This window comes from Crocuta crocuta, unplaced genomic scaffold, assembly GCF_008692635.1.
Source record: "Crocuta crocuta isolate KB4526 unplaced genomic scaffold, BGI_CrCroc_1.0 scaffold174, whole genome shotgun sequence".
Classification (NCBI taxonomy): domain Eukaryota; kingdom Metazoa; phylum Chordata; class Mammalia; order Carnivora; family Hyaenidae; genus Crocuta; species Crocuta crocuta.
In genome coordinates this window covers 4,640,755-4,712,843 of record NW_027530330.1, presented here as the reverse complement: position 1 = coordinate 4,712,843, position 72,089 = coordinate 4,640,755, and the positions used below count along the sequence as shown (strand labels likewise).

General features: G+C 34.6%; 1 protein-coding gene and 1 pseudogene across 1 annotated transcript; both read right to left on the bottom strand.

Moving 5' to 3' along the window:
- Window positions 1-15,014: 15,014 nt before the first annotated feature.
- Window positions 15,015-16,218, bottom strand: LOC144232815 (transmembrane emp24 domain-containing protein 2 pseudogene; annotated as a pseudogene).
- Window positions 16,219-28,176: 11,958 nt separating this feature from the next.
- On the bottom strand, window positions 28,177-69,655 carry LIPI (lipase I). The gene is made up of 9 exons (XM_077765631.1): window positions 69,272-69,655; window positions 67,255-67,363; window positions 65,096-65,197; window positions 59,653-59,742; window positions 58,529-58,696; window positions 56,726-56,830; window positions 46,615-46,726; window positions 40,499-40,675; window positions 28,177-28,945 (listed from the first exon to the last, which is right to left on the bottom strand). The coding sequence occupies exons 1-9, from the start codon at window positions 69,581-69,583 to the stop codon at window positions 28,849-28,851; spliced, it is 1,272 nt and encodes a 423-aa protein (XP_077621757.1). The 5' UTR covers window positions 69,584-69,655; the 3' UTR covers window positions 28,177-28,848.
- Window positions 69,656-72,089: the final 2,434 nt, after the last annotated feature.

Below are 72,089 nucleotides of genomic sequence, written 5' to 3'. Positions count from 1 at the left end.
AATAACTGCAGAAACATTCAAGACAGACCAATGCCTGCTCTGTTTAGAGATTAACAAGAAAGTACATGTTTTTGTTTTTTTTTTGAAAGCAGGCTCTACACTCAACATAGGTCTTGAACTCACAACCCTGAGATCAAGAGTCACATGCTCTACTAACTGAGGCAGCTGGGCACCCTGAAATACATGTTTTTATAATGTAAAAATTTGCCGCATGTGATACCACGTGATTTTCATTATGCAGCAATAGAGAATTCCAGGATTCATCAGATCAACATTCTCAGGCAGCTGCAGCATTTCAGGAGAACAGCCATGTGAGCAGGAAGGAAGTCAATTTCCATTTCAGATGATCAGAATTTAGCAAACACATTTTTCATTTATTGAAATCATGGTGGGCACTTCAATACTATCATTTATTAATTCTTTCATTAGGAGATATTACTATGGGAACTTCATGGGAAATGGACACTATAGCTCCAACACAAACAGAAATAAGGTCTTATTTATACTAAGAACCACTTAAAGGAGAATTTCAAGGTCACAACTTCCAGATATTTCACTTAGTACCTCCACAAGTTATGAATGACCTGAACAGTTTTATTGAATCTCTGCTTGTTCACATTTGATTTCATCATTCAATCACTTGTTCCAGAAGCATCTTACATTAATTTCCTAACTATTGCTTTATATTATGCTACCATTGCCAACAATAAAAAACAGAGCTCACTCAGTGAGGTGATTTAGATGCTGGTCAGCTGAGTCTTGCTGATGTACGACACTATTTTCCACCAACACCAAGAGCAGCCATACCTACAGCCATCCAGAGAACATCGAAAAGAGAGAATCTATAGATAAAAAGGTAATGATGAAATATTGGTGCAGGATAAATGGGCTACCCACAATCCTGCTTGATCTGAGTCTGCATACATTTAAAGTGTTGGTGCTATTTATGCCTCTTCAATAGTTCCAAATCTATTGGTTTTCTGGGCTGCACCTTCCTGATAAAAGTATAGGAAATACCAATAACCACAGTTGACTTTTTTGAGAGAGAGAGGGAGTGGGAGGAAGAGAGCACACAAGTAGGGGAGAGAAGCAGAGGGAAAGAGAGCAAGAATCCCAAGCAGGTATGGAGCCCAGAACTGGGCTCTATCCTACAACCATAGCATGATGACCTGAGTCAAAATCAAGAGTCCGAAGCTCAACCAACTAGGACACTCAGGTGCCCCAAATAGGTAACTCTTAAAAAATACAGAGTTTAGAGGCATTGACCCTGGACCCATGCAATTGAAAGATCACTTCTTAACTTTTGATTCCCCAAGAACTTCTCTACGATAGCCTACTGCTGACTGGAAGCTTTGCCAGTGACATAAACACATATTTTGTAAGTTATATGTATTATAAACTGTATTCTTATTGTAAAGTACACTAAAGAAAATGTTATTAAGTAAATCATAAGGAAGGGAAAAGACATTTTCAGTCTATACTGTAAAAATATGTATATAAATAGAGCTGTGCAGTTTAAACCCATGCTACTCAAGGGTCAACTGTATTTAAAAACTGGTCTTTTGACTTTAAGAAAATGTTTTTTTATGTTCACTTATTTTTGAGAGAGAGAGAGAGAACGAGAGAGAATGAGCGGGGGGGGGGCAGAGAGAGGGGGAGACACAGAATTGGAAGCAAGCTCCAGGTTCTAAGCTGTCAGCACAGAGCCTGATGCGGGGCTCAAACTCATGAATGGTGAGATCATGACCTGAGCCGAAGTTGGACGCTTAACCGACTGAGCCACCCAGGTGCCCCCAAAAGAGACAGAATGACCAGCAGTGTTATAATTGTTGCCTGATATGCTCATGGGAGATGCCAGCTGCTGAGGTTTGCTAATGCATGGCACATTTCCCACCAGCAATTTTGGGAAGTTCTGCCCATGCTCCATTGTGTCTTTTGATATGTAGGTTATGCCAGGAAGATAGAAAGAGATATTGAAAACAAGCATCAAATACTTTACAATGTTACCTAGAGCTGTCCCAAAGCTTTTTCATACACTTGTGTGATAAATGAATGTTGTCCTTTGGCACATTCATTGTACAATACACGCTATCAAACTCCAAAACAGAAGATCAAAATTTATATTTTATATTTTGTACAATTTAATAAAAAACTATTTTTAAGATTATACTATTTTACAAATGCTATTAGATATTTTTTTGAGAGAGAGAGAAGGCACAAGTGAGCAAGGGGCAGAGAGAGAGAATCCCCTGAGTGGCAAAGAGAGAGAGAGAGAAGCAGGGCTCACCTGAAGTGGGGCTCATGTTAACCCAAAGCGAGGCTCATGCCCACCAAATGAAGGTCTGGAGCTCACCCAAAATGGGGCACCAGATCACCAGCTCACTCTAAGCAAGACTTGAACTCACAACTATCAGATCATGACCTGAGTCAACGTCAGAGGCTTAACAGACTGAGCCACCCAGGTGCCCCTGGTACATATATATATATATTTTTTTTTATTCAAGGTTATGCCAGTTAGGATGTTACTTCTGGTTAAACGTAACCAGCCCCTTGCAGGTGGGCTAGTTAGTGGTAAATGGCAGTTATATTGGTGGCTATAGGTCTTACAAGAGGATCTTGAGAGTATTGTTCCACCTACAAGGACATGAATAAAATGGTTTATAAAAATCAATTATTAAGAAGGAAAATATAGTGACTTATCTTTTCACTTGTAGGATATCCTTTAATATTTTATTCTGATAGGCACCATCTTATAAACTTGTAAGGACAGTAGAACTTGAAACTTGCTGAAAAATGAAACAGCAAATGTTCTATATACTTTGATAGAGATCAGCCCTCTGAGCTGAGCTCTTGAAAGGGAGACACCTCCAGAAAATCTTCTGGGGGAAGTTTCAGGAGGTCATTACACCCTTTAAAAATCAAGGTTATTGCTTTTAACATAAGTATAAATAAATCATCCACTATCAACCACTTTCAAGATTATAATAAATAGCCTTTATTGCTTGTTCCATGGCATAATTTACATAAACAGGTGATCAATCATTTCTTGTGGTACACTTGGTAATATAAAGTTTTGCAATTACCTCCCATCTGATACTTTTCTTATAAAAACAATTCCACTCAATGGTCTCATTTTCACCTCCCCCTCTGTCCTTTGTCTCTTGTCTATTTCTCATGATCATAGACTTGCAGCATTACATAATTTTGGAAACTCTTCAACATAAAGTTATTACATATAGAAAAAAAGGTATCTGTATCAAACACTGTTTCACTCACAGGTGTATTTGCCTATTCACCTATGGACAACTTTTATAGATTTCATATGCTCTTAATTTATGTGTACTTTTAGAATAATTTTCTTTAGGGGCGCCTGGGTGGCACAGTTGGTTAAGTGTCCGACTTCGGCTCAGGTCATGATCTGACGGTTCATGGGTTTGAGCCCCGCATTGGGCTTAGCTCAGAGCCTGGAGCCTGTTTCAGACTATGTCTCCCTCTCTCTCTGACTGTTCCCTGCTCACACTGTCTCTCTCGCTCTCTCTCAGAAATAAAGAAAACATTAAAAAAAGAAGAAGAATTTTCTTTAAACATTTTTGCATAATTTAAATTAATGCTGCTGTTACTATATAGTGTTTTCATTTGTATTTCACAATTCATAAATTAAAGCAATCAATATTCAGTTGTATAGGATTTATAATATAAACCCAAAGGTTGTTGTAGAAATGCATCTGCTTTATTTTGTCTAATTACTCTTTATATAATTTCATATATACCAGTACACCTGGAGGCCTGGACTGGTCAGTAACTATATTAAACAGAAGACAGAAAGGTTGCTTGGGTTCAGTTGGTAAGCATCTGACTCTTGATGTTGGCTCAGGTCATGATCTCACGGTTCCTGAGTTCAAGCCCTGCCCTTGAGATTCTCTCTCCCTCTCTCCCTGCCTCCTCCACCACTTGTGCTCTGTCTTTCTCTAAAAATAAATAAATAAATGCACTTTAAATAAACTTTTATAAAAATGGTTGCTCAAATTTCAACAACCAGTTAAGTGAAGGAGCTGACCATTTGAATAAAACAGACACAGGGAAGTCTTTAAAAATTAAACATCTTTACTGTTTTGCAAAAAATTGAAATCATCCATTTTAACTTTTGCAATTTATCAACCAGAGAGTACTCATATCCTAACTTCATTAGTCCCCTTTGAGGTTAAAAAAGAAATTTTAAAAAAATTCAGATAAATTAATGTTAGCATTTATTTGAGGTACTATTTAACCTCTCAAAAACGATTCTGAGAACTCATTAGACACATATCACCATAATGCAGACTAGTAATAAATGGAAATAATGAGTTCATTGTAAAGTTTAAGCCAACAGTAGCCTGATCAGGAGTTTTTGTTAACCTGGATGCATAATTAGCTCTAGAGGGGAAATGAAAGGCAAACTCACTTTACATATTAGTGTAAAAAGTGCTGTAAAAAATTAGAACATAATTTTTTAAACCACTACTGTTCCATTGCTGTTAAGAATCAATGGAATCTATAATTAGGAAGCATTATGGAAAGGTTAAAGATGAGAATACATGTGGTCTATCTACAGGAAACCTAAACTGTTTAGGTTAATGAAATGTCTATGAAAGTCATATTAATTAGCAAGTTCACAGGAACCTAACTTTTAGTTTTTAAAACCATGATAAGAAGTAGTAAAACTCCATGCACACACTGTGTTCCATCTAGATTACTGCACAGTGCTTACCTCTTTCAATCTTCTATCCATTTCCCCCCTAATGATCTGGATGCTATTAAGTATTGCATATTTCTGGAAATCTTTCATGAGGTAGAAATCACATTTAATGATATTGTTTTGAAGATAATGAGAAACAGTAGAGACTTTCTATTTTTTAGAAGGGGATGGTTGAATTTTCAATGTTTCATTAATTTAACATTATTAAGATGATGTATTTCCTTATTTTCGTCTTTGTTGTTATGTCTACCTAATGTCAACCAAAAGTCTTTCTTTTATTCAAAAGTGGATGTTGCCCATCAAAATCCAGTTTATGCTGGGAAACAAGAAGCTAGAATCAAATTGTAAAGGAGAGATTATGTACTGTAGAGATAGCAGGACCAGAAACAAAGGGGATTTAATATTATTTTAAAAAAAGACAAAATCAGAATTAAGCATTACCACCATACCAATTTTAATTCTGTACCAGGAAGAACAGGAAAAGAATCCCTAAGGATAGAATTCTCTGGTAAAAGCTGGTTGTTTTTGTTCTGTCCTGCATCAATAAAATAATATCAACCAACAGTGTCTTTTACCACTTTTCTCACTTCCAAATGTGTAAGTGTGTGTGATTAGCTGATTCTAAGTTTCATGTGAACATCTGCCTACAAAGGAAGTAAGGAATTTGAGCCTTGATTCAGTTTACAGGGGAATTCACAACTTGGAAAATTCCTTAAATATAGAGAGGTTTTTCAAAAGATGATGGACCAAAAGTTTACATTACAATGATGTGGTAGTAGCTCATATCTGACTAACTCAAATGCAGAGGAAAAGTCATCAACTGTAATAAAAATATTTTAAAAAGACAACACATTTTGATGTTTGGGAGGAAAAATAGAAAATAGGCAGAAATATCAGAGTATTCAACCAATGATCAATTATTTGACCATGGAAGGAAGATAACTGCACTAGTTAAGTGTGCATTAATGACACCACAGTATTGAAGAACTGGATGACTAAAAGGAGACAGCAATTCTGTTCTAGTGTGAGGAATAAGAGTATAGAGTTCCATGCTAACAAAACGCAAGAGCTGGAAGATTGAGTGGAGTGGGAGAGACTCCTATACAAGTGAAAGTCACAGAAGAGAATGTCACAGATAGTGAAGATCTTAAATATTCATATAAACTCTATTCTGGCTATGGGTGACCCTAAATTGCACATGCATAGAGGAGACTCCATAGATTCCAGCAGAAAGCAATAGCTGAGGGACTAGAACAGAGCAAAGATTTCAACCACTATACACCACAAAGATTTGAAGGTTTGGTGTTAGAAGACAGACAGATGAGTAATACTAAATAAGAGTCACTCTTCAAAGAAAAATAACATAACCCAGAGCCTCTACAATGTATCAGCCCCACATCTACTATATAATTTAAAATACCTAGACATAAAAAGTCACAGGAAAATTATATGACACATAGGAAAAAAGTAGACAATGAAGAGACACATTAGATGGCCTACATTTTGGGATTAGAAGGCAGAGGCTTTAAATTAGCTTATATAATTATTCAAGAATTAAAGAAATAGATGGTCATACATATGAATATATAGGGAATTTCAAGGAAGAAATAAGAATAATAGAAATAAGGAAATAGAAATTCTAGAACAGATGAATACAATATTCAATATGAAAATGTTACTAGATAGACTTTCCAGACATGGGAGAAAAAAATATCAATAAACTTGAATAGATCAAAAGAAATGTATCCAAAATGCAGAATATAGAGGGGAAAATACTGCTTACATTATATACTTTCTAAATACAGAATTTAATTAAATTTCTGTATAGGTGGAATGTTTATTGTCATACCATTTGCTTTTTCCATCACTTAGAAACCACAAAAGATTTTCTTGAAAATTGTAAGATATCCATAAGAACTGAATCAGTATTTTAATGGGTAACATTCAGGCTTCTAATTTTTTTGTTTTGTTTTGTTTTTAAGTCCTCAGTGATTCCACCAGGTAGTCAGACTTACAAACCTCTGGTTTGTGTAACCACATCCACCTCACTCAATTTCTCTAAACATTTTTTTTCCCTATAAAAGCTTGTTTTGACTACAAATTTGACCACTTAGCTACTTAGAGAGTATAATATATCTATTTATTCAACCAATACTTACTGATAAATGATTTTATTTTTAGTTATATGCTAGACCCAGGAACATAGCTGAAGATTACTTAAGTAATTTTGTTGTTTGTCTAATGACAGAAAGAGAAGTATACTCAGTCTAGAATCAAAAAGAAATTTCAAGTCTCAACAGTGAAACTACATCATTCCATTGGATTCCTAACCACTTTTAACATTTAGGTCCAAAACCTGGTAATACATAGAAAATGAATATACAACATCATATAGAAATGGTTTAATTTTTAGATTAATAATCTTCTAGTGTTAAAAACTTAGTATTAGGGTGCCTGGGTGGCTCAGTCGGTTATGAGCCCAACTCTTGATTTCAGCTCAGGTCATGATCTCACCATCATGAGATAAGCCCTGTGTCAGGCTCTTTGCTGGGCTTGAAGCCTGCTTGAAATTCTTTCTCCCTCCACCCCTCCCCCACAGTGCTCTCATGTACATGTGCAAGTACTCTCTCTCTCAAAAAACAAGCTAACAAAAACTTACTATCAATACCTTTCCAAAATTTTGAATTTACAGGTATTTCTTTTGGAGTTTGCTCATCTAAAATCCTTAAGCCTCAAATTGATAAATTTATTTAATTACATTCAATGCATAAAATGCTGATTAATGGTGAATAAGGCTTTGAATTATAGGGATAATGTGAAAAGCTAACCAAGTCCATATCATACATTTTATATATATGTATGTATGTATGTATTTACATTTATATTTAATATTATATTATTCAATATATATTTAAAATATATTTAAATTTTGTCAATAGTAATTCTTTTCAGCTTGAATCAGATTTTTTCTAACTTGAGATTTTTTCTAACTTGATTTTTTCTAGGCCATTTCTAACAAAGTGGCCTATACTGATTAGATTCAGTGCCTTATTATAGAGATAAAATGTTTTCAATGCCATTTTACATATTTTGCTGATATACCATCTAATTTCCCTACTAATTTATAGTTTAAACTTTTGCTTAGTTCTTCTGAAGAATCCAATGAGCTTCTCCCTTGATATAAGTTTAATGAAATTCAAACTGCATTAAAAATTTATATTTTAGATTGAAAATTGATGAGTTACTACGATTTTTATTATTAGAAGGTAAAATAAAGATTTTTTTAATCTCACTAATTTAAATAAATTCCACTTCATCTCACATGAAGATTAGCTGTGTACATGTTATTAATCTTTAGGGATAAAGATCATGCTGTGCTCCATATATACATCTGGGTTGATAGGTGTGTGATGTTCCCATCATTTTTTAAATTTATAAAGGAAAGCACTACTTCTTACTAAGAAAGTTATTCCCTCCTAGTTACAAGGCTGAAAATTGCTGTAAGTTGCCACCAAATGGATAACAATGGCTGGTACATGTACATGTCATGTACAAAGCCACTAGGTGGAAAAACTTAATTATCAATTCAGATTCTCCTCCATCCTCTCCCCGGAACAACATCTAGATTCCAGGGACCAGGCAGGGGTTTTCTATATTGCTGAGACCTTGCATTGGGTTGGAAGTAGCAACAAATGTTAACCACTAAGACAGACTTACTCATTAGTCTGGAGATCACTGCTGTGTCCACTTTGTCCCAAGCACAAGTACACTCTCCAAATCTGCCAGATCTGTAGAAGACACATTTCTTTGCTCAAGTCCACAGGATCATTATGACGCTCCTTTGTCACTGCACCCACTGTGTGAAATCCATTGATTTGACTAAGCACCTTACTCTTTTTTGACAGCAGTTTCTAGGAAGCGGTCACAGTGAGGCTCCTCTGTCTACAGTTATAACTGGGATACTCTACAACTGTCAGATGTGATGCACAAATACAACTTCAAAACAAGAGTTTTTCTCTTCTGTCATAGGTTGGAATTGGTCCGAGAGAGAGAGAGAGAGGCAAGTATAGTATACAGATATTTGTATGTTGGGGTAGGAAAGGGGAAGGGGAGGGCACCTAATTGGCCAGACTATGGATAGGAGAGAGGTATTAAGGCTGAAAAATGAGATGCAGTCTTTTGATCATACAGGGAAATTTGGCCCTTTGCTGCTCTCTGCCAGTAGTTGTAAATAGTCCTCAATCAGAATCAGCTGGAGGGCTTGTGAAGCCACAATTGGCTGGGACAGTCTCCAATTCAATAAGAAGAGAAANTTTACTCTTTTTTTTTATGTTTATTTATTATTAAGACAGAGAGAAACAGAGCATGAATAGGGAAGGGTCAGAAAGAGAGGGAGACACAGAATCTGAAACAGGCTCCAGGCTCTACACTAGCTGTCAGCACAGAGCCGTCGCGGGTCTTGAACCCACAAACTGTGAGATCATGACCTGAGCTGAAGCCGGACGCTTAACTGACTGAGCCACCCAAGCGCCCCTTGCAATTTACCTCTTTATCAATATATTTAATCTAAGTATCTTTAGTAACTTAAAAATTTCAAAACTAGAAACAAGCAGTCCAGTGATATTAGTTTGCCCTTGGCTATATCAGTCTGAATACTTCCAGTTTGCCTTTCCTTGGTTAGACACATTTGGTTTTGTAAAACTTTGGTGCACCCAGCCCAGCCATTGACTTGCCGTTGACTTGATGTTTAAAAAGTATAATCTCAGTTGGTTAAGTGTCTGACTTCGGCTCAGGTCATGATCTCACGGTTCGTGGGTTCGAGCCCTGCACAGGGCTCTGTGCTGACAGCAGTTCAGATCCTGGAGCCTGTTTCAGATTCTGTGTCTCCCTCTCTCTCTGACCCTTCCCTGCTCACGCTGTCTCTCTCTCTCTCTCTCTCTCAGAAATAAATAAAACATTAAAATTTTTTTTTAATAAATAAAAAGTATAATCTATGTAAACCCATTTTGTTTCATAGACAATTCAACCCTTGTTTTCTTTATATAAATATATATATATAAAATATTTTTTGTTAGCAGTAATGAAGAAAAAAACAACATGCATAAAGCAAAGTATCTGCTTGCATGTTTGTATTGTGTTTTATTATTTAGTTGTATGGATCTAAATAACAGTGTTAAAATTTCAAGGGATGAATGGAGATTGAGGAACAATTCATGTTAAAAGGCTGCCCTCTTGTGACAATGTGCTGTATGTTTTGCTGGTAAAACTTGACCTTATACCCAATTCATAATAGCATTCAACAGATAAAAAAAGCTCAATGTGGTCTTTTTTTGTTGTTAAAACAATTTTATTTTGTTAAAAAGTATCTTGCTTATATGGCAATTTTAGGTAATGAATTGTTCTGATTAGGTAGGTGTTCCAGGGAGCTGAAATTTAAACCCATCTCATTATTTAACGTATTAATAGATATATTTCCAACATATATGACCCACTTTTCTGCTTTTGAAAAATTAGTTAATTTTGCTGTATACTGAGGTGTTAGTGGCATACATCACAGAACTTCATAACTCATCTATGTTACTGTAACTATGAATGTCACCCCCTGACTGAAGTGTCAATCAGTAAGCATCACTAGAGGAAAGATAAATAGTTCATATCTTCTGGCTTTGAAGAGCTCTCAGTCTAATGCAGGAGATAGGTCATGTAAACAACTACAAAGAAAAATCATAAATGCTACAGTATAGGTGTAAATAGTACAGCTGGAAGCATAGAAGAGAAAGTACTTGGCTTTTCCTCAGAGAACTAAGGAAACAGGCTAACATTGGAGACACTTGACATTTGAGTAAAACACACAGGATTTTATTATATGCTAAGTACCCACTAGATGCTGGACATGTATTAATGAAAATATTTAACCCCTACCCTTAAGGGACTGAGTTGTAATGAAGAAACCATACCATAAATGATTTGAATGCAACGTGATAAGGGTTTATCACATTCTGTGGATGTTCTCTCCATGTCTCTTGAAACTGTTCCCCTCTTTTCATTTTATCACACCCTATAGTTATAAAAACAGTGACTTTGGTGTTTGTGTGATGTTAATTTTTTTTTCTTCCAGTATTTTTTCTAGGTCTTCTTCCCAGTTCTAGGAGCAAAATTATTCTGGGCTCACGGACTTAGAGGAATGGAAAGAAAGCATTTTATGGAAAGGAATTGTAAGTAAACTACAATTCTTTCTGACTTAAAACTTCTAAAAACTTAGGCTTTAGAGAGAATTTAAAAGAATCATGGAACTGGTGGAGAAAAATATTTTGATGAATGAGAAACATAGTATAAATGGGAAAGGAGACAGATTTTCCCTAGGTTAGGAAGAAAATCCACTCTCTGCACCTCTACATTCCTTTTTCATGGTTGAGAGGAGGGGAAAACAATTGTCCCATGATCAGCAATGGAGACCTAGAAGCAATTTCCTGGAAATATCCCATGCGATGTAAAGATCCCAGAAAAAAAAATTTTTTTTTTAAATCTACAACAGTATTTAGGCAGAAGGGGCCGNGTTGAGAGGAGGGGAAAACAATTATCCCATGATCAGCAATGGAGACCTAGAAGCAATTTCCTGGAAATATCCCATGCGATGTAAAGATCCCAGAAAATTTTTTTTTTTTTAAATCTACAACAGTATTTAGGCAGAAGGGGCCATAGGCAGACTCATGAGAGGATTTTTGTACTCCAGATATGAGCCAGAAGCGACATTGGGTTTGTGGGCCTCAATGAGCCCTGCAGGAATAGACAAAGGAGAGGCCAGCCTCAGCTTGTGTGGACAGATGGTCAACTAAACACCTGACTACCATCCATTCCCTGCTCTGGCTCTGATTACCAAAGCTGTGCTCTGCTACCCAGATGCCTTCTTCAGGACTAAAGCACCACTCTCCCAGCTCCTACGGGTACTGGACTACTTGCAGGAATGTCACAGCTGAATAAAAACATTTTACCAGGTTCACAAAGACAGCCTATATCCAAAGACTGGCCAATGCGGTGTATAAAATCCTGATTCCTTTACCTCAATTTAGGATAGTTTGAGACCCATCAGAGTCAAGTTATCAAAAAAGGGGGGTGGGAGGAAGGAGGAAAATTAATTTATCAAAGACAATAATTATTCCTAATAGTGTGATATCAAAATTGCAATTAAACACAACTTTAATAATTACTTAAATGAAAAGATTAACTCCAGTGGGATATAGAAGAGATTGGTAATAGCTTTGACTCGAGGGCAGGGAACTCTGCATAGATGTCCTTTTAGTAAATTTTGATTCACTGTCATGATGAGAGATTAAACCTTTAAATAAGGAATGGGAAATTCTTTGTGACAACATTATATACAGATTTCAAAAGTTCTGTAATTCAGATAATGTATACAGACAAGAAAAATATGTTCTAGAAAACCTGTTATATATGCTAAAGGGGGCTTAACTGATAAAAAGACATTGATATAAAAAATACATATAATACATTTGATTAAATTATTTCATAAAATGTGAGAATTTCTAAAACTGTCAAAGAAATCTAAATTTCTTACATAGTATATATAATTAATAAATATAAGTAAATAATTTATTTTTATTCACGGCAAAACTTAACGTATTCAATTTATATATTCAATTGTGCTCACTTGAAAATTGGGGAGGTTTCTAACTCTCTTTCTCCTCCCCCACACAGAGATGTAAGCAGATATGTATAGTTGTAAGTCAGTTATTTTTTCTAGGAGAAAGGAGAAAATAAAAATAACATTGAAGACCCTTTATCATAATGTCTATTTAAAAAGAAAAAAAATGAACAATCAAACAAAATCCTTAATGACTGAGAAATAATCCTTGATGGAGAACAAACGACAGAGATAGGATGCAATTCAGACCTACTGAGGATGGTCCTAACTCACTTAGAATATATATATATATTTTAGTCAATTATATATATATAATTCAAATATATATATATTAGAATATATATATATAATTGACAGGCATGGGTTTGCGAAGCACTTCCCCTAGTAACCTCTCAAATAGCAGGTACCAGCCAGGTAGCATGGCCTCTACTATGTACAACTCATCTTGCCATTTTCCTCACATCCCTGCAATTGCCGGAACAGAAAGTCTATTATGCTTTTTAAAATAAACCCCATAAGATTGTTAAGTGGATGATATACAGTAATCCTTAACTGTTCCTCTTGTTTTGTCCCCCACTCCATTTGAGCCCACTTACAGAACTTTTGCTGGATTTTCACTTTGATGGGGCTGCAAAGGGGGGTCTCAACATGTTTTAGAAAAAGGGATGAAAAAAATGATGCCATCTTAGAAGGCCCCATCTATACAATACATAAACTCTTCTTTCTCTCCTGCCAGGCAGTTGTGACAAAGTGCCAAAGCACTGCTGTGCTGAATTTCTCCATCTTCTTGGAGATGCTGGCCATCCTCAACTCCTCACCTGACATCTTTTATTATCCTACTCCATGTGCCCAGGACCCCAGTGCCAGGGTAGGAAACAACTCTTTCAGTAAAGCATATGAAAGATCCATCCTTTTGAAAATGCAAGTATGCTCATGCCCTGTTCTTACCTCAGAATCTTAAGTAGCTCCTATTTATAGTAAATCCTCTGCTGTGACACATAAAACTTCATATAATCTGACCTGCTTATGTCACCTCTGTTTTTCCTTCCTGCCTCACAGTATACAACTGTACCAGGGTACATTCTCTTCTACACCCTCTGTTTGCATGTACTAATCCCTAACCATCTATCAAGAAACAATTTTGTTTCTTTTTTTTTAAAGAATTGGTTATTTATTGAACCGGAGCAGATTAGATAACAACCAATTTTAAGTTTACATCTTTTTTTAATGGTTGTCTTTTGAGAGAAAGAGAGAGCAGAGGAGAGGCAGACATAGAATCTGAAGCAGGCTCCAGGCTCTGAACTGTCAGCACAGAGCCCGATGTAGGGCTCAAACTCCTGAACCAGGAGGTCATGACCTGAGCGGAAGTCAAGATGTTTAACCAACTGAGCCACTCAGACGTTCCTAAGTTTACGTCTTCTAATTCAATTTTGAAGTGTTTTACACACACACACACACACACACACACACACACACACACACACACAGAGACATTGCAATAGTTGTCTTAAGGTAAAATAGTCACCTTAAACTGTTGCAAGTAATTTTACCCGAGACTGAAAAACTCTTTATCCTGAACAACAAAACCTGTAACAAATTTAAATATATAAAACTCATTAATTGCAATTTTCTCTTTATAAAGATCCAAAAAAAAAGTACAAGTAACTAATATGTATCAGTCACAACATAATCCTGGGTCAACCCCTCACCTCTACCAAATGTTCCTTTCATTTTAAGCCTGTCATCAGAGACCAAAGAAAAGTTTTTTTTTTTTGTTTTCATTTTATACAAAACAAAACTCACATGTGACAAAAAGAAAGGCTGAAGAAAAACAAAAACAGAATCCTAGTACTGACAGTGATGTTTAGTACCCTAATTGAACTAAGGCCAAAATGCTGCTGATAAAAATAAAATAGTGGCTGTATATAATGGCAATTAAATTCAAGGGATTTTAACTCTTTGGCATCAGAAATCAAGATTTTCCCAATTTTATGAATAGGCATTTCCTACATGTGGAGAGTAGAGAATGTGGACATAGCAAGGAAAGAGGTACTGTTTGTTGCAATATCGAGAGACTGAGCTTTAGGGGAGACTTCTTACAAGGTTAGGCAGAAACCAATAAATGGTTATTAGCTGCTTGTGTCATCAATTTAATTGGAAGTGATTGAGTCCTAAGGTTCAAAATACCAACGTGTGTGTGTGGTGGGGGGGGATATGTTGTTGGGTTAAGTTTTATCTTTAAAGCAAAAACAAGGGGTGCCTGGGTGGCTCAGTCGGTTAAGTGTCTGACTTTGGATCAGGTCATTATCTCCCAGTTTGTGGGTTCGAGCCCCGTGTCAGGTTCTGTGCTAACAGCTAGCTCAGAGCCTGGAGGCTGTCTTCTGGATTCTGTGACTCCCTCTCTCTCTGACCCTCCCCTGCTCATGCTGTCTTTATCTCTCTCTCAAAAATAAAGAAAACATTTAAAAAAAATAAAAAATAAGGCAAACACAAGACAGACAAGTATAAAAGTACCAACCTGGTAACATAGTCCAGTCAGAGCTCTGCCAACAGGCTGGGTAGAAAGTGTCAAGATTCAGACTATTGTTTCTCATAAGGACTCAACAAAATGAATCTTTAATGACTTGAACTGCAAGGTAAGGGATCCAAAGAATGCAGTGCTTTTAGTTTAAAGAACTATCAGTAAAGTACTATTCAAAACAAACTGCATTTTATCAAGAAAACAAAAGGAAAAGAAGATATAATCGGGACTATATGCCTATCTTTCATGTACAAGGTTTGAGTTCTAACAGAGCTGTATAGTGGAGCCAGAATTCAAATAAGAAATTATGCCAATCAATTGTCAGATCTTCAATATAACTTTTCTAAGAAGGTGTTTTCACCCAATATATTTTTTAAGCTTATTTATTTTGAAAGAGCAGGGAAGGGACAAGGAAAGGAAGAGAGAGAATCCCAAGCAGTCTCCACACTGTCAGCACAGAGCCCCATATGGGGCTCGATCTCACAAACTATGAGATCATGCGTGACCTGAGCTGAAATCAAGAATCCGATGCTTAACCAACTGAGCCACACAGGCACTCACCCTCAATATCTATTATTCACAAAGAAACATAAGCTGTGAATATACAGATCCAAAAATATAAATGTAGAAACTAATGACATTATTATGATCTAGACAGTGAATTATGATTTTGAGGTCATCAAAAAGGCTTTTTAAACAATCTTCCACACTTCAAAAAACTCTCTTCAGGTGGTAGATCTGTCCCAGTGTCATGGCAACTAGAACAAGAACTTTAAAGAAGGACCAAAGGGCCACTCTGCTATTTGTGTTGTCGTTGATCGCTCTGTGTATTCTCTTTCAGACTTGCATGCATTCCTGCTTCTGCTTTACACTTGTCATTGCCACTGCCAGCTCATCAATCGCTTCTTCTAACTCGTTCTCATTAGCTGCTCTTCCCATGCCTTGTCCATTGGGGGCTTCCCCAATATCAGTGGTGAACATCATTGTTTGGAGTCATGGTAGACATCCTGTTCCTAAAACAAAACTTAATATGTTCCATCCATATGAGCAGCAAATGTGTATTTCCCACTGGTCTCCTGGTCTCCTTTATAAAGTCCTTTATTATCAGGCCCTGAAATTTCCACATCCAATGTCCAGGAAGCCATCCTTGGCCACCTGAAAGATGAGGCCCATGGAGGTGTCTGAGGTGACCTGTTCCAAGGAGCAACCCTCTGAATGCACATAGATGCTGATGAAGTAGCCCAAGGCTGTGGCCTGAAGGGTAGCCAGGTGCACCAGCTGCTCAGCAAGCCTCACCATAGTAGGGCTGGGGCTGAAGCCAGGACCCAGACCAGGGCTTCCAGAGCTGCCACCACCACTTCAGCTCTTTCATCAAGAACCAGTTTAAGTATCTCTGTTATCCATCAAGCCTTCCCTAACCTCCTCCACTGAAGCTGATATTCAGCCTTTCTCTACACCGCCCTTGGAGTAAACATTAATTCTGCAGCTATTGATGGGGTTTTGGAGTGATGGGGGTTTGGAGCTGACAGCAAAGAAAGAATCCTTGAAGAATCGTGGTGCAAAAAGGTAATTTTATTAGAGCACTGGGACATGATCAGTGTGCGGAAAGAGCAGCACTGGGGTTGTGAAGTATGGAGTTGGGGGAGATAAAGTCAAGAGGAAGGTTCTTAATGGAATCCATATGCTAAGGAAGACTCACAGATTACTGGAGGTCTAGCTAGTGTCAAACTAAGGTTGTTTTTCCCTCTAGCAAAGCATTATCATTAAAAGAGTAAGGAGTTCCTGGAAATTAGGCTATTGATAAGATTGCTTTTTCTAGTAATTTACTAAAATGTTTGTAAACTGATGGAGGCTCTATCAGTTTAAAAATGTGTTCTCTGTCCTTTGTTCATCCAAGAGTACCTGAAGAATATCACACATACCTCACTTGGGGGAGGAAGATGTTGTTAGCTTGTGCTTTGCCCTCAGCTTGCCTTATATTCCCTCCATCAGTTATCATATGGTATATCACAACATATGCTTATATGAGTAGCTTTTTCATTACAATATAAATTCTTTGATCTAAGAATTCAAGCTTTTCCATTTCTGTACTCCAAATACCTGTCATACTTGAGGAAGGCTTACTGAAGAGATTGATTGAGATGGTCAAGTACATAGTAACCCCACTCTTTTCAAGGAGATGCATGAAGAACACTTGAGTGTTTTCAAAAAATTTAAAACTGCAAAGTTAAGTAAGTCTTTAGGGATTCACCCTCTAAAAAGTATTTCAAGAAATAGCCAGTGCAGTATTGAAGATTAGCAAAGATGGAGGAACCATACTATCTGACTTTCAGCCTTACTATAAGACTACAGTAATCAAGACAGGATGGTATTGGCAGAACAACTGACAGATAGATCACTGGAATAGAATAGAGGATGCAGAAATAGACTCACATAAATACAGTCAACTGATTTTGGATAAAGTAGCAAAGGTAATACAATGAAGCAACAATGGTTGAACAATGAACAATTGAACATCCACATGCAAAAAAAAAAATGTATCTAGACAATGATCTTGCCCTTCAGAAAAATCAACTCAAAATGGATCATAGATCTAAATGTAAAATGAAAAGCTATTACATTCAAATAACATAGGGAAAAAAACTTGGAAAACTTTTGGCATGACCATGACTTTTTAGAAACAACATTAAAGACAGGATCCATGAACACAATAATTGATAAGTTAGACTTCATTATAATTAAAAACTTCTGCTCTTTGAAAGACAATGCCAAGACAGTGAGAAAACCAAGCCACAGACCGGGAGAAAATATTTATAAAAGACACATCTGATAATGGACTTATCCAAAATATACAAAAAGGTCTTAAAACCCAACAATAAGAAAATGAACAACCCAATTGAAAAATGTACAAAAGACCTTAATAGACACCTCACAAAGAAGATATATGGATAGCAAATAAGTATGTGAAAATATGCTCAACATCAAATGGCATCAGGGAAATAAAAATTAAAACAGTGAGATTTCACTACATATCTATTAAAATGGTCCAAATCCACAACACTGACAACACCAAATGCCGATGAGAATGTGTAGCAACAGAACTCTCATTCATTGCTAGTGGCAGTACAAAATGGTATAGCCATTTTGGAAGACAGTTTAGCAATTTCTTATTAAACCAAACATACTCTTACCATACAGTTCAGCAATTGTACTACTTAGTATTTACCCAAAGGAATCAAAAATTTATTTCTACACAAAAACCTACACATGAGTGTTTATAATATCTTGATTCATAATTGATAAAACTTGTAAGTAACCAAGATGTCCTTCAGTAGGTGAATGGATAAACTATAGTATGTCTGCACAAATGGAATATTATTCAGAGCTAAATTGAAATAAGCTACAAAGCCATGAAAAGACATGGAGGAATCTTAAATGAATATTTTTAACTGAAAGAATCCAATCTGAAAAGACTATATACTGTGTGATTCCATACAAAAAAGAAAAAAAGGAAAACTATGCAAACAGTAAAAAACAAAACTATAAAAACAATAAAAAGACAAGTGGTTGCCATGGATTGGGGAAAAACAAAGGATGAATAGATAGAGCACAGAAGAATTTTAAGACTATGAAAATACCGATTGACATCATAGTGATGGATATATGTCATGATACATTTGTCCAAACCATAGAATGTATAGCACCAATAATGTAAAACATAATGTCAACAGTGGACTTTGTGTGATTATGAAGTATCAATGTAGATTCATCAACTGTTACAACAAATGTATCACTTTGGTGGGGGTTGTTGATAAGGAGGGAGGCTCTGCAAGTGTGTGAGCAGAGGTGTTAGAAGTGGAGGAGGGGAAGTATCCACATTAAGAAGGCACTTTGAGACAAAAAAACCCAAAAAACAAAAAACAAAAACAAACCAACAACAACAAAGGAAGCCACTCCTCCAGTTGACACAATTTTATTCAAGGTAACTTACTGACGGGATCAGGCAGGCAGGCCATCTGCTATGTAGCTATCCTCCCCCAATCTGGATCTTAATCCACTGATTGTATAGGAGAGGATACTAGTTATCTAAAGAGATGCCATCTGTGTGCTAGAGGGGAGGGAGGGGAAAGAACTATGTTATCTCTAATAGTTATCCGACCAATTTTAGGGAAGGTCCGAACAAGCTTTCCTGCATTCAGGTCAGGATACACAATAACCTTCAATGGGCATGGAACATGGAGCCCCAAGGAAGGTCATTGCACATGTGTAAAAAAGACAGAAGGCCAAATATAGTCAGTATTGTCAGCATCCCTACAAGAGGTATAACAAAAATCTTTGTACCTTCTCCTTCACTTGTGCTGTGGAGCTTAAACTGTTCTAAAAATAATAATAATAATGTCTTAATAAAAGAAAATGTTTCAGGCAGTATCTGAATTGAGACCATGTGGATTACAGTCAAGTCAGGTGACCAGCTTCTAATGACCTTATAGCACAACCTGGCCCTGACATATACTGTCCACACAGCATGGCTGCTCTGTAACTTCTAAAGTAACTGGCACCAATGACCAATGATCAATGTCTTGCTTCTTGCCTCTACTATATGTAAAGACAGTAGTTACCCCACATGCAGTTAATAGCGTATTCTGTTATTATGTGCTAGACATTATAATTTCTTCATCCTCACACCAATCCTGTAAAGAAAGCATGATTATTCTATTTCTCAGCTGAGGAAACTGAGGCACAGAACATAAGTAGTCAGATGAAGAGCACACACATAATATAAACTCAGAAAAACTAGCTCCTGGGCTTGCATATGAAACCACTCTGTCACCACACACCTATTGTAGGAGTCATTTCCCACAGGGTCAGAATCCTAGGGATTCCGGGTCTGTTAAATCCACTCAGAAGGTTTTAAGACATGAAGTCCTGAAGGACAACCAATATCCTTCTGTAGCTTATTTTGTAAAATGAGATTTCAGGGAGGAAATAGCGACAGTAACAGAGGCACAGCATTTTTTTTCTCTTATAAATTTATTCATCACAAAGTTTTATGCCTAAACACATAGTTTGTATGTTCATTGCAGTTATAAATAGATACACTCAATCTGGTAAAATGTACAGAAAGTGGGCAGAGTATTTATAATCTTGAGAAAATGCTTCAAAAAGAATCCCATTCTCAGGCTCTTTTGGCTCAGATATAGGGACATTCTTGGACTAGATTCCTTACCTCTTGCTTGGTAGCCTTGAACGTAGGTATTCCATGTTGAGTCTACCTTTGTTCCTAATATGATAGTAGTTAGCATATCCCGAAGTTCTACAGAGTTCTTCTATCTGATTTAGGTATTCTGATGTTCAGATAGTTCTTGCCATTAAGGGATACTTTATGGGCATTTCTGTTGAGATATATTTTCTCAAAAGCCAGTTCCATTTACCCCACCTACATTTGAAAATGAATCGTTTAATCATTTATTCTAATCTCTTTCTTTGTAGTCTATCAATTTTATAACAGAAAATAAACACTACACTCACTATGACAACTAAGAATAATGACTGGCATTATTTTTACATGTCACCTCACAATATTACTGTTTTCATGTTTTCTTATTAATATAAAGTTAATACTTCTTAGTTATTTCAATCATTCCTATTTAAAATAGCTAAATAAAATTAAATTAATAGTATCCTTCTAGACTCAGAAATTGGAGTAATTCTTAATACCATTTTAGAATATCATAGCATATTGAAGGTGTATTATTATTAGGAAAATAATTGGTTAAGAAAAGCTGGGTAATTTTTAAAACTGGATTTTGGGGAGAGGGTGTTCATGGGTGTTTCATTTCTGCACATTTTACAAGCACTGGCTGCTTTGAATATCTATTCAAGAACATGTACACAGAAAACAGCCTTGGAATACAGAATTAGTGTCTCCTTCTGGAGGAAATGCTAATAGGGATAGGATTTTATGATTTTTAATTCCGCTTTTTTTTGTATGTTCATTTTTCTGCAATTGATATGTACATAAACAGAACAAATCAATGTTTCATAGGTATATTCTATTCTACTTCATTGTCAATGTGAATTGTATCTCTTTAAAAGTCGTAGTTTCAAGGGGTGCCTGAGTTGCTCAGTCGGTTAAGCATCCAACTTCGGCTCAGGTCATGATGTCATGGTTCGTGGGTTTGAGCCCCGCATCGGACTCTGTGCTGACAGCTAGCTCAGAGCCTGGAGGCCAGTTCAGATTCTGTATATCCCTCTCTCTCTGACCCTCCCCTGTTCATGCTGTTTCTATCTATCAGAAACAAAACATCAAAAAAAAAATGAAAATTGTAGTTTTGATGCTTTCAAACCTAGTAATATAGAGAAGTTATTAATTTCTCTATATTCCTTACATCCTACCGTTCTCCAGCATTCTTGTTACAAGGGTAGTTAATTGTATTGTGTTTTGTTGTGAGACAGTATTACCATTAACAAATAACTTTAGAAAGGAGGACTCATAGTGGTGTTTGTAGTTGGTAGTAATACATAATATGTTACTAGAGTGTGTTATATAATATTCCTATATGTTACTAGTGTGTATTATATAATATACCTATATAAGCTATACATCATATCTCCTTTGTTGTCTTTCAAATTTATATTTTATATGCATATGTTGTCTTTCAAATTTGTATTTTATATATGTATATGCTTCCATTTCACATTTAATTTCTAGATAAAAATACTACTAGTAGTGATAACACGTTCCCTTACCTTGATTCTGATTTCAACAAGAGAAGCTTGGCTGTTGTAATGCTAATTAAAATGAAAACTTTTATTTGTAGTTTGATAAAGTTTTATTTGGTCCTTCCATTTTTTGAGATCAGTTTTAGGTTTTGTACTGGGTTGAAGAGTATCCCCCCAAATCCACATCCATTCAAACCCTCAGAATGTGACATTATTTGGAAATAGGGTTTTTGCAGATGTAATTAGTTAAGATGAGTCATGCTGGAGCTTTCCTTCCTTCAGCTTCTGTATTTAATAAGCTGGCATAACACAGTTCTACCTTCAAAATGCTTGAGTCTAACCACTACATCTAACAAAACACACAACAGCCACAAAAACACCATAGATGAAGCCACCATGATCACAGTCTTCTTAATGGTTTCTCTTCTTCCAAACTTACCTCCCTACCTAAAGTGCCCTTCCAATAATGAAACATAGCCATTGTTATTCTGATGTATGAATTATATTAATGGTTTCATATTATAATTAGAATAAAATGTAAATTGTTACCATGGCCAAGATGTTTAAATTCTGGCGTCTGACAATGTCATCATCCTCAACTCCTGCAGTCATGTCTCTGGATTGCTAGACTCCCAGCTCCACTGGCCTTCTTCCTCTTCCTCCAACACACTTTCATTCCTTAGGTCATTATACTTGCAATACCCTCTGCTGGAAATGCTATTCCCTAGATCCTTGCATAGGTGATTCTGCCTTAGCACCCAGGCCTCTACCATAATACTACCTTCTCAGGGAGGCTTTCCCTGACCATTTCAACTAACTCAGTCCCTCTAGCTTCCTTATTTCTTTTCACTGTTATTTTTATTACCACCTTATCCCTCTCTGAAATTATATTTTTGTTAATTTATTTAGTCTTTTTCTTACCCGCTAAAATCTAAGCTTACTAAGTTCAAGAACCTGCTTTCTTTTGCTCATAGCTGTGATTCCAGTAAAATGTCAGGCACATAAAAAAAAAAAATTCAGTGTATGTTTGAATGAATGAATTTCTATGTAGACATGTTTAATTTGCAGAACTATAATACATCCTTCTAGAAGCAGCACATAGTTTTTCATGCCATCATGCATGCTATGCCTACTCCATGTTTCAGAAAGTATATTGCTTAACTTTTGCTGCATAACAAACTATCCCAACACAGTGTCTCGGTCTATTGTGTTTCTTCAGGTCTGGGCCAATTCTACCAATCTCCCTGTGTGTAGTCAACCTGCTGGGTGGCAGTTGTTGGCTGAGGTGTCTCGTTTCTCCTCCATTCAGTAGTGTCTCATCCTTCCAGTGACCTAGCCTGAGCATTTTAACATGATGTTCCTGGGATCCAAAGGCAGCAAGTACTTGTCAGGTCTCAGGTTGGGTTACATTTGCTATTGTCCCAGTGGCCAAAGTAAGACACTTGTTCAAGCCCAGATTCAGAGTCTGAGGGTATTTATGGAAATGACTACTGGGAGATTTTTAACAAATCAGGCAATGTTACATAAACAATCTACCATAGGTGGAAAGCCACCATAGCCTGTCTATATTCATTTCCAATAATATAATTTTCCTGGATTTGTGGGCTACTGATGACTAGAAAGTGAAATAATAGAGGAAAAGGTGAAGAGTGGAAATTTTCTTGCTCTCAGAGTTATTGATTTCCAGTAGGTAAACGGCCATACACCTCTGGTTGAAAAGTGAAATGGAATTACAGTGCAATGGGTCAATCTCTCTACCTGCCCCCATTCTTAGCTCAATTATCTGCCTCAATGTCCCATTTGTGTGTGATTATTATACTTCCTGCTGAAGCTGGGAATATCTTATCTAATTTCCCTAGAGTGCAGATATTTTCAATGCTAGATTCTGTGTATTTCCTTGGCTTATTCAAATGAAAAGGAGGTAAGGATGAATCTGGCACTGTTGCTTGCAATTATCATAACCCTCGGGTGCCTTCCAAATTTTTCTTTATATTAAAACTGTGCCTATATTCAAATCTATAAATATTAATCAAGAGTTATTTTTTTTGGTACAGACTTTAGGAAAATATGATTGAAATAATATAGTTCCTATGATCAATAACTCATTATCTCATAGAAACTAAATCTTGTGTTTCAGGATGAAAGTTTTTCTTTGGGGGGTGGTATCCTAGGCCATGTGGTTCTGATAATACATTCCATTTAATCCTTAAAATAAAATTTAATACTAGTAAATTCTAATTCTCATTGTCACTCTCTCTCTCTCATCCCAAACCTCCCTAACTTAAAAAGTGCTCTGCTAAGAGTAAGCCCATTTTCTAAGTTCTTCATTTAGTTTGATAATCCTTATCTTGAAAACTTTCTCCATAGATATTTTCTCAATTAAACATGTCTCCTACCAATTGTTAAATGGTAACATAACATTAACAAGCATTGGAGAATAAAAAACTCTTTGATAACTTGTGGCAAGTTCAATTGACAAAGGTCCAGTGATTTCAGAATCTATGCCTGTGGTACATTTTGTTGTGTTTTTTTCTTTTCCTCTTACCAGATAGTTATTTTTAATAGGCCTGAATTTTTATCATTCTTCTATGTGTTTAGAGTGTTAATGTTTTAATACTTCAGTGATATGTGTGAAAGAATTTTAAAAATTCAGTTCTAAATGCAAATTATTCTTAAATACTCTGTCTTGACTAACATCATCTAATGTTAAAATTTGGTTTTACTACCAGATTTACTACCGTTTTTAGAAAAGAGTTTAAGGCATAGATAATTTCAAATTTGCTGTACAGTGAGAGCTCTGTGATCTCTAGCCAGAACCGCTTGTAACATTTTGTTCTTCTAAATAGCCTGCAGCCAATGGTCACTTCCCACTTTTCCCAACTAAGTTAAAAAGAAATTTACTGCTTCATTTTATTTTGCATTTATCATTCAACAAATATTTACACAACCCTTGAAACAGGCCAGGTATTTATCTAAGCCCTGAAAATACAAAGATGTATAACACAAAATTTCCTACTCAGGAAGATCACATCCTTTTGATGGATATAGACAAGTAAGCAAAGAGTTAACATCCCATACTGTAACAGAGACATGAAATAGCATCTCTGGGAAACACAGGAAGAGGACACAACAGAGGAAGAAGTGATCTGGGGAGACACAGCAAGTTAACCGTGGAAAAGGCCAAGAAAAGGCCCAAGTGAGAACAAAGTTGTGAGGACAAATCTGAGTAGGTGCTGATGGGGATCAAACAGGAAAGCTGGAAGACTATTCAACTGAGTCCTAGAGAATCTGGGTGAATGATCGGTTGCTTTGAATCTTCAAACTCTTTTTACAATATTGTGTTCCATTTAAAACACTTTAATCATGACTGCTAGCCTACATGCAAACACATTCTTCCATGTCCCTGTGAGAAATAATTCTACCCTTAGCCAAGAGCCTAGCATTCCAGAAACTTAAGCCATGATACAGAAATCCAAATTCTATTCAACACCATCTGCATAACCAGCTGTTCACCTCCCATGTTTCCTTCTTTTCTCATGTACCACATGTTCATGGGGAAAAAAAGTAGTTATGAATGAAAATGTTATCTGTGCTTTGAAGTCCTACATTTCATTACCACAAAGTCATCCACTGATATTCCCTGAAAGTGTTTATGCCACCTGGAGAAACAGATTGTATTGTCTTGGGGCAGGACTCAGGTATTTGGTAACTTTAACAATGTCTTCATACTAAGATCCTCAAAGCACATGTCAGAAAGCCAGTACATGTGCCTGGTGATTTGCTGGAATGGTTATATTCAGCAAGCCCCTTGGCAGTTGGCAGGCACTTATCAGCCCCATGTAATTTCTGAGTCAGGCTCTCTTTTTTATCCTATGCTTCTTTTCCAAAGGATCTGAGCTCCTGTTCACACATCTATCCATTTATTCCACAAACATTTACATAATGCCTATTACATACTCAGAAGATAAGAAAACACAACAAACGTATCTTTCAAATATTGTCAATTGCTCAAGGATTGTTTATGTATTTATTTATTTTACTCTTTTATTCCTCTTGGTCACTGAAGGTAATAAAACTACCTAATGTATAGGGCATTTTTCAATACTAAATGAAGTAGTGTAAGTCAGAGACTTACTGAAATTACAGACTCATGGGGCACCTAGCTGGCTCAGCCAGTAGGGCAGGAGCCTCTTTTTTTGTTTGTTTGTTTAATTATTTATTTTGAAAGAGGGAGGGAGAGACAGAATTCCAAGAAGGCTCTGCACTGTCAGCACAGAACCAAACACGGGGCTTAAACTGATTATGACCTGTGCCACAATCAAGATTTGGATGTTTGATTGAGCCATTCAGGTGCCCTGAGCACGAGACTCTTGATATCGAGGGCATGAGTTCAAGCCCCACATTGGGTGTAGAGATTACTAAAAATCAATCAATCACAGACTGCCCCATAATAAGTACTCATTATGTATTTGTTATTATTATTATTATAATAATGAGAAAAAGGCAGGACTAATACATAGTCCATAAATGTTATGACTCACAACACCTTTATGAATATAACTATTTGTAAGTATTCTTACATAATTGTGCCTTGTCTATGTTGGTTACACACACACACACACACACTCACACACAAATTAAACAATTATCCAATACATTAGAACGGTATTACAGCCAATGCAAACGATGCACTCTGGGGTTTTTTAATGTGTAGTTTATTAAAACAAACAAAATCCAGTTTTCCTAGGATTATACTTACTCCTCATTTCAGTCAACCATTTTGGGAACAGAGGTATGATTTGTTGCTTTGTTGGAGATTTTTTTAAAATATAAAGTTTATTATTCCGTGGAAACACAAAGAAGACACATCAATAAACCTGTGATATATTAATTAGATAAATCCCAAAACTAACAGAAAAGTAGTCAAACTACATTGTTGAGAGAACTTTGAAAGACAAGGCTGAGTCTTATTCTGTGATTTATGCCAAGTAGACATCATGAAAGATAGGATTTAAGCCTCTCATCTCTGTTTCCCTTTCTATCTGTTCCAGAACAGTACGCCTTCAAAGCAGCCTGGCGTAACATATTTTGGGCATAATTCCTATTTGTTCCTTTTTTTGTCCCCGATAATTGCTGTAGAATACCTGTGCTTCATTATGATCCTCCAAAAAGTGCATTTTTCCTTTTATTTTTGATCTATTATTTCCACAAATTAAAAAAAAATATGATTAAAAATGTTGCTTATGGACTATGAACTTGAGGTCAAAGGAGTCACAGCCTTATTCTCTTTCCTGCTTTTATCTTAATAAAAAAAAAGATGGGAAGAATTAAAACCCTGGAAGATATTACAATGTGGAAAACTATAAACATTTTATAAGCTTGTATATTCAAGTTATTCTTGGGAGATTCTATCACCTGTGTGGCAAGGAAGTTTTATTATAAGGGTTACATAGGACCCATTAAAATCCTTTAAGTTTGTCTATTATCCAGAAACCCCAAGCAACTGGAATACTGGAATAGAATTTCTGCTTCTCATAACTTATCTATAGTGCATTTATTGAGATTTAATTTTAAATGTCATTCATATCACAAACTGAGATTCAAAAGTTGCTGGGGATATCTGCCAAATTAATTAGAGGGAATTAGAAATTACATGGGTGTTTGCAGTTTTGTTTAAGAATGTGGGAAGTCTGTGAGTAAACGCCTAAGAGATAGAGAAGAGCAAACAGGTGTCTCTGCGGACTTAAGTTAGAGGCCTGTGGAGTGAAGGACTGAGACAGAATCTTAAGGTACAGGCTGCACTGATTAAATCCCTGGAACAAACGTGAGGAGGCTTCTACTTGTTTCTGCCTGGAACACACATCTAGTACATCAAAAATCTTCACACATCAGTGTTTTCCAGATGGGAAACAACAGTGGCCCCAATTANACCGCCAAATTCATATGCTGAAAGCCTAACCCTCAGCACCTCAGAATGTGACTATATTTGGAGTTGGGGGTCTTTAAAGAAGTGACTAAATTCAAATAAGTCCTTTAGGGTTGGCTGTCATCCAATTGGTCTGGCATATTCAGACACATGAAAGAGACACCATGCAAAAAGCAAAGAACATGTGGGGACATAGCAAGAAGACAGCCAGCCATCTGCACATCAAGGAGAGAGGCCTCAGAAGAAATCAAGCCTAGTGACGCCTGGATCTTAGACTTCCAGCCTCCATACCTGTCAGAAAATAAATTTGTATTGTTTAAGCCACCCTTTCTGTGATATTTTGTTATGGAAGCTACAGCAAACTAATAGTAGCAGGAAGTCAAAACACACAGACTTTGACTGTAGTTGATGTATTGGTTTATAAACACCCATGAAACAAACCTTGGGGGTATTCACACATAAGTGAGAAAGAGCAAAAGCCCAGGAATCCCTCAATATCTTTATTAGCAGAAATAATAAGGTCAATCTCATAGGGTTTTTGTAAGGATTAAATGAATTGATATATATGTTATTAAACTATGTAGCAATACAGTGATGTATGTGTTAACTATCAGCATTATTATTATTATCATTATGTATTTGTTATTTTTATTATACTAATGTGAAAAGAGACCAGTCAAAATATGATTCAAAATTCAAAAAATTCTCAGGTGACTGAAACATAATGAAGTAAGTGTAGCTATTCAAGTTCACACCAACAGTAGGTGGACCCAAGATCTGACCTTAAGCATTACAGACCCATATATTATTGTGCTCTATAGAAACAAATTTATTTATAGTGCCAAGTAAACCAAATAGATCTCTAAATGCCAAGTAGATCACTAAACAGAAAGTGTATTTATGTTTACCAGATTTACATCAATCTAAGTGACTTCTGCAAGTGACAAATTTACAAGTAAAAGAACTTCTTTTATGACTGCAGTCTGACAAGTAGAAAATGATACTGTTTAGACAATGTATTGAAGCAATAGGCTTCTTTTTCCTAAAGAAGTATTATGTATTAATTAAGGGAAATATTTAATGATAAACATTTGATTGACATAAACAGAAATAAACAGATTTTAGAATATATTCAGAATGCTTTACCATATGCATTTTAACATTTTTCTACATTTTAAAAATTTTAAACATTTATTCAGGAAGTAGAAATATGTGAATCCTAGACTGAACAATGCCTTTATAAGGAAAGGCTGATTACATTGTTCTCATTTACAAGTTCTTTAATCACAAACCAAATCCTCCGATGTGCATGTGCTTGGACTGAGAAATACTTCCTCATTTCCTTTTAGTACAAAATTGTATATGCAGAGTGGTGGTCTGTGAAAAAGAAAAAGAGAGGAAAATAATTATTAATAAAAATAACAAAGTTTATTTTTTCTCATAAACATTAGAATATTCAATGCCTGTAATTAATTAGTTCCCCAAATGAAGGGACAAACTTATAGCATCGTTTCCATTCCATCTCACTGGGCTACACAGGGATGAAGTAGACACAGTATTTATGAGAAAGAGAAAACTCTGTGTTTCAATTTCTTCTTTCCTTGATGCTTCTTTGGAATACTTACTTTATGTAGGAGATATTTTTAGATACTGAAATAGCTGAAGCCTGAACTCAACTCTTAGTGGTCAGGCTACTTTTTCTACTGCAATAGCCACCACTGAAGAATGGGGCTTAACTTCATAGACAAATTCTGTCAACATAATCTAATCATTCCTATTTTCCACCTACTAAAATACAAATAATAAAGAGTACAGAATTCTGTATCTTGGAGAGATTGTGTATTTAGCATTTGAAGATTTCCGAAGTCATGTCACTGTGATGAATCAAACATCATGTCTAGTTTTTATAACCCTGCTAATGCCTTAAACACCTTCAAAACAGGTGATCAAGTAGGATAGAAAGAGATAGGTTAAAGTTCAGGAAAGGCACTAAAGAAAAGATGCATTGCTCTAGTTCAAGATATACATTGCTCCCAAGCTCCTCTAGCTTGCCTGAGACACCACTGAACAAGTTTTTAAAATATTCAACAGCATTTTTAGGTTAAGTTGTTCATTTTTAAATAAATCAATTTTCTATACCTGCTAATGTGTTTAAAAATAATAAAATATGACATTAGTTTTTAATTATAAAAACTGATACAGAACACGAGAGTATCTTCTATTTGAAATAATAAAGGCACCTTGGACTTTAAATTTTAATACTATAACAGTGAATGTAAAGTGGTAATACTTCAATCATAAGAATTTGAGGTGTTAGCAAAAGTAGTTTTTATCACATTATCAAAGATCATCAATCTTCCTTCATTATTAAGTGTAGGAATGACTTTACCACTTCTCCAAACAAATGTATATATACTTGTGTTGATTCTTTATCGATGCCGCTATACCCTTTATTCATTCAATGTGCCTTCACTGTTCTGGATCTCCCTGATCTACCTCATTTTTAAGTTGTCATAGTAGAACAAGTGTGTCATTAAACTTATTAACAGGTAAATTACCCGAACCATTAAGTAATTATTCTATTCACATATTTATAACATTGAAGGCAAGTGTATTTTTATTTGTTTTCTACAATAAAAGATCACAATGCCATTACCATTAAAATATTTTCAATCAGTAATATAATAAATGCATAATTTTGAATGAAATATTCCACATCTTATAAACCTTTGCAAGCATTACAAGACAGTGGGGCAGGTTTACTATGCCTACCAAAAGTTTAGTTTCATCAAAATATATGTGAAAAAATAATTTTCTTTGTTTTTACATTGTGAAAAGCTTATCTACTTCCTCTGCCAAGACCATAATTTTGACATCACTTATTCTATGTTATTATTTCCTTCTCCCCAACCAATAAAAGTTTTTAAAAAGTATAGTTTAGAAAAAAACTTGTTATATGTTGAACTACCATGGGGAGATTATTATATGTTCATTTGTTTAGTTTTAAAAAGAACACTGGATATTGCATCTCTAATGCTTTATTTAGCACAAATTAGTGAAATAAATACATTACTTTGATGAAATATATAAAATAACAGAAGAAATCTAGTAATAAAAAAACTCTAAAACTCAAACATGGTTCATTTTTTAAAATTTAAATCCATGTATTATTCCAAAGTACAAGATATACATGTACTTCCTTATTTGAAAAAGCTCCCTAGAGCCTAGGTACAATGTATCACCACATTCAAGCTTATAATATTGTTTGTAAAAGTTATTTAAGGTTCTCCACATTAATGCAGGTGCTTGTTCCCACCTGCCAGATGGGAAAAGCCAATATTTCACTGGTCACCGGAAATCATATGGGAGGTTCTTGCCTCAGTAGTGAGAGTAACGAATCCTAAACTACTCCAGGCCTGCCTAATAAATCTTGAAAACATGACCTGAAACAAAATCAACCTGTTTATAAGAGCCTAACCACATCTTCATAATAAACCTGAAGAATATTTATAGGAATATAAAAATATAGAGCACCCAGCACAATAAAATACACAAAATCTATGATCTAAGAGTTACCAAACATGCAAAGAAGCAGGACAATGAGCCCAAATGAAGCTCACCAACTGAAACCAACCCAGAACAAAGGACCGATGTGAGAATCAGAAGGAGACATCAGAGTCCCCTTCTCTAAAGAGTTATCATAACTTTATTTCATGTGTTCAAATAGTGAACATGAGAGATATAAAAAGATCCCAGTCAAACTTCCAGAGGTGAAAACTACAATGTCTGGGATCAAAAATACCCTGGATGGGAATCATATCAGATTAAACATTGCAGAATAAAAGCATAGTGAACTTGAAGATATAGCAACAAAAATTATTCAAAATAAAATGCAGAGAGAAAATAAAATATAAAAATAAACAAAACATCAGTGAGCTGTGGGAAAACTTCAAGCACCCTAATGAACTTGAAATTAGAATCCCCAAAGGAACAGGAGAGAAAAGGGACACGGAAAAATGTATTTTAAAAACAGACTTTAGATGAAATTTGATGAAATCTATAAGACTATGGGTCCAAAAAGGTTAACAAATGTTAAACACAAGAAGTATGAAGAAAATTACAAGTAACAGCATAATCATACTGCTTATAGTCAATTGTAAGGTGATAATCTTGAAACCAGCCAGAATGGGGGAAAGACATATTATCTTTATAAGAACAAAAGGAGGATACCAATAGATTTCTCATTAGGATCAATGCATAGTAGAACACAGTCCAGCAACTACTTTAAAATACTGAAATTAAAAAACAAAACAAAACAAAACAAAAAACCCCATCAAACCCAGAGCACTTGGTTTTCAAAATCAAGGCATCATAAAGACTTTTTCAGACACACAAAAGTTGAAAGAATTCACACCAGCAAACCCACACTATACCAGCAGCATCTACATAACAGAAGTGTATCAGAAATAGTGACTATGTGAGTATATAAATATATACAACTTTTCCTAATTATTCATTTCTCTTTAATAGATTGACTCTTTGAACAAAAATGATACACTGTATTATGGAATTTTTAGCATATGTACAAGTAAAATGTCTGCCAGCAACAGCACACAAGCCAGGATGGGAGAAATGGAATTATACTACTGTCAGGTTCTCACGTTAAATGTGAAGTGGTAAAATTCACCTGGAGGTAAACTCTGATAAGTTAAGGATTATAAAATGAACCCCAAGGAAACCACCAAAATAATCAGAGAGTTTAATAATAATAATAATAAGCCCACAACGGAAATAAAATGTAATTGTAAGACTACTCGATTTATCCAAGAGAAGGCAGACAACGACAAAACTGAGAACAAAGAACAGATGGGAAAAATAGAAAACAAAATAGTAAGATGACAGATTTAAACTCAACCATATCAATAATCACATTAAAATAACTGATGTAAATACCCTTAGTTAAATGGCAGAGGCCGTCAACATCATGTGTCATTTGAGCAATCCAAATTAAAAACACTAGTGCTGGGAAAATAAAAGCCAAACAACAAAGAAACTTGATGATGATGTGGGAGAGTAAAGGAACTCTGCTAAGTGCTGATGGGAAAGCAAAATGTACAGTCACTTTGGAAACCAGTCTGGCAGTTTCATATAAAGTTAAACATACACTTACAGTATGACCCAGCGATTTCTCTGCTAGATGTTTATCCGAGAGAAATGAAAACTTATGTTCACATAAAAACCTACATGCAAATATTTATGTTGGCTTTATTCATGGATAGATATCAAAAACTGTGAACAAACCATATGTCCTCAAACTGGTGAGTGGATAAACGAATTGCAGTAGTTATCAATAACATTCCATTGATATAAGCAACAAAATGCATGAATTTGGAATGTCTGAAGCTAAATAAAATAACTAAAAGGCTATACATACTGTATGATTCCATTTATATAATATTCTAGAAAAGGCAAAACGAGAGACAGTGGTTGCCAGAGAGTGGGAGTGGGGAGTGGGGTTGACAATAAGGGGCAGCACAGGGCTGTCTTTGTCATTGATGGAAATGTCCTGTATCTTGAATGTGATGGTGGTTGTATGACTCCATGAATTTATCAAAACTCATAGAAGTATATGCCAGAAAGTACATTTTACTGTTAGGTAAAATTTTTAAAAGTAGATTTAGTCTCACTTTTCTCAGAAGTCATCCCAGGTCACTTCCACACTAGGAATATTCCTCTCAATCTCTAAGTTCAAAGGCCCTACTCTCCTGGAAATGCCCCAAAGGAGAAGGATGCTGTAGTCTCTACCAGAGTTTGTTATAGAGAGATAATTACTGGCTGAATGCATACACAGTATATCTGGACCATACGGCGTCCCACTTTTATAACTCATGTTCCCAATAATTTGGCAGTACTAATTCTCATTAATTGCACATTATCTGTAGGAACAGATCTAAATAGGAAAAGCAACTAAACGTTTATGGCAATTATCTACATAATTAAACTTAAAGTATACATTTCATCCAAGCCTCTGTTAGCACTTCCAACCAGCAGGGAATGCTGACTTTTGGTAACCACACATAAGTGTTTTTAAGGTTTTTCCTTCCCCCGTGAATAGAAACAACTGTATATAATTTGTATAAATTTGGTAAATTTTCATAGTCTATCCAATGTTTAGATTTTACATAAAAGTTAAAATTTATGTGCATGCCTATTTTTTCTCCATAGCATATTCAATTACTTTACCCTATTTGTTACTGAATAACCAATGAATGAATTGTGTATAATATGTGTCTGTGAAAAAATTATTAAGAAGATAGGGAGTTACAAATAATAGTGGACACATCTCTCTGCCTTTACCCTTTCTTTTTCCCTTATAAGTGACATAGAAAAGAGAAATGCATGCAAAAAGCCACAACTCTCTATAGCTCGCCAACAATCAATATGAAGGTATGAACATCATGTGCTAAGGTGCAATATTTGAAACTGTTCCTACATTGTTGGTGGGAATGTAAACTGGTGCAGCCCCTCTGGAAAAACAGTGTGAAGGTTCCTCAAAACGTTAACAATAGAACTCCCCTATGACCCAGCAGTAGCACTGCTAGGAATTTACCCAAGGGATACAGGAGTGCTGCCGCATAGGGGCACATGGACCCCAATGTTCAGAGCAGCACTCTCAACGATAGACAAAACATGGAAAGAGCCTAAGTGTCCATCAATGGACGAATGGATCAAGAAGATGTGGTTTATCTGTACAATGGAATATGAAATGGCAATGAGAAAGAATGAAATCTGGCCATGTGTAGCAACATAGATGGAACTTGAGGGTGTTATGCTGAGCGAAATAAGTCAGGCAGAGAAGGACAGATACCATATGTTTGTATGTATAGTAGGATTGGGAGGAACTTAATGGAGGACCATGAGGGAGAAGAAGGGGAAAAATAGCGGGAAAGAGGGAGGGAGGCAAACCATGAGAGACTCTTGAATGCTGAGGACAAACCAAGGGCTGATGGGGGTGGGGGAGAGGGGAAGTGGGGGAGATGGGCATGGAGGAGGGCACTTGTGGGGATGAGCACTGGGTGTTATATGGAAACCAACTGGACAATAAACTATTAAAAAAGAAAAAGAAACTGTTCCTCATGCTTGATTTTCCTTCTGTGAATATAAAACAAAGAAATTGTTTACCATACAGATAGTTGTCTATGCACATATAATCAGTATCTATGATAACCAAGCACTGGGGGGTGGGAATAAAATGCCCAACAAGATAGGAGAGAATAATTTGAATGTTCCACAAAAGACAAAATATAATGGCAGCCATTAACTTACATTTTGGAAGAAAAAATTGCTTCTAATCAGGTCCAAGGTACTGTACAGCCCCAAGTACATTATGTTCACATTGTTACCTATGTAAATAGTGATTCCTGCAAAAGCTACTGTAGTGAATAAGCTGTATGATTCTACACAGAAAGCCTGCTTATAATTTAATATATATAATTAGATTCAGGGGCGCTTCCCTGGCTCATTGTTAGGTGTCTGACTGTTGGTTTCCACTCAGATCACGATCTCACAGTTGGTGGATTCAAGCCCCACTGTCAGCACAGAGCCTGCTTGGGATTCTCATTCTCTCTCTCTCTCTCAGCCCCTCCCCTGCTCATTTTCTCTCTCTCTCTCAAAATAAATAAACTTAAAAAAAAATTAGATTCATGATTCAGTTATAACATGTGATTATATATAAGCATGACAAAATGTTAACAGTGATATCTCTTAGTTGTAACATTATATTTGAATTAAATTTTCTGAATATTCCATAATGGAAATAATTCACTATATTAATTAATAAAAAATGTTTACTCCTATAAAAATAATAGCAACTGAAACAAAAGAAAACAAGAACATTAAAAACTCAAGAAAAGTTAGGGTTCAAATCATTGCAAAGGTACTTCTCAGCTGAGACACCTTAGACATGTTACAAAACCCTTGAGTTTCTGTTCTCTTACTAATAATATAAAGAAAATACTTACCTCAGAAAGGTGTTTCAAAGATTGCAAAAACAGTGTCTAAGATGTAGTAGATCAAAACAAACTTAACCACTATTATCCATCTTGAAAGAAGCTTACTAATAGAAAAAGAAAACTTTAGGATATCTCTTTCATGCCTACATCTTCAAAGGAGTCATCTTTCCTTGATACCTAATAATTTTCCCTTAAATTGTAAGCATCGAACAAAACATACACCTAAAAAATCCCTTCCTTGTGTGCTAGTTCCCTAAAAAAGAAGGTTAAATTATGTTTAGGACAAATAATTCAGATGATAAATTCCACTTTATGAGATGAAATTGCAATCAGTGTGAATTTTCATTTCTAAAGTTCTTAATCAGTTGTCTCAGAGTCTTCATGTGTCCCCAACAACTCAATTGGGTGAGGATTCTGATCACAGCATTACTGGAGTGGATAGTATGGTACAGCGAATACAAAGTTTGGGTAAGAAGTTTCAAAAGTACTAAAAAAGGAAAGTTTTACAAAAAGGTAGGAAGATGTATTTATGGAGAATGAGACTTACAGTTTGATGAAAATTTTGGGAATGAGGCATTTTAAAGATGAGTTGCTTTAGCAAGACAGACAGATCTGTTTTGTATCATTATTGGGTTGGTCATTTTGTTGGCTCAGCTGTGTATTTATAGATTAAATGAGGTAGAAGAAAAGTTAAATTAGGGACTAACAAGAAAAGAAAAATGAGAAAAAAGGGATTGCTTTAATTGAGCATCTCCTATCATCCAAATATATACTTTATGTATTTTCTGCCACTGAAAATATTTAGAGCAAACTAACTTACAAGACAAATATACAAAAAAAAGAGCAACTGTTATATGAACAATAAGGATTGACTGAAAAATATATTTGTTATATATTTATTTATATAAGGTACAATTGCAAATTAGAAGTATGTTACCATAACTTCTAAGCAAATTAAAGAGAACCACTTATTTCAATTATCAAATATTTAAAAAATCCTTATATAACTGCAAGAGAATTTTAATCTAAAACAATTTTAGGAGAATATGAATAAAACTATCTTGTCCCTTAATATTATAATTAAAACACTGAATATCTAAAAATATTTAGGCATAATAACCTTTTTGTTCAATAATGACTCTAATAGTAAACACTATGAAAGCTTGGATACCTGGGCAGCTAAGTAGGTTGAGAATCCAACTCTTGATTTTGGCTCAGGTCATGATCCCAGGGTTGTGGGATTGAGTCCCAAGTAGGGCTCTGAGCTGAACATGGAGTCTTTAAGGTTCTCTCCCTTTCTCTCTCTCTCTCTCTCTCTCTCTCTTCCTTTACCCCTCTTCCCCACTCTCTTGCTCTTTCTCAAAGAAAAGAACAGCAAAGAAGAAAAGAAAAGAAAAAGTTCATTTCCAGTCATCCTAAAACTACTTAATTTTTATATGGGCGTAAAATTAATACACTCTCAGAGGTGTAGCTTACATTACATATAGAAACACACATGCACTACTCACATGGGTGACACTGTTTGGGGTTCCTGACCTATATCACCTCTCAAAATTATAGTGACTTAGAGAGCATCATTTGAGGACATAGGAAAAATTGCAGTGTGGATGTTGAAGATGGAGGACAGGTTTCAAGAGGGATGAACAGATTTTGAAAAAATGTAAAATGAGTTATGTCAAAATTGCTATCTGTAAACACCCTTCAGAGTTCTAGAGTTCCAGCCTCATATTCTCCCAAAGTACTGTACTCGTCACCCTTTAGCCAGACAGTTTAAAATACAGAAATGGGAGGTTGAAGACTTTAGCACAAATAATATAACTGTAAATAGGTTTCCTAAGATTACTCTTTAAGTTGAAGACAGCTGTGTTGGCTTTTCCTAACCAAATACTCTCATTAAATTTAAGTTCCATGCATAATACTTTCAAAAGAATCTTGAAGCCATTCAATACTAAATAACTAAATGCAATACTAAATAACTACTGATGGACACTTCAGTTGCTGCAACATTTAATCTTCCACTCTATAAAGATTTCTTTGTATATATAGAAAATTCTATCTTTTTTAAAAAAGTATATTTATTTATTTTGAGAGAGAGAGAAAGCACTCAAGCAGGGAATCGGCAGAGAGAGTAGGGGAGAGAAATGGGGGGAGAGAGAGAAAGAGAGAAACTGAGAGTGAGAGAGTGAGAGAGAGAGAGAGAGAAGGAGAGAGAGAGAGAGAGAGAGAGAGAGAATCCCAAGCAGGCTCCATGCTCTCAGTTCAGAGCCTGATGAGGGGCTCAATCTCACAAACCATGAGATTATGACCTGAGCCAAAATCAAGAGGCATACACTTAACTGACTGATATATAAGAGTGAGTCTAAAGGTTGATCTCCTTTAGTTTCGAGTCCTTAGTTTATTCTATCAATTTGCGATCTATATCTTCTTCTGAGGACAGTTTTCTTGTATCACATCTGCATTTAGTTCTGTTGTGTCTCCTCTTCAGCAACACCATATAGCTACATTTTGCATTTCAATTATTTTTCCCCAACAATTGTTCCTCAATCTTTTATATTATTTATATCACCCTATTCTATAAATTATTATGAGTTTTTACATTATTGATCAATTCTATTTTTTTCTCATATTTAATGTTGATACTAAACTTGATATTGTCTTTAACTGTGAGCTCATTTGGCATCACAGTCAGCTGTTTTACAATCATAAACAAGTGCTCTTCACTTGTTCTTTCATGAATTACTGTTTTTTAAATATTATTAAGAACATCAAGGAATGATTTGTACAATTTCCATCTATTTCCAATAATAAATCTTTCAAAGGTTTAGCCTTATTTCTAAATCTTGATTGTTAGATCTTTTTTTCTATGTTGCTCATGATGAAATGCACAGCATTTTGTTGTTGTTACTGTTGTTATTGTTTTTTGTGTTTTTCCTGTTCACTTTTGCTTAAATGATAAGAGTAGTATACAGTCCTATCATTTGCCTATATAAACAAAGGGTAGGTTATTCTTAGTTCCTGTTACTGTCCACGTGTATGGAACTAAATTTCTCTTTCTCATCTTCAGCTTCTGTGCTATTTTATGTATAAAGGTTCTAGCTAATAACTGGTGTCTGGACAAGGCTTATATTCCATGCTTCTATATTGAAGATAAAACTCTTTCTTTCTCTTTCCAGTTGTGATATATTGGGAAAAGACTTTATTCAAGGACAATATGAATTCTTTACACTTAAGTAGCAGAAACAGAAGGTATAAAACTACAACCTCTAAACTTCTCTGTTCATACTCACCTTCATTACGCTCAGAGAAGTATTAATGGGGGAAATTAGGAGGCTATGGTGGTGCAACAAGTTTGGCCCCTTTAAAGCCTAGCTTTTGGGAATTACAAGTAAAGTCTGCATTCTTATGTTTACCAGAAGGTTTGCATGTTTAAGATAATAAATAAAGAGATCAGTTGAAGATTACAAATCTTGACCTTGAGTCCTTCAAACATGACCCCTTAAAATATGTGTGCTTGTGTGTGTGTGTGTGTGTGTGTGTGTGTGTGTGTGCATCTGTCTGTCTGGTATACTTTGATAAGGAATAATATTGCTAATATTTCTAGCTGAAATTTTCCATATATTTTGGTATTTTTGTATGTATTTCAACCAAAGGCAAAGAACAGTAAAATTACCCCTAGATTTTTCCCACTATATTTTAATTACTGACTTTTGAGTGGCTAAATATTCTCATACCAAAAGTTACAAAATAATTTACACTTTAAACAATCTTTCCAGTTTTCCTCTGTTAATATAGACCTCGTCTAAATGCATATTCTTATCATTTATTATTTTTATTCTCCAAAACTTCTTATTTACTGTGTTCAATATTCATATAAAGCTAACTGGAGAATCAAATATACAAATACAGAAAAGTAAAGAGAAATAAAAAGAAAGATCTACAGTCAACTAAAGAAGAGTGATTTCTAGCAATTCCACAAACTCATTGCTATTGACTCTCAGTTGACACTCACAGTGGGAACAACTCATATCTCACATATCAAAATGGACAGATGATCAACAATTAAAGAGGTCTTAGTGGTTCTTAATGCTTTCACAGAGGTATTTCTGTGGGAATACAAATTCTGCCAGGGTGAACATGTATATCAATATCATGAGGACAAGCGTGGTAGGAAAACCTCCTCAGTTGTGAGAACATGTAACTAAGAAAAGCATATAAGATGGACAAAGAAAAATACTGATAGAATCTATCATCTTCAAAAATCCCCATCAAGCCATGATAGTATCACATTTTTGTATAATGGAGATATTTGTGACATAACAGAGAAACCAGGACACAAAGGAACCAGATTTTCCTCCTGCTGTTATTGTATATATGCTAGTGCTCCACTGATGTCAATATATTCCTAGGGTTGAATCTCCAGTGATATCTAGTCTCTGAGATATAATATAAACAATGGACTGTTTGTTTCCTCTTCCCAAATAAAGTTAAGAGAAAAAAAATTGAAAGTTCTGATGACTTCTATCTTCTATGACCATATGCCTCATGATAGTTTTCAGCCATTGAACTCCATCTAAAGAATTGTATAAAAGGAATATCAATCAGTCTGTAAACATATATGTATATGTAAGAAATTATTGATCAACTTCTAAGGCAGATATTTGTCTCACTTTTTTCATTTTTCTTGTGTCTAATGAAATAATTGTGTTTTTTCTTTGTCTAGGTAATGTGATTGCACACTAAACTTCATTCAAACTAATTTTCATTAAAAAAGTGTTTTGAACCTTTTAGATATTCTAATATTTGTGTAAAATATAATAAACAGGCATCTGAATATATCAGTTCTTAAGCCATTTCTTAGCATGCTGATATTTTTAAGTTTAAAAGATAATATGCTAAAATCAAACTTTAGTTTCCTTACCTTTCTTGATAGGTAATTGATTGTACCATAACACGATGGATGTTGTAACTGCATTGGGAACATTGCTGATTTGAGTTCTGAAAATATCCCAGACCAATGCCTGAAATACTTCTAACATCATTTGAAAATTGAGCAAGAATCTTGACTTCTTTAAGATGATAAAATGATCTGTTCTTCCTAAACAGAAAATTTAACATGCTTAGCATATTAGTAATTTAAAATATAATTTAACTCTAAAGTCAATATAATCTTGATGTAGTATAGAAAGAACAATCTTAAAGGTAAAAAGCCAAACAATATTTATAAAAGTATTTATTAAAATAAATTAAAACAAAATAAAATAATAATGCTTGCATCCCCATACAAAATTATTTGGGGATACCTTTTGAGAAAAAAGTGGGACATTTTATCTTTCTGACTTGGTGTCTAGATTGTACATTTGTCTAAAATTACAGAAGTCATTTTATGCTTCTTGTTTTAGACACCTGAACAGCTATTACAGTTCGCTGACAGGATACTCTAATAATAATTCTTAACTGCTCTGCGCCATTTTGTCAAATATTTGTGAGTTATTACAAAAGCCACAATTTTCAAAAGGAAAAAAAAATAAAGGTAGAATTTAATAAGTACAATTTTCTGAGCATTTATAGTGTACCTAGAACCATAATAAAGCTTGACATGCTTGACCTTATTTAACTATCTTGACAACTTCCTTTAGTAGGTACTATTAGTATTGCTGTTTACAGATGGGAAAACTGAATATCAGAACATACAAATGCCTTTCCAAAGCTAGAGAATGCAAAGCTGAAATGAAAATACACAGCCATGTCAATGCTCTTCTTCATCACTCTACCCAATTCCTCACCCCTGTGTCCTAGAAACATAGGGGTCCTGGAGTCAGGTCAATATGGATCTGCTTGACTACAAAGGGGAATCCAAAGTAGGTGAAAAAGGAGGAGGAGGAGCAGCATAAGTAAGAGGAGGAGAGAAAGGGAGGGAGAGGAGAAGGAAAGTGGGTGAGCGGGAAGAGGAAAGTAGGAAGGAAGAGAAGAAAAGAAAAAAGGTGAGAGAGAAAGAAAGAATTTTAAACCTCTGTTGCATTAATTTGCTCCTTCAAGGCAACAATGATTTGCTTGAGCAGAGGCGACAATCACGTAAAGCAGCTGAGGAGCAACCAGTGGTGTGTCCAGCTCTTGTGCCGTCTTATATTTATCCCTGCTCTTTCCTCCTTTTGATTCTTCAAACATCTGGGCCCCAAAAAGGATGCCATTACTCTCTTCAAAGGCCATCTCTGCTCCCCGCCAGGAACTGGTTTTACCTCCTCTTTCATGGAATATAATGTCATTGTTCATATCTCTGATTTCTGTCCAAGACCTTATCTGGATTTCTCAGAGATACTTCAGAGTCATTATGTCCAGATGGGACTGTGCTATCTCTGTCTACAATTTCACATCCACTTCAGTGATTTCCAATACCAACTATTTGTTTGTGAACACCAATCCCTGCCTCTATTTGAGCTCTGTTTGCTGAGATCTATTGCTTTTCACCATGTCTAAAACTCAGTAGGTTCAAATCTAAATGACATATTTCCTAACACCCATCTCTCACCAGAACAACAACCACAGCAACAACAAAACACTACAACTTACAAATTTCCTTATTATTTTAAATGGCACCACCCAAGCTAATTAGGATTCACCCTTGATATCACCCCTTCTTTCAACCCCTATATCCAATGTATCATGAATTCCCACCGATTATCCCTCTGAAATATCCTGGATCTGCTTTGGATCCATCCGTTTCCACAGCAAGCACTCAGGACACCATTGTTCCTTGCCTATATTCTTGCAACAGCATCCCGTCTTTTTACTAGTCAAACCAATGTGGTCAAATTGTTTTTCCAAAATAAAGATCCAACACGGCTCCAAACAAACTGCCCCAATTAAAACACTTTAGTGATTTCCATTTGCCCAATGAGTAAAATTTAAATCCCAGAACATGCCCTACAAGTTCTAGTTTTTATAAAATCCAAGGGCTTCCTACTCCTCTCATCTCTCTCTTGCTTGTCCTGCTTCCATTTTAAGACCTTAGAAAATTCCTTCAGATCCTGAAATGGGCTATGTTCTCTCTTGCTTCAGGATCTGTGCATTCGCTGGTACTGTGGCCTGGAATATAGCAAAGCTAATCAATCTTGCCCATCATTTAGGTTTCAACTAATATAAAATCTCCTCAAAGAAACTTTTAGTGACCTCTCTAATTCACATCCATTATTTTATGTTTCCATGCACACAATAATTTGCCTCAAGACATTTTTTAGATTTTATTTACGCAGTTTTATATATTTTTGATTACTGTTATATCTTTTATTAGGGCATTAAGCTTAATGAGGGTAGGACCATGTCTATTTTTCTCATCACAGTATCCTCAGCACTTAGCACAGTTCCTAGCTCAATGTAAATTCCTCTGTTTGAAGAGAAGAATGATGAACATCATCATTTTATTTGTATTATGTATGTGTAAAGTCTATCTGCTGCACTAGACATAAGTTATGTAAAGACAGCAAGCTAATTTGCCCAGAATTGTATCCCTACTTTCTAGTATAGTTATTGGCCTATAGAAGCTTTCAAGAAATTATATTGAATGATTAAATTGGCTCCTCTCCATGACTTCCTAGCTCAGTAAACAGCATCATAATTTAAATAGTTGCCTTGAAACTGGTTTCTTTACTAAACTTTCACATATTTAATTAATCATAAAAGTATCTATTCTAAGTCCTTAAAAAAAATAAGAAATATTTCCACGTATTGAGTCTAGACCTCCATCATCTCTCATGTAAATTATTACGACAGCCACCTCTTTGGACTCGTGATCTCTCCATTACTCAACCTCTGGGGGGAAACTTCTAACCAGAATATCCAAAATTGATATCTTTTGTTTAAAATCCTATATGTATATATTATTATATCTGGCATCATATTACAATGAGTAACAGCAACATCAAAAAATGATTACACTGTAGCACTCAGTGTAAAAATCAGGATACAGAACACATTTGCGGTAAGATCCTAATTTTGCTAAGTCAAGAAAATAATGTGTGTGTGCACATGGGTATACACAAGAAGGAAGAAGAGGAAAAAGAGGAGGTAAATGAAGAGGAGACACAGTTGTAGACCACATAGTAAATGTGAACATCCCTGGATGATATAATTATATATGATTTTCATTTTCAACTGTATAATATGATACATTTTCTACAGTGAGCAAATCTTCCTATTCAGTTTTGAAGAGGGAAGCAAAAAGTCATTTAAAAGTCTCTAACTTCCCTGGTTTCTGAAACAGTTTAAATCTCAAAGCATGACTAAAGTTATTAGCAAAGAATTATTAACAGAAAAACAGTAAAGCTCTTGGCCAGGCTTAGATGGACAGATTTGTCATGAATATATCATCTATGTTTATGTTCCTTCATTAAAAATGCACTAATTCAAGGACATGAATAAAATACAGCAATATTTCATGGTGTTCTGCATACACAATGATGTTTATAAAAGAAATGAAGAATGACAATTTCTTTGCCTTTTGAACAAGTTAGGAACAACTTCTCTAGGATTGTAGTCTGTGGGCTGTTACTGAACTCAGGTACTTTCCTATCTCCATGCCTTTGAAAGCACTGTCTTCATCCCTTGACTGCAATATCTCCCCTTCAAATGTTTCCTTGCATCCTCCTCATACACCCACAGAAAATAAGCTACTATAGAACTTAATTACTCAGAGCTGCAATTACGCATTAGTCTCCTCTAGTGTTCTGTGACTTCCTTAAGAACAATACAGTACTATTTTAGCTTGGGTATCCATTATTTAATGAAATGCCTGAATAAGTTTCAGTGGTGCTGAGTAATACTGTTGAATAAGCGAATTCAAAAATCTAAGAAAGTATATGTTTTATAAAAATAAAGGATCATACATATAGTGTGTGTATGCATATATAGGCACATACATACACAATTTTAAGCAACGTAAAGCAATAAACTATTATAAAATAACTATTCATTATTATAACCCAGTCAATCGTACTCAGATGGAGTATGGTGGAAATAATTTGAAGTTTCTCTTATTAAAAGATGGGCCTTGATGTAAATGAAGAATTTGGATTGAAATCCTGGCTTGATTTATTTAATAGTCTTTGGGTGACTGAAGGCAAGTTAGAAAAGGAAAAAAGAAAGCAAATTAATTTTGATGCTCACTCAGGACCAGTTTTATCCAACTACTGAATTATCTGAAATGCCTTTAATAACTTTATGAAAATTAAATTCATAAGGATATAATATTAAAAATACATTTATCTCGGGGCGCCTGGGTGGCTTAGTCGGTTAAGCATCCGACTTTCGCTTAGGTCATGATCTTGCGGTTCGTGGGTTCGAGCCCCGCGTCGGGCTCTGTGCTGACTGCCAGCTCAGAGCCTGGAGCCTGTTTCAGTCTGTGACTCCCTCTCTCTCTGACCCTCCCCTGCTCACACTGGCTCTCTCTCTCTCCTAGAAATAAATAAAAATATTAAAAAAAAATACATTTATCTCAAAGTTAAAAAAAATTTCCCTGACTTACAACTTGGAATGTTATTTCCAAGAACGCCCCTCGTATCCCATGATACTATAAATACTCTTTGTTATGTCAGCACACAGGTTTTCAATATTTGATCATAATATACTTCTTTTACTATTATTTTCTTTGTGTATTTTAAGGTTTTAAAGATTTATTTACAAAACAAACCTCGTTTATTATGAGCTATGGCTACTTCGTATATTTTTCTGTTATTTTAGATTTTCAACAAAGGTTCATAATAATACTGTAAAATTATATACATCACTGCCATCGTTTGCAATGCTAATGTGCAAATATATATGCATGCAGAGAATTTTCCCTTGTTCACTTAAATGGTTGAGTAAGTTTGGATGTCATGATGTACTCAAGTCTGAAGCCCATCACACACTAAATTTAGTCAATTCAGGTATCGTAACTACTTAGACTGTGACAACAGTAAACACTGGATATTCTAACAGTGCTTCTTGAAATTCTAATGATGTCATCAGTAGTCAGTCTAAACTTAAACCAAACTGTTGTAAGTCCAGGCACAATAAAATAAAGTATTTCTTCTATTGCATCACTAGATATGGTACCTATGAGCCTTTCAAAAAGTTACATTAGTTAAGAGATTTCTAGAAGTCTAGTATAACAGGTTGGAAACCACAATTTAAAACTTTTTTTAATTTTTTTTTTTTTATTTTTTGATAGAGAAAGAGTGCAAGCAGAGGAGGGGCAGAGAGAGAGGGAGACAGAACCTGAAGCAGGCTCTAGGCTCTGAGCTGTCAGCACAGAGCCTGACATGGGACTCGAATTCACAAACCATGAGATCATGACCTGAGTCGAAGTCAGATGCTTAACCAACTGAGCCACCCAGGCACTCCATGGAAATCACAATTTTAATAGTGCCTGCATCTTCATATCATTTTTAACAGAAAATGAATTTCCTTGTTTGAGAATTTATGAAATAGACAGGTATACCTTCAACAAATTCAAGCTGAGAACATTCTTTGAGATGCTTAGATAACTTTAAAAATATGTATATATACACATACACACATACCTATATATACACAAAAAGCTAAATAGAAGATTAGGTAAAAACAAAACCCTCTTCTATTATTGTAGGATTTGTGGCTGCTAGTGTTTCTCTGAAATAATAAATTGTGTTGCTCTACTGACAGATTTATTCATATCACTGTGAATACAATGTTGCCTGAAAACTAGACATAAGTAGAAGGCAAGGTAGTTTGAGAAGAAGAATAGTGGAATGAGAGTCAAAAGACGAAAAAAAAAGTACTCCCTAATGTTTGTAGTCCCTAGGTGTGTATCACAGAAACAAGTTAAGTAGTTGACTTCATATTCTACATCTTTCTCCAGACAATGAATGAATTCAAATATAACACCTGAGATCTTTTAATATTTAACATTTTAAGACTCGCTGGAAAGAAAATTTACACTTATCTGTATTATATTCCAAAGTAGATGCTCAAGAAAATAAACATTTAATTTATGAAAAAAAATTACTAAATTATACTTACTCATAAATCTTTGATTCTTCAACTATTCCAACCTGGTTTAATAATTTAAATGTAATAAAGCCATTTTTCATACTGTTATCCAGAACAGTTATACTGAGAACAAAATAATAGCCTACAAAAAAATATAGAATGCAATTCACATTATTATTATTTTCTACTTATTTTTGGTACCTATGCAGATATAGATGTATGTGTATGTATATATATGTGTGTGTATATATATATGTGTGTGTGTGTGTATATATATATATATGCATGTGTGGATGTGTAATCTAGGTACATATTATATATGCACATAATACTGAGAGGCATTTTGTACATGGGTAATATATTTTCCATGTTGTCAATTTTTAACTAGACTTGAAAATGAGGAATGAAAAAGCTTGCCAGAAAGTCATGAGTATGGTAAAGAGTTGGCCAAATAATTAAAGAATATTAACTGGTGTGCAAACCAAAAAAATTCATAATTTAGGTCAATGAAACAATTTTTTTCAGTAGCACACCTAAAGTAAATATGATAAGTTTCCATATTTATCTGATGAATAGTCTTAGCTAAAATTGCTTGACAAATATAATTGCCAATTTCACTGTTTTTAGTAATGACTGTAAAATTAAGCATTTTTATATATACCAAACTTATAGTAGCTCTTATTAAAAATACCCAGCTAAAATATCTGTATACTGAAAACTATAGAACACTTATGAAAAAAACGGAAGAAGACACAAAGAAACGGAAAAACATTCCATGCTCTTGATTTGGAAAAACAAATATTGTTAAAATGTCAATATTACCCAAAGCAATCTACACATTCACTGCAACCCCTTATCAAAAGAACATGAGCATTCTTCACAGAGCTAGAACAATTCTAAAATTTGTATGGAACCAGAAAAGACCCCAAATAGCAAATGTAATTTTGAAAAAGAACATCAATGAAAGCGTCACAATTCCAGACTTTAGGCTGTATTACAAAGCTGTAATCATCAAGATAATATGGTACTGGCACAAAAATAGATATGGATCTATGGGAAAGAAAAAAATAATCCAGAAATGGACCCAAAAATGTAGGCCCAACTAATCTTTAACAAAGCAGGAAAGAATATCCAATGGAAAAAAGACAGTCTTTTAAGCAAATGGTGTTGGCAAAACTGGACAGCGACATGCAGAAGATTGAACCTGGACCACTTTCTTACACCATACACAAAAATAAATTCAAAAATGGATGAAAGACCTATTTGTAAGACAGTAAACCATCAAAATTCTAGAGAAGAAAACAGTTTCTAGAGAAGAAACCTCTTTGACCTTGGCCACAGCAACTTCTTACTAGACATATCTCTGGAGGCAAGGGAAACAAAGGCAAAAAATGAACTATTGGGACTTCATCGAGATGAAAAGGTTTTGCACAGTGAAGAAAACAATAAGCAAAACTAAAAGGCAACTGAGAGAATAAGAGGAGATATTTGCAAATGAGATATCGGATAAAGGGTTAGTATCCAAGATCTATAAAGAACGTATCAAACTCAACACCCAAAAAACAAATAATCCAGTGAAGAAATGGGCAGAGGACATAAACAGACACTTGTCCAAAGAAGACGTCCAGATGGCTAACAGACACATAAAAAGATGCTCAACATCATTCATCACCAGGGAAATACAAATCAAAACCATAATGAGATACCACCTCGCACTGTCAAAATGGCTAAAATGAATAATTCAGGAAACAACAGATGTTGATGAGGATGCAGGAAAGGGAGAACCCTTCTGCACTGCTGGTGGGAATGCAAACTGATGTAGCCACTCAGGAAAACAGTATGGAGGTTCCTCAAAAAATTAACAACAGAACTATCTTATGACCCAGCAATTGCACTATTAGGTATTTTTCCAAAGGATACAAAAATGCTGACTCGAAGAGGAATGTGCACCCCAATGTTTAATGCAACACTACTGACAATAGCCAAATTATGAAAAGTACCCAAATATCCGTCGACCGATGAATATGTAATAAGATGTGGTATATAACATTTATGTATGTATGTATATGTGTATATATATGCATGTATACATATATGTGTATGTATGCATATGTATAAATGTATATATGTATATTATATATATATAATGGAATTATTACTCAGTGTTCAAAAAGAATAAAATCTTGCCATTTGCAACAATGTTGATGGAACTAGAGTGAATTATGCTTAAGTGAAATAAGTCAGTCAGAGAAAGACAAGTATTATATGATTTCACTCATATGTGGAATTTAAGAAACCAACATAGGGAAAACATAGGGAGAGGAAAGGAAAAATAAGATAAAAACAAGAAGGGGGCAAATCATAACAGACTATAAAATATAGAGAACAAACTGAGGGTTGCTGAAGGAGTGTGGGGTGAGGGGATGGGCTAAATGGGTGATGGGCATTAAGGAGGACATCTGTCAGGAGGATGAGCACTGGGGGTTATATGTAAGTGATGAATCACTAAATTCTACTTCTGAAACCATTATTACATAATATGTTAAATAACTTAGGTTTAAATTTTAAAAAAGAAGAAGAAAAAAATGCCAGCTAAAAATTGATATAGTGTATCTTTCAGAGGCAAAGATATTGATCTCACTCCTATATTTAGTGTTGTCTGATCTATAAAGTTCTGACTCCTTGTGAGTTTTTTTTGTTTGTTTGTCTGTTTGTTTGTTTGTTAGTACAAGAATTTATTAAGGAATATGTAGCTCAAACAATCATTAAGGGCCAGAGAACAACGCTTAAGCAGAAACACTGCCCCAAAATCACAGGCCAAACTGCTTCAAGATTTCATTGTTACCACTTCCAAGCATGAGCTAGGAGGTTAGCTGAGAAAGGAAGTTTAAGATACTTTCATTTCTATGATTAGAAGAGAAAATAAAGGCAAAACGTAAGGAGGACTGAAGCCCTGGATCTCTACAGGACCTGGGAACTGGATTTAGCATGGCGACAGAGGCTGCATGTCAGCTTCCATGCACAGGAGACATGATGCTAAGTGAAGGAGCTGAAATGAAAGTCCCATACTGAGCCAGAGACCTTCATTCTCTGCTTTGTCATTCAAAGAGGAACTGGGAAAACTTCCTACTGGCTGTGTAGGGGTCTTAGATGGGGGAGTGGGGGTGGAGGGTGAGGAGGGGGATTGTTCCAAGACTAAATGAAACTCTAGGTAACATGAAATTTAAATTAGACTGCATCATGTGGTCAAGAACCTCCCATCACCTCCAAATTACATTAAAAATGCTCTGGGAATGCTACATAAACTCTGGGATAAACAAAATCCAACTTGCTCTGAAGGGAGAATTTTGAAGGAGAGCTGACTGCTGAGAGTTTTCTATATTAAAAGAACACATGAGTCTTTATTTTGAAATAGCACAGATGTTTTTCTGTAATTTTTGAGAGACTTAAACGGACCATTGGGGCTAGAAAATGATTAACAATACACCATGAATAAATAGAGATAAAATAATTGATTAATTCAACCAGAAGAACACTATAGATTATCTGCAGAAAACAATTACACTAATAAATAAAAAAATAAATTTATCTGGAAAGAAAATTAATATCTTCAAAGGGCTCAGCAAAAATAACTCTCAATGTAGAATTCTATCTTGAACTAAATTTACATTCCAGAGTAAGGAAAAGATAAGGATATTTTCAAGGAAACAGACAAACTGGGAGAGACCACTAGTGAAAAGTCACTAAGGAGATATTTCAGTAAGATAAAAGTTAAACCCAAAAGGAAGAAGGGGGGGAGGGAAAACAGGGCCAGATAAAATGTACAAAACTAAAACTGGTAAATAAAGTGAGCATTTGATGTAATAACATTTATAATAAATACTAATTGTTAAGCAACAAGTGAAATAAAATACTATAGAACATAATATTCAAGATGAAAAAAAAAGACACAGATTCAAGGGGTCTATGAGACAAACTGTTGTGACAGAATCAGATAAAATTGGGAGGCAGCATGAAATTTTATGTACAAAGCCAAAAAGAAGCAAGCCACCAGGAAAATATAAAAATCCTGAACTTTTATACATCTAAGAAGTCACAGCCTCAGAATAGAGCTAAAATCTAAACAATACAACTGCCTGCTCAAAATAAAAGATTTAAATAGGACTCAAATTCCAACATAATAGACAAATGCCCAAGATGTGATTGAAAATTGCTCCTTATACCAAGAACAAAGACAATCACAACTTTGGTAAGGAAGGACAATCAATTGATGCCAACACTGAGATGAATCGGATGCTAGGATTTATCTGACAAGGATTTCAAAGAAGTCATCATAAAAATGCTTCAAAGTGAGTCAGAGTCTCTTGAAAAAAATGAATAGAAAAATCTGAGCAAAAAAAAAATAGAAACTGTAAAAGAAAATAAAGTAGAAATTTACATAAGCAAAAACTACAGTAATATATATAAAACTCATTGCGTGTACCTGATGGTAAAGTAGATGATAAAAGATAGAAATCAGTGAATCTGAAGACAGATCAGTTGGGCACACAATTTCAGCAACATAGAGAAAAGAGACTGAGGGGGGAAAATGAACAGGGTCTCAGACACCTGTGGGACTAAAAGATGTAATGTCTGTGTTATCATCATATCAAGAAGAGAGAAAAGAGTGAGGCTGAAACAATATTCAAAGAAATTGAATGGCTGATGGCTTTCTAAATTTGGTGAAGGAAATTAATATGTAGATACAAGAAGCTGAGTGAACCTAAACAGGATACTAAACAAAGAATAAAAATTGAAAGAAGCCAAAGAAAAATGATGCATTACCTACAGGAGAACACCAATTTGAGTCACAGTGGATTTTTTACCTGATACCATGGAGGCCAACATTTTCCCTACATTATGTGGCCATTTTTCAAAGGTCAAAAGAAAGCTCAAACTTTTTTCAACCAAACTATCCTCTGAGAATACAGGAGAAATAAAGACATGTGCAGACAAAGAAAAACAAAGAATCTCTTATTAGCAGATCCATTCTTAAATATTGTAAGAAAGAATTTCTTCAAACAGAAGGGAGTTGAAATCATCTAAAAGCAATCAAAAACACAGAGAGAAAAATGGTAGGAGAATAAATATGCATACATACAATAGACTATACTTTTCCTCATGAGTTTTATAAACCTATTCGATAACTGAGACAAAAATTATCACGCAATCTGCAGCTACTCAAGACAATGATATTTAAAAGTGGAAAATGTAAAGAAACCTAAATGCAAGTCAAGTTCTCACATTTCACATAACAGTAAAACGTCAATACCAGTAGACTGTGAAATTCACATGTGCATAATGTAATTGCGGCAGACCTCCCTAAATATATCCATGTTCTAATCTCTGGAACCTGTGCATATGTTTTAAACCAACAATTTAAGTTCCTGACTCAAGAAAACAGAAAAACAAAATAAATCCAAAGAAAGTAGGAAGAAGCAGGTAATAAAGAACAGCAAACAATGATATTAAATACAGAAAAACAAAACATAATGAATTAAGCAAAAAGCCATTCATTTGGGGAAAAAAATAGTAAAACTAATAGATAAATTTTTAGCAACACAGACAAAAATAAAGAGAAGATAAAAATTATCACCAACAGCAAAGAAATAGAAGAAATTACTACAGATTGTGTAGTTATCTAAAAAATAATAAAAACAACTTTATGCTCATAAATGCAAGGCCTTAGAATAAATGGATCAATTTCTTGAAGACCACAAACTATAAAAACTCAAACAAAATGTAGCTGATAATCTGAGTAGCACTGTAATTAATTAAAGAAATTAAATTGTGATTAAAAAACTCTCAAAAAAGAAATATTCAGGCCCCAATCTTTGTACTGGAAAATTCTATCAAATATTTAAAGAAGAATTCATGTCAATTTTGTACAATATATCCCAGAAACTCCAGTAGGAGAGAACACTTGCCAACTCATCTTATGAGGTTGTGTTACTCTTATATAAAGACAATATTATTCATATACCCAAACTGGATAGAGTAAAAAAGAAAACAAAAACTGATATAAATATATCTATGAATTTAGACACAAAGTCCACAACAAAATATTAGCAAATCAAATCCAACAGTTATTTTAAAAATATGCATTATGACCACGTGGTATTTATTATAGGAATAAATGTAAGGCTATCTTACATTCTAGAATCATCAATGTAAACGAATATTTCAACAAATTTAAAAAAATCATATGATCATATCAATGATGAAGAAAAGCACTTGACAAACCCCAACACATTTATGAGAAAATTTGTTAGCAAAGTAGGAAAAGAATTACTTCAACTTTGTAAAGAATATTTACAAAAATCTACAGGAAACATTATACTTAATGGTGAGAAACTGAATTCTTTTTCTAAGATTGGGAATAAAACAAGATATCCGCTCTTACCATTCTTATTTAACACAATACTAAAGTTCTAGCCACTGAAATATGTCAAGGAAAAGAAATAAAAGGTGTATAGATTAGAAAGGAAGAAATAAAAGTTTCTCTGTTTGCAGATGATAGATTTTACATACAAAACTCTAATAAATCTATTTTAAAAATTCAAGAAATAATAAGTGAATTTACTAAGCCTCAAGAAACAAGCTCAAAACAAAATATTCTATCCTAATTCTATATACTAATAATAGACATGGGGATATTTAAAAATATTTGAAAATTTAAAATTGAAAAATATCACTTACCATCACTCAAAAAAATTTAAAAAAATAAAAAGGTATATCTGCAACAAAAGATACACAGGATCTACATGCTGAAAATTACCAAATACTGATGAAGGAAATCAAAGAATTAAAGTAAATGCAAAGAAATAACATGTATATGAATCAGAAGACTCAACACGGTATGGAGAGCAGTTCTACCTAAATTGATCATAGGTTTAATGCAATTACAATCAAAATCCCAGCCAAGGCTTTGTAGACGTAGACAACCTTATTTTAAATTTTTATTTAAAAGCAAATACCCTAGAATATCTAAAATTATTCTGAAAAAGAAGAATGAAGAAATAATTATTCTATCTGATATTAACTCTTATTATAAAGCTTACATATAAATTACTACAACACCCATAATTAATAATGTGTGGTATACGAAAGGGATAGACAGATAATTCAATGAAACAGGACAGAGGACAATATCTAGACCCAATAGAAATATGCTTAAGCAAATATGCTTAACTAATTTTTCATAAAGGTGCAAATGCATTTCAATAAACCAAAGATAGCCTTTTCAACAAATGGTGCTGGAGCAAATGGGCATCCAAAGGCAAAAAAGAAATGAATCTCAACTTAAACCCCACATATTATACAAATATTAAATCAATAATGAATTACAGATTTAAACGTAACACATAAAGCTCTAACACTTTTAGAAGAAAAAAAAATTCTAGGAGAAAATCTTCAAGATCTAGGGCTCTGCAGAGAATCAAAAGAATGAAATCTTGCCATTTGCAACAACGCAGATGGAACTAGAGTGTATTTTGCTAAGTGAAATAAGTCCGTCAGAGAAAGAAAAGTATCACATGATTTCACTCCGATGTGGAATTTAAGAATCAGAACAGATTAACATAGGGAAAGGGAAGCAAATATGAGATAAAAACAGAGAGGAGATAAACTATATGAGACTCTTAAATACAGAGCACAAACTGAGGGTTGCTGGGGGGGTTGTTGGTGGAGGGATGGGCTAAATGGGCGATGGCATTAAGGAGGGCACTTGCTGGGATGAGCACTGGGAGTTATATGTAAGTGATGTGTCACTAAATTCTACTCCTGAAATCATTTCTATACTATATGTTAACTAACTTGGGTTTAAATAAATAAATACTTTTGCCCTTGCCAAACCCTTGTAAGGAAAATGAAAAGAAAGTCAAATTACAGGATGGGAGAAAATGTTTGCAAACTAAATATCCAACAAGCACTACTGTGAAAATATATGATGAATGCTCAAAACTCAACACTTAAAAAAATCCAGTTAGTAAATGGGAAAAAGATATAAACACATATTTCACCAAAGAGGATATACAGAAAAGATATCCATTATTATAAACCATCAGGATAACAAAAATTAAAACCACAAAATGGTATCACTATTCACCTACAAGAATGAGTAAGTTTTTAAATGATGACAACACCAATTGTTTTGTGATTGTAAGAAATCAGAGAAATTAGATCACTCATACTTTGCTGAAGGGATTGCAAATGGGTACTGCACTCTGAAAAACACTTGGTCAATTTCTTATAAGGTTGATTAGCTTCTGAGTCAGGAAGTGCATTTCTTAGGTTTTTGGAGAAACAGAAACTTAAATTCACACAAAAACTTGTATATAAATGTTCATAGCAGCTTTATTCATAATAGCCAAGACTAAAAATATCCCTGATGTCCCTCAAGAGATGAACAATTAAACAAACTCTAGTACATATATACCACAGAATATGCCTCAGCAACAAAAAGGAATGATGGATAAACCTCCAGAGAATGCTGAGTGGAAAAAAAAGCCAATTAAAAGGTCACATATGAATGAGTCCCTTTATATAACATTTTCAAAATGACAAAATTTTATTTATTTTTTCTTTTATCATCTTTCTTTTTCTTTTTTTTTAATTTAAATTTTGATTAGTTAACATACAATGCAATATTAGTTTCAGGAGTAGAATTCAGTGATTCACCACTTATATACAACACCCAGTGTTCATCACAAGTGCCCTTCTTAACACCCATCACTCATCTAGCCCATCCTACACCCACCACCCTCCATCAACCTTCAGTTTGTTCTCTATCAAATGACAAAATTTTAGAAAAGCAGGACAGGATGGTATATATAGTTATAAAAGTATCACCCAAAGGATCCTTGTGGTAATGGAACTGTTCATTATTTTCACTGTGGTGACAGATACTAGCCTTAAATGTATGATTAAACTGTACATAGATACACATACATACACACAGAGGAGTGTCTGGGGAAATATGAATATTCTGGTAGTGATATTACATTATTATTATATTGTGTTGCAAAATGTTGACATTGAAGAAAACTGGATAAAGTGTACACAGGATCTCTCTGTATTTCTTGTATCTGCATTTGAATCTAAATTTAATTTAGTAAAAATTTTCATTAAATAATAGGCCTAATTCCAAATGATAGGACATAACACTAATATTTTAAAAATTAAGAAATATTTAAAAATTATAACATCTGAGAATTGATAGTAACTGTGTCTGCAAAACATTAACACTAAAAGACCTAACAGTACTTTTATTTTTTATTTATTTATTTTTAAATGTTTATTTATTTTTGAGAGAGAGAAAGAAACAAGAGTACGAGCAGGGAAGGGGCAGAGACAGAGGGAGACACAGAATCCAAAGCAGGCTCCAGGCTCTGAGCTGTTGGCAGAGAGCCCAAGGCCAGGCTCAAACTTATGAACTGTGAGATCATGACCTGAGCCCAAGTTGGATACTTAACCGACTGGCACTCCAAAAATACTTTTCTATGAGAATCAATTTTAAATATTTATCCTTCAGTAACTAAGGTCAATGGCAGTGACTTGAAACTTCTCATAAGATTCTTCCTATAATAGGTTTTACCTTTATTTATAAACAGCTACCAGCTTTTCATCTTTAAACAGAATAATTTTTTAAATAGCTCCTCATAAATCTAATTATTTAATATATTTCTAAGAGATTCTCTCTTCATTAAATTTTCTCTTGTCTAACTCTAAATATGTTGGGAAGATTATTATTTATTAGTTTAGTTTCAGTTCCCAAAGGACAGTAATGGTGTAGGCAGATGTCTTGAACTCTATAATCTGGTATATATTGACATATCTATAAAGGTGGGAAGGATAATCATGCTTTGGAGGAAAAGATTTGGAGGAAAAGAACAAAAAGCCTTCATTGTTTCTTTGGGAAAATATTGCCCAAAGCATATGTTCATTCTATCTAAAATATCAAGTCCTTATTTGAATTTGGCTCTAAAAATTACAGAGTTCCTTGAAGTTACATAATGAAATTGGAGTGGGAAGGAAGAACATTTTGGAGAAAATATGTTAGTATATAAAACTATTTGTTGATTTGTTAAAAACATTAACTTACTACAGAATGGTCTTGTGCCAGTAGTATCCAAAAACACAGTGGTCCTGAGAAATCTTTTTTCTTTTCTCTCTTTTAAAGCATTTTTCCATTGCTCAGCTTTATTACCTGAGATTTGAGAAAGAAAACATTAGAAACTAGACTTCTATAAATAGCACACAAAGCTTTCAAATAACTAAGGGAACTAAAGAACTAATGTATTATAATGATAATTATAATAATACTTTGTGGATTTTTGTAACTTAAAATGACTTTTCAAATAATTTTACATTCTATTTATTTTAATTACATAGTAACTCAAATTAAAGATTCACAAACAAATCTACTCCCTGGAAATCTTATCAGTGTTTATCATACTCTATATGGCTACAATCCATTTGTAGCGGTTTTTACTATTATATCATAAATTAATAATTTTATTTGTATCTCTTTTTAGTAAATTCAGCAGAATAAAATGATTAGATAAAATCAATACAGAATTTATTCCATGAGTAGAGCCCCCAATTCTCCTACATATACACACTAATACAGATACAGTATGTATGTCTGTACATTATACATATAACACATGAAGTATAGGTAGCATCTATATATACTACATATTATGTATATAATATGTATACTTCAGATATATACATTATTAGTTAATTTGAAATATTATCACACACACATATATATATTGAAAATGCTTCCCACTTTATGTATTTGTCTCTTCCCACACTCTACCTCTGAATTTGAAATTTGAATTAGTAGAAAGAACAGTGAATTGAGAATTAAGAAGTTTAACTCTAGCTCTCACTTGTGTCCTTACACAATCCTTATGCTCACACTGGGTCACAATTTTCTCATTTATATGGAAAAGCAATGGGACCAGAAAAGTAATCCCCAATGTGAGGTCTGAAGGTAAGGAATCCCACGAGATGTTTTCTGGACAGAAGGGGTCTACAAGAAAGTAAGTCTGACAAAGCCTGCATATTGCCTGTCTCTCCTAATAATTCTCTATACACATTAGTATAAACCTCCTGCTAAAGAAGACTGCAGGAAGCTGTTTAATCAGCCTTTGTAATTGTTACCCATTTCCATTGAGCCCCTTTGTCTCTGGAAACATTTCTGGCAGATCCTAATCATGACACTGATCAGATGTTTATATGCTCGTGACATGCTTGGGGGTTGGTAATGATTTTGGAAAATCCTGAACAAACAACCTCCGAGATTCTTTCCATCTCTAACGTTCTATTTTTATGTGGATTCATTTTTCTCTATAATTTCCCACCAGCAGGCTGTAGTTATCAAAAGTTGGAATACTTAACTGCTCCTGCCAAGTTTTATAGATTTGGAAGGTGTGAACCATGTATGACTCATGTCTCCTTGCTAATAGCAAATGAAAAGCTAACTATGGTTTACACCTCTCCACCTGCTCCTAAGACTTTCCATAAAAATAAAAACCCTCAGTGCCACTAAGAATGCACAAGTCTCAAAAAAAAAAAAAATGTAGTCTTTTTTTTTTGTGGAAATACAGATGGATGATAAATAGATAGGGAGAGTCCTCTGCAGAGCAAGAACAAAGATCATCATGAGACCACCAGATCTGAACAAAGAAAGGTAGTTGATTAAATTCCTCTCACTAAATACCTTAAAAAGTACTTAGTAGGAAAGAAACTATTTTGTCTGGCTGTTCCACAGACAGTTTTTCCATAAAATGCTAACACATTCATAAGTAAATAAAAAGCTTCCAGCAGAAAATACTAACAATCATGTTATTCATTTTCCACAAAATCTTATAGTCATCATAACAATCTTGCTTACCTAGCCTAGGACATGATTTTTCCTTGAAGTCATCACAGTCCACACATGAACCAGCTTGGAAATCTTTGTATGAAGGACAAGGAAATGAAATAAAATGGCAGGTTGTTTCCAAAGATGCCATGAACAAGTAAACAGCTCTCTGGTGATGGCATTTAATATATGAAATTCCTTAAGTGTTTAAAAAAAAAAAAAAAGGAAAAGAACTGTAGATGTATTAAACCAAGTTCAAGCAAACTAGAGAAAAATTAAAGGTTAAGTTCTACTCAATACCATGCACTTCTGAATATTAAAAAATGTTGCCTGATCACAATGCAGTTTTATCTCAAGCAGCTAAAGAGGTTGTCCCATTGAAATTGTAAATTTAATATGCTTTTACAGGAGATTTAAAAGATATTTTTCTAAAGAAATAATTACCACAGAGAAAAAATATATTTAATTTCAATAAACTGACGCACTCTACAAACACAGTGCCACCACACTTAATAACTATCTACACGTTTCTCTTCTAACCCCACACCCCTAATATTTCTACTCAATGTCAGAGAGGATTATGAAACCAGGAACATTAAAACTTAATTATTCCCCTTTCTTTCCCCAAATTCTCACATCTGTATAACCTTTGATCAAGCTTCTCTAGCTACAGTGGGCTTTGGCCATATGTTACTTGACCAGATGTCACTGTGGATGCTTCCTACTGCTATGAAGTGAGCTAAACTCCACACCTGCAGCAGCTGCTTGGCTATTTATGTAACAACCAAATGCAAGAGATTATGAATCTGTGTTTGTACAATACTATAGTGATGGTAAAGATTAAGTCCTGGAACCAAACTCACTTTACATGATACTTTGACTAGTTTACTTCTTCAATGACTCAGAACGTCTCCTAATGTTTAAAATAATGAAATAAAACTGTTGAAACTATATAGGTCTCATCACGACCAAATGGGATATCTACTGGTCAACTTTATGAGCTGAGAAAAATCCAATTAAATCATTTTTCATGATCTATCATGAATCATCAGTGATGGTAATCAAAATCTTGCCCATAGATTAGGAGGGAAAAATTGATTTTCTTTTATCATTTTGTATCATACATAATTTATTCAAAAATACTATTGGTATACCTGAAAAAATGGATGTAGGACAGCCAGGTTGTTTTTTTCCTCCATTTGGATAAAAATCTATATGTCCCAAGGGTTCATTAATTCCTAAACCTGAGAAGAAAAGCACTCAAGAAATCACAAGGTGAATATAATCAGGTCAGCAACACTTGTACAAATAGAATCTCCTATAAATTCCTTTGAAAGTGACTCTTAAAGCTTGAATTAAAAATAAAATAAATGCTATTTTTTAAAAGATGTATTTTTTGGTATGAATGCCTTAAATTAACTCCTCATGAAAATTATAGGTCATTAATTTAACATATTTACAAGTCACCGATTCACTACAGGTCCATCACAGTTCTTTGTGCAATGAATATGTAAGTAAAAAAGAAAAAGAGGAAAAAATGCTTTTTGTAGTAGAAATTACATGTTAGTGAGAGGAAGACATAATAAACAAGTGAGAATATAGTATGCCAGATAATAAGGGCTATAGAGAAAATACAAGTAGAACAAGAGGAATTAGCTCTTGTTGGCAGGTTGCTCTTTCAAGTAGTTTGGTTAGGGAAATCCCCACTGAGGAGGTAGAGTCACACAAAATGTGAACTATGTAAGACAGTGAACCAAGTAGAAAACTATGTGAATTGGGGCGCCTGGGTGGCTCAGTTGGTTAAGCATCTGACTTCAGCTCAGGTCATAACCCCACAGTTTGTGGATTCGAGCCCCATATTGGGCTCTGTGCTGACAGCTAGCTCAGAGCCTGGAGTCTGTTTCAGATTCTGTGTCTCCCTCTCTCTCTGACCCTCCCCTGCTCATGCTATCTCTCTTTCTCTCTCTCTCAGAAACGAATGAAAAACATTAAAAAAAAAAAAACCTATGTGAGCATAAGCCAGGCTATCTAGAGTACAATGTGAAAGAAGAAAAAGGACTTTTTAGGCTAGTGTGATGACTTGCTCGTACTCTGGATAGTAAGGCCTAAAACATGGTATTAGATTCACTAACTGGAAAAATTTAAATATGCTGCTTCAGCTGGAACAAAATGGGCCAGAGTGACATAAATATGTAGCTATGATTTAAGGGCTTCTGTATATCTGTAGATCCTAAAGGCACTGGAGAAGTACAAATTCTGGGTCCATGATTACCAATATGGGATCTATAACCAAGGGAAGTCATAGAAATGAAAGAGGGTAGCAAGCTCAGAATACTCAGGACTATGATTAAAAGTTAAAACCTTGCTGCCAGGTAAGCCTGCAGTGCTTTGACTTAAGGCATTAGAAATTTCCTATGGCATAATAAACTCTTAAAAGTGATCAGCAATAATTTATATAACAAAGATAAATACTTAGGTCTGACAGTCAGGATTAAGATGCAGCAACATGATTTAATTCTAGTATATAACAGAACAAGATAACTGCTAGTGAGGTATTATCAGAGCATAAGAACACTGGGCATGTGCATCATGGGGGAGGGGATTCAACACGTAAGGAAAAGCAATGAACAATTTATTATTTTTTAATTTATTTTTGATTTTTTTAATGTTTATTAATTTTTGAGAGAGAGAGACCTAGAAAGACAGATTGTGAGTGGGAAGGGGCAGAGAGAGAGAGGGAGACAGACACCAAATCCAAAGCAGACTCCCTAAGCAGGCTCCAGGCTTTTAGCTGTCACCACAGAGCTCATGAACCTCGAGATCATGACCTGAGCCAAAGTCAGATGCTTAGCCAACTGAGCCACACAGGCACCCAGCAAAGAACAATTTAGGAGAGTTCATTAGAACTCCTTAGAATTGGGAAGCATAAGTGTGATTTGACTCTAACAGTGGTGAGGGTTTGTTAACCTCTGTACATTCCATCGTCTGCTTGTAATCTCCTAAACATGTAGTCTCCTAATCATGCCCCCCACCAAAAGGCCAATGATTTTGGAGACCTTTAATTTCCTCATGTCTGAGCTCAACATGGAGTTCCAAAACTAGGGGTTCCAGGTTGAAGCCATCATTTTCTCCAACCTGCTACTAAATAGAATCAAGCCAAGAAAACTCCTCAGGAATCAGGGAGAAGCAAAACACATTTATATTAGCTTAAATAGCTCTTGATTCAGTCATGTCATTCCACCTTTATCAGATGGAGGGGGCTGAAAAGTTTGGCCATTTAGGTCACTCATTCCCTTCACTGGAGAAAGTGTAGGGAGAGCAAATACAGCTTTTTAAGTTTGTATTATAATTTATAATACATATGTGAAGAAAATATAAAACTAAAGATTAATTATTATTAAGAAAATAGCCAATTAGCTACCACAGCATTGTCCAGATATAGCACCTGGAAATTCCTATCATGTTCTTACCTAATCACCAGCTTCTCCTTTTCCTTCAACAATAATAACCACCTCTTGGGGCGCCTGGGTGGCTTAGTCGGTTAAGCGTCCGACTTTCACTTAGGTCACGATCTCACGGTTCGTGGGTTCGAGACCCACGTTGGGTTCTGTGCTGACTGCCAGCTCAGAGCCTGGAGCCTATTTCAGAGTCTGTGTCTCCCTCTCTCTCTGACCCTCCCCTGCTCATGCTCTCTCTCTCTCCTAGAAATAAATAAATATAAAAAAAATAATAACCATCTCTTAATACAATAGTTTTTTTTTTTTGCTATTCTTTAGCTTCTATGGATGCCTCCCAAAACATTACAGTTCAGATTTTCACATATAAAAATTGACTCATATTCATGTATGCTTTTGTGTATGCTTTCATTATAAACTTGTTTCTTTATAATAATTCAAATTGGGTATGATTCATTATCCATTTTTATATGTTGCTGAATTGGTTTACTAGTATGATGTTTTATGTAGAATTTTCGCATCCATGGTTATAACAAAATGTCCATAAATTTTCTTTTCTATAATGCCTGTCTCAAGTTTTGACATTAAGTTTATGAATCCTTTTTAAAAGGCTATAAACAGTTTCCTACTTTTCTTTTTTTATTGTCTGAAATTCTTTGTGTGAAAGTGGTCTTACTTCTTCCTTAATTGTTTGGTAGAGACAAAATTTTGTGTTGGATTTACTTTGTTGGAAATTTTTAACTTTTTTTAACATTTATTTATTTTTTGAGAGACAGAGACAGAGTGTGAGTGGAAGAGGGGCAGAGAGAGAGGGAGACACAGAATCTGAAGCAGGCTCTGGACTCTGAGCTGCGGGCATAGAATCCGATGTGGGGCTGGAACTCATGAACCACGAGACCAGGACCTTAGCCAANAGAAATTTTTAAATTATAGTTTCTATTTTATTAATAATTATAGAACCATTCAAATTTTCTTTCTTAACTTGTCAGTTTGGTAAATGCTTTTGCTTCCTCATAAATTTTTTCTATTTTATATATCATCCCATATAATCATATATTTTCAAATTTGCATAGTATTGTTCATTATATCATAATATGATCATTTTAATACCTGTAGCATCTGTAACATTAAATCCTCTTTATTACTGATATTAATTGTATCTTCCCTCTTTGTTCTATTTTTTTCTCTCCAAGAATATATTAACTTGGAGGTGTTATATAAAGTTTAAGCATTTCTATATTCCTTTCATTTCATGGAAAGAAGATAAAAATGAGACGTTTTACAAGCTCATGTATGGGTTTCAAAAGTATTTCCCATACTCTATGCATCAGAGAACATACGAGAAAAGTGACTCCAGATTGCCAGTTTACTTCCCTGGAAGTTTTCTATCTTCTGGATATTGGACTGGTAATTTTTCCATGATATCCCAGCAAGAATGTGAGTCCAAATTACTTAATTCACAATTTTGGAAGGCCACAGAGATTTTTTAACATAAACAACTGAAAAGGACAAAAACTAGTGGTAAGTAAAAGATGCACTCATTGAACAGTTTTCAAGGAAGAGATAATCTGCCAGATATGTACCGATCCTAAATATCTCATTCAGAAATTCCTTGAGAAAGGTGGGTATGCAGCATCAAAATTATATGTCCCTCATTTGTGATGGTTATGAAAAGATCAATCAAAGGTGCCAAAATAATGTGGCATTTAGTGGCAAGTTAGAGCTGATAAGTTGGGTCATCAAAAAACGTTGAGAATGAAAGACAATGCAAAGCAGTTTATTACGAAAAGCCCCCAAAAATGCAAAGAAAATAATAAAAAGTAGGAAGAGCTAATTCTAGGGCCATAGGCAGAGCTGAAGTTGGGATTTCAGAAAGAAGACCTCAGACAAAGAACCGCAGAGCAAGTGGGCAGTAGGTATACTGTGCGTGGGAATATGAAGCTGATATAAGAGCTAGAGATAAAAAGACTTGAGAGGTTGAGGTATCACACTAGAACTGTGAACCTTCAGGCACTGACTCCTTGTGAAATATAGGTGAACTCAGATTCCACATAAGAAGCAAAACTGTACCCATATAGGCTCAGCCCAGTGGCAGGTTGACATAGATATTGAGAAACTGTCATCTATGAAACTTATAGCATTTGTATCTCTTGCAAAGGCACTGGCATGGATCACCACGAGTCAAAGGACTGGGAGCAAATAAATTACCTGAACCAGGGAGAAAAGAAACCTGAGGAAATAGGGAAATCAGAATAGTCTCTGCATCCCATGGTAGTGCCATATCCTCCCCCTGCCCACAATGACAACAAATGTAAATTGTCAGCTAATCAGAGCAACAAGCTTATGAAGCTCAGGCTCTAGAATCAAAAGATTTCAAATTTTGGCTCTGCTATGTACTGGCCTTGTGACTTTGACTCTAGCTTTTCCATAAGTAAAAAGGAGATGATACTTACTTGTCTCAAGGGAACTGATGAGAACGCTGTAATTAATTCACATAAAGCATTTAAAACACTGCCCAAAGTATACGAAGTGCTCAATAAAGATTAGTATCATCAATTCCAAATCAGAAAGGGGCTCAGGGCCATCTAAAATATCCCTTGAAAGGGTCTGTCCAAAGCACTCTGGCTCAAACTACCAATAACATATTTGACATTTTCAGGAAGATAATTAAAAACAGTAGAGAGATTATTTCTCTACCTTTAGGGGAAGGTATTCCTCATCTGTGCCTCAAATGCTATGTTCAGTTCTAGTTGATACACATCATAGCAAGAAAATGAATGGAGAATGATAACCTAAATATATCAGGAACATTAAGCACTGGAGAATTTGTGATCAAATAAAAATTGTCAATAGCATGAACAAGATGAAGTTTCTTTTAAATCAAATTTCAACTTTTTAGGATGATAGGACAGGTCTTGAAACTTGAAGGAGGTAAAATGAAGGCAAAAAGTGCCATTTTAACACTATAGAATGTCACTAACTCCAAGAAACACCACTTGTGGGAAACATAATCATTTTACAATTACAGACTCATCATCACTTTATCCACTACTCTTTCTCTTTTTTTTTTTTTCTCTGCATCCCAATGTCTACATCTCCGTTTCATTTTCAAATAACTAAGCAATAAATCCTACATTGTTACCATCGGTATCAGAATGGATGACATCCACAAATTTTGCATCGGTGTAATCTAATCTTTGATTATATGGCTGTCCAGAGAACCTTGGCCCAGCTGGGTCAAGACCTGAAATTCAAGAAACAAACTATCAATCAATTAATCAATTTCTACCACAGTGTCTATTAGATCATATGTTTGTATTATTACATAAATGTGTGTATACAGCTTTAGGTTAAACTGTCTAAAAACTAATCTAAAGATAAATGAAATTGGATGAATAGCAAATATCTTCATTATTTGAATGATACTTCTTACCAATCTTCTGAGTTTACCAACAATTTAGTGTTAAACTATACTAGGAATGCCTAAACAAAATACTGTAGGTTTTATTCTTTTAGCATTTTTATTTAAGAAGTACTTAGGGATAAACTGGCAGTATTTTTATATTTAATAATAAGTAATTCCTACTCCTCCTGGAGCGCAAGGGGAATGAATGGTATCTTGGTTCTGTCTTGAACCTCATGCCTTACTAGTTCATCCTGGATCTATCTGCAGTTGTAAAATGATTTTTAAGTGCCAATACAATTTATGCTATGGGATAAAACACAACTGTTATTATGTTATCATTTATTTTCCACAAAAACTTCCCATATACACAAAAGAAAAGAAAATGCATTCAAAGTTCCATAGAATATAGATATTATTCCTGGTGTATGTGAAATTCTATATACAAATTCTAGGCTCATGACCTACTGGTGAGTGTCAAAAAGGGATGAAGAGGTAAAATTTAACACCTTGAGAACATCTGTGCAATGGGAGATACAATCATCTCAAAATATATTTTTTTAAAGTAAAATATAATGTTGTTCATCTCAAGTCCTCCTATTATCCTAGTTTATTTTAGCCCATTTGACTAAATGAGGCCAAAACTTCTCTTTTCATAAATAATTCTGATGTAGAACTACTACATTTGCTGGACTTTTAAACCCTGATGATTGCGTGGCATGTGGAGTCATTTAAACTGGACTAATGTGTGAATAAACACAGTTTAACATAAAGTAGGATTAGTGTGGTGGTTGAAAGAGAAACGGGCTTTGGTTGCTAGAAAGCTTTGTGTAAATCCTGGCTTAGCTGTTAAAAATTTTTTGATCCTTCCATATTCATTCACTTAAACTGTTTTCATATCTGTATAACAGGGATAATATTAAAACTGATCAAAGTAAGGTATACTTAAGGTTTGTAAAGCTCTTATTTATGCAATTCATTAATATCTCCCCTCCCCCTTTGCTTCACTTAAAACTCTATTACTTTTATTAACACTCAAAATCATTATAAATCTTCTATGGACACATATCTCAATGTGTTAAAAAACTATAGGGCACCCGAGTGATTTAGTCAGTAAGGTGTCTGACTTTTGATTTCAGCTCAGGTCATGATTTGGGTTCCACATTGACAGTGTAAACCCGGGTTGGGATTCTCAGTCTCCCTTTCCCTCTGCCCTTCTTCTGCTCATTCTCATTCTCTCTCTCTCTCTCTTTCTCTTTCTCTCTCCCCCCCCAAATAATAAATAAACTTGTTTTTAAAGCTAAATTGGTTGGGTTGGCTGGGGAAGGATACTAACTTTCTGATTATAAAATAACCACCATTCCCAAAAGGAAGCATGAAAATCCATGTCACTATGATTTGGTTACTAAACTTTCTGGATACAAGGACTCAGTTAAGGAAAATATGAGGGGAATCAGGATCTAGACTCCCTCAAGCTTGGTTATCAATTCCTGATTCTCTCTTCTGATGTTTGAATAAAATCTTTAAAAGAACTGAAGTATGTTAAAGTTTATGAAAATTAAATCTATGGTTATTTATTTAGTTAATACATGAAAAAATCTTATGTTTAATGGGTCAAGCTTTCTCTGGACTGTTACAATAATGTGTTCTTAAAATTCACATGGAACTGCAGACACTGATTTTCCACCCACTTCTATAGGAGGACTTCAGTGGTGTTAAGAACTAAACAAGAAACAAGACTTTAGAGTCTAACTAAAACAAAGACTAGCATTGAATATAATACAGAAGAAAATAATGTACATCATTTCCACTGCTTAACTACTGTCTCTGTTAACTTGTAAATAATTTCTGATGGTTAAAATTATGCTAAAACACTAATTTTATCAAAAATATTTTACCTGTTATTCTTCCAAGTTGGCCTTGAAATATTTTTCCAACAAATCCACTAAGATGAGCCCCTAAGCTCATACCTATGAAATGAAAATTATCAAGAGACGCTCCATGGCTCTGCAATTGAAAATGCAATATTATGATTTTCATTTCAGAAATCACAAATTATGCCTTGTGTATCAATATTCTAGTATCCATTTTTTTTTCTTGTTTAATACATTTCTGGGATATAGAGAATGGGATTTTCTAATTTCAAAACAACTATATCTTTGTTCAACATTTTCCATAAGATATCTGATTTTTCTGTCTATATTTTCATAATCACATTAAGCTTTTAAAAACCTTTGTCATCTATTATCTAAAAATGTATATGCAAGATAATACATTAATTAATAAAGAATTCTGTAGTAATAGTAATAGACACTATTGGGTACTTGAGTAAGTGCTTTGTAAATCTCATATTTAATATTCACATTAATCCTATGAGTTATTTATTTTTATCCTATTGCCCAAAATTATTTCTGGGCACCTATTAAATATTGAATGAATGGTTTGATAATGAGTTGCCCAGAAACCTGAGGAGGTATTGCTGTCAACTTTAGTGTTACTGATCTTTTCATCCTTTTTCCTTAATATAAAGCCTTTTCCTAAATTTATATATTTAACAATCATATTTCCAACACTTTGTAGTACATGTTTATTAGAGAAAAGACCACTGCTATAAGCAAAAACCAGTTATACGGTTTATAGGATATAAGAACAGGTGATCACCTCCTCTCTCTCTCTATAGAGAAATGGTTTGGTTTTGTCCAAATTTGGGGATGTATAAATTATACTGATCCTGACTTTACTCAGATTATTTTATGCCAGGTACTAGTTAAGAATTAATTTAATTGTATACTTATATAAAAAATATTGTTATAAAGTTTGATTATTCCAAATGTATAGAAAAATACATGAGGAAGAGAGATTAAACAATTGGTCAAAGTCACACAGAGGATAAGAGATAGGTTTGATCTTTGAAATGCTCCAGTATGACTCCTAACCATTATATGGAGCTGCTTCTTGGATCTGTTATGCTTGCTCAGTTTTAAGAGAGTCTTGGAAATCCAGCATGACACAACTCAAAACAGATTTCAAGCCCAAGAATGCCCCAGAAATTACCTTCCTTTCTCTCAAGTGCTCATCACCACCACATCTCTCTCTAGAATAGACACTGATCTCCATATGGGTTGACATAGTAAATGTAAATCATTCAAATTGCTAATGACCCCAAACTGGCCTGAATTTGTTAGACTCATCCCAGCCCTGAACATAAATGCTGTACTAAGACTGGTCTCAAAGACTGGCAGACGTATGCAACTTTTTAAGATGTTTTCCTCTTACTTCTGACAATTTACACTTGATAAACTATAAACATATTAGCCATACCTTAGAAAAGAACTTAATGATTATATATATAGTTTATCTCCTTGGTGCACAGAGAATCATGACCTTAACCTCCAGTCAGTATAGGTACAGTAACAAAAAATGAAAATCTTAAAAGATTTTTTTAAGTTTATCTATTTATTTTGAGAGAGAGAGTATGCGTGCAGATGCATGCACATGTGAGCAGGGGTGGTCAGAGAGAGAGAGAGAGAGAATGTTAAGCAAGCTCTGCACTGCCAGTGCAGAGCCCAATGTGGGGCTCAAAGCCACAAACAGTGAGATTATGACCTGAGCTGAAACTAAGAGTCAGATACTTAACAGATTGAGCCACCCAGGTGCCCCTAAAAATCATAAAAGATTTTAAGATAAAATATAATAACTGAGTATTTAAGATTTTTTTTTAAAAAATAAGACAGTTCATATCTTGGTACGGCATTTATCCATTTACACAAAGAAAGATGCCTGTAAATGGTAGCATATAAAACCAATAATTCTTAATGCTTATAGGAAAAAAGTATTTATCCTACTACTACCACTCTGTGGTATTGCATAAAACACTGTATATTGTATACCATACATAATATATAAAATTCTTACCAAAAGAGTCTGAATATATATACCCAAACTCGCAGCAACTTTTCTGGTGTTTTTAACTGCTCTGCTATATAGAAAAGTTGTAGCAGCCCGGTTCCAGTCTACTACAATTACATTCAGATCTTCGTAAGTCAACAAAACCTTTAGAAAATTCTGAAGCCATGCAGGAGTGGAGCCCGTTGGTCTGTATCCATGAATAATCCAGACTGTTTTCTTGCTTGTGTTGAAATTAACATTAAGTGAGTTATCCTGTTCAAACAGTGGCTCAGCACAGGAACGGCTGTTCCTTGTATACAGCATCAAAACAATGTTCATTTTGGGAATAAACAAATCTTTGATGGAATCCAATATGTTGAGGTGAGAGAATTCAAGGCATGGTCTTTCATTCTCTGAAATAAAAAAAAATCAGCTAAGCTGAGTACTGAGATAGTACTGGGATAGATAATTGTATTAGATACAATTCTCATTGCTGTTACAAAGAACAGGCTTGAACCTGGAGAGTGGGAAGGATTTTATTTCACTAGTATTGCAACATAATATCCTCAGCAACTACAATGGTTAATTTGTTGATTATATAAAGACGCTTTGAACAAGAAGCACTCAAAATTTTTAAATAAAATATAAAAAGAAATAGGATTAGTTAAAATTAAAAATTATTTTTTATTGGTACAAAACAGCAGTGGTGTGACTAAAATCATTAACATTGCTAGTAAAAAAGTATTACGCATACCAGTAAAAGTACATAATTTGATTTTGAGCTTTCAAAGAAATTCTGCAAAGGAATACTTATGTGTATAAGTAATAATACTACATATCTTACAAGAATATTATATTTTATCTAATTAGCGATATCAAATAAATAGAAATCAAGACAATGAGGTATCAGTTTCTTCCTATCAAATTAAAGAAAAAATCATATTAATACTTAATACTCATGAAGGTAAATGTGACAAATAATTATATAAATGAATGCTAAGAGTATAAATTGGTACAACATCCTTTTGAAATTGAAATTATGTGGTACACACATAATCTTCAAAATATGTATTCCTTCTCACTTTCTTTCTAGGATTTATATTAATGAAATAAGCAATTTGTATTAAATATAAAGACATTAATAACAGTTATGCATAATTGCACAAAAACCTAAAATAACTTAAATATCATCATTTAGGTTTTTTTTTCTTTTTAAGTTTATTTATTCATTTTGAGAGGACAAGAGGATGAGTGGAGCAGAGACAGAGAAAGAAAAGAGACAAAGAGAATCTCATGCAGGGCCCATACTGTCGGCACAGAGCCCAATGTGGGGCTCAAACACACGAACCATGAGATCATGATCTGAGCTGAAATCAAGAGTTAAACACTTAACCAATTGAGCCACCCAGGCACCTTGTCATCATATAGTATTTTTATCAATGCGTGCATCCTATATGTCTGCCTATCTATTTACCTTATGTACCTACCTACCTACCTACCTATCCATCCATCTATCCTAGATGTAGGGCAGAAAAATGAAATATCTAAGCCAAATCATAGCAAGAGTCACAGCTAGGCAGTGAAACAATGGCTGCTTTTTAATTTTCTTTTTCTTAGGTTCTCAGAATTGTAATTTCTTTCAAAGTAAGCATGTAATACAATTTTTTAAAATTATTTTTAAAAAGAGCACATGAGTAGGAGAAAGGGGCAGAGGAAATGAGAGAGAATCATAAACTGGCTTCATGCTCAGTGTGGAGCCTGATTGGGGGCTCGATTTCAGGACCATGGGATTACAACCTGCACTGAAATCAAGAGTTGGATACAACTGACTGAGCCACCCAGCTGCCTCTTAATTTGTTTTTTTGTTTTTTTTTTTATGAGAGCCCATGATTATATGGTTTCTGGAAGTTTTACTTATGAAAAGATTTGGGGAAGCAATTTGTTAATATATATCAAAAATTCACAAAATTGTTAATATAATACATGTCAATAATTCTACTTCTAAAAACTTAGCCCATGAAAATAGTCACTTACACATATAAAAATGAACTAATATATGTTATTTTAGCACTGGAGAAATAGAAGTGATTTAAATACCCAGAAACAATGATGTGATTAAGTAAACTACATATATATATTTATTATGTTCAATAAATATGTTATATACACTTAAAACTATAGACATGTAATACATATTTGATAAATCCATAATAATATGCACTAATTATAATCCACCTTCTAGTTGAGAGAACATATGTGATATTGTCACATTTAGTCAGAAGATGGAGGAAGGCAGTGAAGAAGCAAGAACCACAATTCCCAGGTTAACAGCTAACAGTTACTTAGACAAGTGAAAAACTGTGAAACAAACTTCATTTGTTCTAAGTCCTAGAGGATGAGGAAGTGGAAAGGAGAAATAAATCAAACCACAGTGCAATATCACTGCTTACTACACTATACAAATTGCATAGGGAATTGTGTACATCCATCTTTCCACCATCTGAAATGTTTCCATCAGCTGAAACTCTGAAAGCCCCAAATGCAATCAATATATCCACACTGCTGGTCCACTCCAAGCCAGTGCAGATTTTACCTGGCCCTGGAATGAGTAATAGGGGATAAACAGAAGGACCCTGTGATAACGTAAGGGACAGAAGAACCTGAAACAATCAACAGAAAAATCTATTATCGATTGCCAAATGTAGAAGTAGCTGCAAAAAATTCTATGGCACTCTCATTACAGTACAAGAAAAAACATGTCTCAAAAACAGGCGGCCATTAAGTGAAAATCTATTGAGGTTAAAAAAAACAACAGAATAAAATTAAAAATGGAATAATGAGATAC

What these genes read in the sequence shown, in the direction of transcription:
- LIPI (XM_077765631.1), bottom strand. Translation starts at nt 69,583, where the DNA reads ATGAACATTGTTTTGATGCTGTATACAAGGAACAGCCGTTCCTGTGCT. An exon ending in TGGCACAAGACCATTCTGTA is followed by an intron (nt 46,727 to 56,725) that starts GTAAGTTAATGT and finishes ATTTTTTTGTAG; the next exon opens with GCTATTATTTTGTTCTCAGT. An exon ending in TCAATTACCTATCAAGAAAG is followed by an intron (nt 28,946 to 40,498) that starts GTAAGGAAACTA and finishes TCTTTTTCACAG; the next exon opens with ACCACCACTCTGCATATACA.